The 72089-nt window shown below is 38.0% G+C and overlaps 2 protein-coding genes across 4 annotated transcripts; both read right to left on the bottom strand.

Moving 5' to 3' along the window:
• Nucleotides 1–27393: 27393 nt before the first annotated feature.
• LOC149256835 (putative serine/threonine-protein kinase PBL9) lies at nt 27394–28603 on the bottom strand. The gene is made up of 4 exons (XM_089460901.1): nt 28541–28603; nt 28252–28441; nt 28023–28155; nt 27394–27901 (listed from the first exon to the last, which is right to left on the bottom strand). Exons 2-4 carry the CDS (start codon nt 28320–28322, stop codon nt 27578–27580), a joined length of 528 nt encoding a protein of 175 aa, XP_089317027.1. The 5' UTR covers nt 28323–28441; nt 28541–28603; the 3' UTR covers nt 27394–27577.
• A 35-nt stretch (nt 28604–28638) lies between these two features.
• LOC149256836 (putative LRR receptor-like serine/threonine-protein kinase At5g48740) lies at nt 28639–37853 on the bottom strand. 3 transcript variants are annotated; one of them, XM_089460899.1, is made up of 15 exons: nt 37526–37853; nt 35629–36172; nt 34964–35466; nt 34747–34879; nt 34578–34649; nt 30828–30899; nt 30662–30733; nt 30450–30518; nt 30288–30356; nt 30089–30157; nt 29930–29998; nt 29715–29786; nt 29237–29472; nt 28918–29126; nt 28639–28816 (listed from the first exon to the last, which is right to left on the bottom strand). In XM_089460899.1, exons 1-15 carry the CDS (start codon nt 37614–37616, stop codon nt 28652–28654), a joined length of 2445 nt encoding a protein of 814 aa, XP_089317025.1. In that variant the 5' UTR covers nt 37617–37853; the 3' UTR covers nt 28639–28651. The 3 variants fall into 3 exon arrangements, with proteins under 3 accessions (XP_089317025.1, XP_089317024.1, XP_089317026.1); XM_089460898.1 differs by having other exon boundaries at nt 30828–30902; XM_089460900.1 differs by lacking the exon at nt 30089–30157 and having other exon boundaries at nt 30828–30902.
• Nucleotides 37854–72089: the final 34236 nt, after the last annotated feature.

Consider the following 72089-nt stretch of genomic DNA (forward strand, 5'->3'; position numbering starts at 1 on the left):
CCATTTCATAAATTTTTACTTACAAAACCTTGATATGAAATGGATCCCTTTTAGATAAAATTGGTATTAACTCATCATTATTCAAAAAGGTCCGAATTAAAATAAACAAACTTATTAACCTTTTTTGATAAATCACTTAATCAAATGGATGATCTTTTGTTATTGCGATAAAGCGATCGCAAAATCGCATATCGCAATAACAAAAGGCGCATAACATATGGCACATTGGCTTTCCCCGATGCGACAATACATAAAAGGATATTGGATATCGGGAAGCCGTGTAAATAAAGCTAAAGGGCCCCCTTCCTCCCGATGCGACTTAACGATCTCATTATCGGCGATCGAGGATTCCTAAAAGCATGCATCACATATCCTCCTTAAAGCCCTCCCGATGCGAATTAGCGATATCGCCATCGGCGATCGGGGATTTCTAATGCCACACCAATATAACAATTCGAGCATTCCCCCGACTACTGATTGCGATAGAGATAAGCACAGATTCCAAAAAAGATTGATAAAGCCGGGATTCATTACGGTTAATTATTATTAAAGGCCTTTGTTTTTCCAAATAAGTGATTCACTTGTGCTCAACCGCCAAAATATCAAAAGCCACGCTTAAACCACTTATTTGGCCAATAAAACGATATAATGGGCATTTAAGAGAATTAAAGGTTCAAACGGCCATTTAATGAAACAGTAAAGCTAAAATCTCTTCGGAGATTGTATTCACGGCCACCTTAAGTGAATCCCCTGTTATGCATTGATGAACATATATTGTTTATATTCGGTTCCTGCCACCCTTCTCCATATTACACTTATCTTCTCTTCTGTGCAGAACTCTCACGAAGCAGCAAATTCGGACCAAATGGGGAAGAAGTCTAAGAAAACTGGAACAACTCCCGCCTCTGTAGTCAAAGGAAAATACATGGCCGCCCCAGGACCAAGCAAAAAGGGACTGATTTCGGACACTACCTGTTCAGGTCTCGGTATAACTACTTGGCTCAACACCTACAATCTAATTGAAGCTAAAGAACCTGAGATAGCCATAGTGCAAGCTACAGCAGGCAATACCCGGAAGTCTGATGCTACTCTTAAGGATTTAGCCGATTCTCACCTTCATCGGATAGCAGCCTGAGAACAGATGTTCCCATACACAGATGTGGTAAAATGGGCGATTGAAGAAATCCCGATCACAAACAGAACATTTTGTACCATGGACGGGAGAGTGTTCGGCTCCTTCCAACCCGATGATTTGAGGCAAATGTACCATTTGCCTACACCGGAAAAGAAGTACAATAAAGCATTTCTGGAGAAATTCAGAAATGAGAATGATATTGAGTCTGAACCTATACGGGATTGGAGGCAAAACCTGGCCAAGCACAAGCATGAGTCTTCGGGTAAGTACTCTGTTGATTCCTTAGCCTCTCCTTATTGTTATGCTGCATTAATGATGTGTAGTCTTTGGGGATAACATGATTCCTCAAACTTCACTATAGAAATGGTACCTTTGATAGAGGCAACATGCAACAATGATATAATGGATTGGGGAAATATACTGTCTGATAAGTTAGCAATAGTGGTGCTTGAATTCAGAAACAAATCCCGCGTTACTGGAAGGTTTATCCCCCCATTTTAGTATAGCGCCTACATTTTAGATACCCTGTGTTTTAATTCTGAATTTCCTGTGTTAGGGTGGAGATGGACTCCACAAGACCCCATGCCCATTCATATATACCATCAGAAGTTATGGAAACCTCATCATAAGCATCATATATATCAAATTTGCAATGGATTCATGTTACCTATCCACTATGCAATTTTTGACAAACCTCCTCCCAAGATTTCCTCACTAGCAGAAATTGATTTGTCATCCATAGGGAGATGGTTCGGAGAAGAAAAATTCACTTATGTGAGAATCTTCGGCAGCCATGCCAGACCTCATGTCCTCCCTTTGTACATACCGGACAAACTGTTAGTACGAGAGATAGCATATCAGATTACATCCGAAGGAGTCACACAGACTCTTAGGAATAAGAAGAAACAGGTTTGGCCTCCTTTTCCTCTAAGATGCGGTGTTTACGCTTTGCATGATTATAAACATGCAGAGAAAGAATCAGACAAAATTAAGGCACTAAATCTTGCTACTCTTCCTAATAGGCGATTTGATCCAAACAAAGTCGCCTACAATGCACTTGAACAGGCAAAACTCACAAAGTTTGAACATAAAAATGATGAGTTTGATGACCTATTCTCTTCAGCTGAGTCGATATTCCAGGTTCGATCACTAGCCAGAATGAGATTCCATGATGACGGGTTAGTTGAATTCAACAGACTTAGAGAACAGAGGTTGCAAACTCTGCCTCTAGATCTGTTAGCAACGACTCCAATGACACAGTCAAGCGAGCCTGAACAGCGACCTCCTGCTATATCAGAAATTGCTGGGAAAACCCAAACAAAAGAGCAGGAGAGAAAAGAACAGGAAGAAGTGCAGAGAAAAGAATAGGAAGAAGTACAAAGGAAAGAGCAAGAGCAGAGCAACATGGACATTAATGTAGATGCCCAGATTGACCCGAAATTGCTCCAGGAATGGCAGCAGTTCGACTCAATCATAAGCAACCTTGAAAGCTCAAAGGAAGCCAATACGTCAAAAGCGGCAGACATACAAGATGTAACATCAACAGAGGTTCCAAGTGGGACCAGCGGCCTACCCCCTTCAACAGGAATAGAGATAATTCCCAAAGGTCCTTCCGATCAAATCATTCTGCAAGTGGAAGACATACCTCCACTGGACATCTTTTACAGTCCAAAGCCCAAGGTTGTAGTAAAACGACAGCGGAAAAGGAGAAGGATTGATCAACCTTCCCCATTCCCTGAACAAACAGTGACTGGCAGTGTGGTTTGGAAGGAGGAATTTGATCCTTCTGATGACTTAACTAAATTGTTCCAATATGCTGGAGCCTATTCGGCAGCTACCATAGACAATGCATCAGAAGTGACTAATCTATTGAAAGAAAAGGACCAGGCGATATCTTTGTTACAAGCACAGCTATCAGAGGCACAACAGAAGACAGAACAAGCAGAACATCAATTTCTCACACAACAACAAATAAATCATCAGTTGAATGAGAAGTTGCTTAAGGAGAAACAAAGAATTGATTCAAGCGCAATCCAGAAGCATGAAGAGTTGTCGGAAGCATTGGCGAAATTGAAAGCGCTAAATGAACAAATGGTCAAATCAAAATATGAGCAAATCGCTCAGTTATCAGGCCAAATAGAAAAGACCAAGAACCTTTCGCAGCTAGCCGAGTTCAGAGCAGAAGCGACAACAATTGACAAAGCATTGGTAATTCAAATAAAACTACTATGTAAAAAAATTGCCCAAGCAGAACCACTATGTGACATAGTAGCATCCATAAGTGATAAATCGGTAAATGCTAGAACAGATTTTGAGCAAGCCAAGGAAACCTTGACTGATTTCCTTGAGTGGCAAGATACCAATGAAGGATAGGCAGCTAATCTGCCAAAAATCTTAGAATCCCACAAAGAGATTCTATTTATGGAATGGCAATCCCAATTGATGAAGGCAGAGAGGGAAGTTTCCAAATGAAAGTTAACCGCAAGTAATTTGGTTGAATTGATCAATGATACTCTCTACTTGTCTAACATGATCTCTCAATGCACTCCAGGTAAATTACCATCAACTAAAACATTGGAGCAGTCATGTTACCCAGAGCTAGAAAAGAATGGGAGATTAATTGCTGGTATTAACAGTTTAACTTGGGACACCTATTGGTTGTTCCTAGTAAAACCATATAGCCAGAGAGCCGCCCTCAAATGCCTGACAGATGCAATCGGGTGTATTATTCCTGATATACAGGATGCCACCTATGCTGCTCAACTTAATTCTCGTCTCAACTGACCTCTAGAAGTGGAACCAATGCTTGCAATATGCCAACTCAGGTCGAAGGGAAAACAACCAGAATGATGAATCATGTTGCCGACTGCCAGACTTCCATGAAGAAGATATTCAAGATGAAGTTTACCAATTTAATAGCATTTTAATTTTGTAGTTTGTTAATTTAGTTTAGTATTTATAGACCCTTTCATGTATTTAGAAATGGTCGTAAAAGTTTTTGTATATGATTGAAAATTGAAGTTGCACTATTGTACTTCGGGCATATTTTCTATAAAGACATGGCCAATTGTTCTTATTCTGATAACGAAGCTTTATGTGAATGAGCACTATTGCCGTTGTTTAAAGTGTTTCCGAATCGGAAGAAGAATTCCAAATAGCGATTGATATTGGGAGTGATTAGCAGCTCATATGGTACTATTATCTATGTCTGAATTCATTCTTTTTATATGAATTGTTGTTTGATCGCTTTTGCTATTATCAGATATATGCATGTGTTGTTAACAACATTCTTTATTCTTTCCACTATTGGATGTTTACAACATGCTTTTCTTTTAATCATGCATGTATCGATAATATAAATGATAAGTGTAGCAATGTTGTGTTAATCGCTTTGTTTAACTATTTGAATAAAGCAGTCATTTTGAGTGAATAAATGTCTATGTTTATTAGATAGAGTCATCTATATGCCTGTTAATAAACAGAGATCATCAAGCCCTACACTTTAAAGATTAGAAGCTCCCGGGATTAGTAGTAGTCTTTTATATTTTTGCTGATAGATTTAATTATCCACCTATCGTTAGATTAGATAATCAATCCTTCATCCACCCCTTTTTATTCACTATCGGGAAACTGGTCCCATTATATCCAGTTGGAGCCACCATCCCAAATGGAAAAGGAGCTGTATTAAGGTCCGGACCAGGTGGTTATCCCCCAATGTTGATGCAACGATTTTTGGGGCCTCAACATTTTTGGCGCTAGAAGGAGGGCATGAACTATGAATGGCGAGCAAACCCAAATCTACTAACCATTCTCAGAGTAAATCTCCCTCCAGATCACCTCGAACTTCCCAATTGCATGCTGGTTTTCCAGTATCCAAGCAAGAAGAAGAGGAATCAACTACCACTGCTCAAGCCCACGATACTCCAGAACAATTGAGTCTTGAATCTCCTGAAGTTCAGTCTCTCATCCATAAACTTCAGAGCTTTTCAATATCACCACAGAAATCTGAGGTATCTCAAAGCAGTGCGACTTCGCAATTCAATCTACCTCATCCTCTCGCCAGACTTCAGAGTGGAAAGCTTGGTATTAAACCAACTGAGCTGCCACACTGAAGGATCTGATAGTGAAACATTCTCATCAACCTCTTCCATCTCATCTTCGCCAGTGTGAAGTCAGCCATCCACTCTCTCATTACATATCATTGTTCATCAAGGATTAGGAACTTCGACATCCCCACCTGCTCAATCCTCAATATCAACTCCTTCCCAAACATCTGGAATTTCAACAGTAGTATCATCTACTACTGGTATCTCAATGGCAGATCCATGGACCAGACCTGGTGTGGTCAATATGCCTGCACCATTACATGCATTACCTGATGCTCCTGAAAAATGGTTACCCAAATTTAACCCAGATGATGGAATACAAGCGGAATAACATATCAATAACTTCATGTTATCGGTTAATCTTAAAGGAGTGACAGAACAAGATGTTGTCGTTAGACTTTTCCCTTATACTTTGCAAGGATTAGCAGGATCCTGGTATTTTTCCTTGCCCTCTGGATCTATTACTAGTTGGGCCACTTTCCAAGAACAGTTTCTCACTAAATATGGAGATGATAGATCTTTAGCCACATTAATTAATGATCTCTCCAATCTCATAATAGAGCATAGGGAACCAATTAAAGAATTCAATGCACGATTCAACAAACTCCTGAATAAAATCCCAACCGACTCCAAACCAAGTGAGCAAATCAGAAGCGAATGGTATATAACTACCCTACCTGCCAATATAGCTATCTTTGTAGACAGGGCCGGAAAACCAACTTTAGCTGAAAACATGAAAGAAGCACTTGCTGTGGAGAAACGTATTAATGCTCTAGAAAAGAAAGCTGCTCTTGAAGAGAGAAAATCCAAAAAAGTTTCTTTTAAAGATGATTCAAAGAAGAAAACCCTCAAAGATCCATATGATATGGAGGGTTTACAAAAAGTCCTCAAGACTATGTCAAACGAAATGGTTGAAATCAAAAAATAGGTAGCCGAAGCCTCAACAAAAAGACCATTTAAAAATTACAAGAGAACTGAGTCAAAACCACCAAATGTTATATCTAATGCGGATTCAGATCCTGAGGAAGAAGAAGAAGAGGAAACAATTCCACCAACGGATGAAGAAGAGGAAGTTGTTGAATGCCATGGAATGTGGGACTTCATATTGCCTAACTCTGATACAGAGAATGAGCAAGAAGCTTTTCCTATTACTCCTAGGAGTAAAAGCACCTCTGAACCACTTCAGGCTTCAAAGAAAAGAAGTGTAGGTGCTACTACTACAAAAGAAAAGACGCCCACAAGGAAACCAGTTGCAACAGCACCACAAAATCAACCATCATCCTCAACTATACCTTCAACATCTAAAACATTGGTAGTATCAGATTCAATGGATTATAATATTGTTGATGATATGAAAAAGACTAAGGCAAACATCACTATGTTTGAACTTATAAATTGAAACATCAACAAAAATTGCTTCTCAAAGAATTGAATGTTGTCCCCTCTTCACCTCTTCCCAGTGCTAAAGCTGCAAATGATTCAGGTCAACCACCTTCTGGTATGGTTGAAGCTACTGACTCAGTCTTAATTGGAGATAGGTCAAATTCTCATACTCCACCTTTCCTATTAACCTATGAGATATACAATAGAAATCTACACAACTGTTTGATTGACTCAGGGGCATCTTCTAATATAATGCCAGCTTCAGTTTGTTCCAAACTGAACATTGAACCCCAAAAGTTTGCAATTCATATTGTACAGCTGGATAGAACCAAAGTCCAGGTTTTAGGAGAGATTAACTTAGTAACTATCAGGTTATCGGCTGATCCTAGAGTTGTTCAAAGAATTGATATCTTGATCGCTGATATACCTGAATTTTATGGGTTAATTTTAAGTAGAGATTGGTCCGAAAAACTCCATGGTTATATTTCTACCGATTGGTCTCATATGTGGTTACCTTATAAAGGAAAACCAAATCAGATTAAGATTGATCGGGAGAAACATATGACCCACACTGTCACTGATTTTGAACAGGAAAATCAACCAATAGCATTTAATAACAATATCTTGGGAAATTATTCCTATGAATCATTATTTGGCAATTTCACCGCACAACCATCTCCTTTCTTAGTAAACAATTCTACATCTCAGATCGAAAATTATTCACAAACAGACAGATCAAGATGTTTTAATGTTACTGAGGAAACTGTAAATAAAATTGTTGATAATTCTTTATTTTGGTTATTATATTTTGATGGATCTAAATCTAGCGAAGGTTCTGGAGCTGGATGCATTTTGTTTAGCCCTCAAGGAGAAAAAACGATGTTGTCCTGTAGGTTGGAATTTGAATGCACTAATAATACAGCTGAGTATGAAGCCTTAGTCCAAGGACTATACAAAGAAATTGGCCTCAAGGTTCAATACCTGAAAGTATTTGGTGATTCGGAAATTGTTATCAAACAAGTAAGAAACACAATTCATTGTCTTTCTAATCATCTCAAACATTATCAGTCACTAGTACAAGAACTGACCTCTCAATTTTTAGCATTCAATATTTCTCCTATCCCTAGGACTCAGAATTCAGCAGCTGACTTGCTAGCCAATGTCGCTTCCAAACTTCTCCCTTCCGAAGATTATAGTCCAGTTAGATTTTCAGTAGAATTGCTTTTTAGACCATCCATTCCTGACAATGTCACTAATTGGAGAGTATTCAATCACGATGAAGACATCTTACAATTCCTCACTTCCGAAAAGTCCTATGATGATCAGATCATTGAAGAAAGTGAACATGATCTTCAGATGAAAGAAAAACATGAGGAAAACTCAATACCAAAGTCTGTTGTTAAACTTGAAGATCTCTATGATATTAAAGATAGGTTTAAACCAGTAACCAATTCAAAACTCTAAAGTTCCACCTTAAGATTTGAATTGATAAACCTTGGTACTGAGCAGACACCTCAAAATGTTAATCTAGGATTAGGACTTTCTGTGGAAGAAAGAATAGCATTCATTAGATTGTTAAGGAAAAATAAACATGTCTTCGCTTGGAATTATGATGATTTAAAGACATATGATACATCTATCATTCAACATACCATTCCAATGCTTTCTGAACAAAAACCAGTTCAACAGAAATTGAGGAAAATACATCCGAACTTAGAGAGTCAAATAAAATTAGAACTCAATAAACTCTTAAAAGCTAAGATTATTTTTCCAGTTCGACACTCAAACTGGGTCTCCAATATGGTGCCTGTTAGAAAGAAAAATGGCGACATTAGGATTTGTATAGATTTCAAAAATCTGAACAAAGCAAGTCAAAAAGATAATTTCCCATTACCAAGTATGGAGCAAATCCTCCATTCGGTAACAGATTCTGAGTTAATGTCCTTTTTAGATGGTTTCTCAGGATATAACCAAGTTTTGGTTCATCCAGATGACAGACTCAAAACAACCTTCAGAACCAAATGGGGAACTTATGCTTATCAGAAAATGCCTTTTGGACTTATTAATGCAGGAGCTACTTTCCAAAGAGCAATGGATATAGCCTTCAAAGGATTGATCAACAAAACAGTGGTTGTATACCTAGATGATATTACTGTATTTTCTAAGAAGAAATCCAATCATTTGCATGATTTAAATCAAATCTTCCAACGCTGCAAAAGATATGGTATTTCACTCAATCCCAAAAAATCCTTCTTCGCTCTTGATCAAGGAAAGCTCTTGGGCTTTATTGTTTCCAAAGATGGTATTTATATTGATCCAGACAGGATCAAAGAAATCTCTGAAATCCCTTTTCCTCACAATAAAAATCCATGCAGTCATTTTTAGGTCAAATCAATTTTGTTAAGAGATTTGTTCCTAATTTTTCTCACATTATTTTGCCATTACAAAATATGATTAAGAAAAATTTAGTGTTTAAATGGGGATTTGCAGAAAAAGAAACATTCGATTCAATAAAACAATCAATAATCAACGCCCCCGCTTTAAACACTCCTAATTTTTCTGATCATTTCACATTGTATACTATCGCATCCGATTTATCTTATGCAGCAGTACTCACTCAGATTAATGATCACAACCTTGAAGCACCAATTTCATTTTATAGCTCAAACCTCCAGGGTGCTGAAATGAACTATTCCGATGTCGAAAAACAAGCCTTTGCTGTGTATAAAGCTGTCAAACATTATAGACCCTTCCTTTTAAAAGCTCATACAAAAGTCATAGTTCCTTTTCCTGCGGTTAGGCAATTACTAATCCAAAGGGAACTAGGTGAAAAAATGGCAAACTGGGTTACAACACTTCAAGAATATGATTTGGAAATTAAACCAGCAAAGATTGTTAGAGGCCAAGGTTTTTGCAGGTTATTAGCAGGAGCATCCAACATTCAAGAACTAGGTGATACAGAACATATTGAAGAAATCAACCAAATAAGTATCATTGATTCTGAATCACAGTATGCAGATCTGATCTTTTATTTGAAAAATGGATATGCACCTCCTAACTTATCTTATAAAAACAAAAGGGCCATTAGATTGAAAGAAAAAAACTTCACAATCGTTGATGATGTGCTTTTTAGGCAGAATTATGATTCAATTTTATTAAGATGCCTAGAAAAACCTGAAGCACAAAAGGTCTTGCAGGAACTACATGACGGACCAGCATGAGGACATTTTGGAGCCGACACAACAGCTCACAAAATCATTCATGCTGGATACTATTGGCCCACCTTATTCAGAGATGCTCATGAATATGTAAGGAAATGCCGAAGTTGTCAAACCGCTAGTGGAAGACAAAGAAAGTTAGCTTTCCCTTTGCAACCAGTCAACATTGAACAACCATTTGAGCAATGGGGACTGGACATCATCGGAGAAATCACTCCGCATTCATCCAAACAGCATAAGTATATTCTTACTGCCACTGATTATTTTACTAAGTGGGTTGAAGCGATTCCTTTAAAGACAACAAATTCTGAGGCAATTAGGGAATTCATAGATCAATTCATCATTACCAGGTTTGGTGTCCCAAATGCTCTTGCTTTCGATAACGCATCTTATTTCTCTGGAAATGCTATGTTTGAGTTCACCATTAAAAGAGGGTTTAAATTGAAATATTCTGCAAATTACTATCCCCAAGGTAATGGTTTAGCAGAGTCTACCAATAAAAACTTAATTAAAATTATTAAGCGAACTATCGAACAGAATCATAAAAACTGGCATAAATTTTTAATATTCGCACTATGGGCTGATAGGATAACTCAGAAGACATCCATAGGTTCGTCTCCATTCAACCTTGTATATGGAAAAGAAGCAGTCCTACCAACGAATCTTGTCCTTCCCTCTTTAGCCCTAGTCCAGTTTATTGAAGAAAACCCCTCTTCTTCTATTCAATTTAGACATGATCAAATCTTAAAATTAGAAGAAGAAAGAGAAAAGGCCAAAATTACTCATGCAAAACATCAACAGATTATTAAGTCATCTTTTGATTCAATATCATCTGGTTCAAAACAATTGCAAGTTGGTGACCTAGTTCTGAAATGGGGCAAAGCCCATGAAGAAAAAGGAAAACACACCAAGTTCCAGAAAATGTGGCTAGGACCATTTCAAATCTGTGAAAAGATAGGCCATTCGACATTCATGTTACAAGATTTATCAGGAAAGAGAGATTGTCTTCCTATTAATGGCCTCATCTTAAAGAAATTCTTCAACTGAGAAGGCAACCCCTTCTCCCTTTTAGTCCAATAGGATTTATAGTTTGTAGGACCATTAGGAAATAAAGTTGTAAGGTATCTTCCATTGGCCTTTGCTATACTAAAAAGGTTACTCAAAGAATTAGTTCTGATATTTACTTTTAAAGAAATAGAAGCCTTGAACAAAAGGGATAATCTCTAGGAAATTAGATATATTTACATTCTGAAATCCCACTTCAGTTTTGTAAAATCTTCTTAAAGTTTAGAACTATTGTAAATCATTTTATGATTTTTAAATTGGCCACTAAAAAGGTTATCAATATCAAAACAGAAACTAATTCAATCTTAGCATCTTCAACTCTTGCCTTGTCATCCATTCTCTTTTAAGAAGAAAATTTTCCATCCCATTCATCAAAGTTTATGATTACTCAGAGTGTAATTCTAAAATATATGATACAAAAGATAAGAGGTCTTATTACAAGCCTGCTTACCATGATCATTGGAAAATAACTTAACTGACATTACCAACACTGCATATCAAAATAGGGTAATGGCTTATTATCATAAGACAAGGGGTCTCATCACGAGCCAGCTTGTTCGGTTAAATTACTACCAGTGAATGGCATTGTCAAACAGCTGGCCACCAAACCAGGACAATGGCTTTTTATCTTACAAAATAATAAAAAAGAGAAATACAAAATATGAAAACATGTTTTTAATTCATTCTTTTAATCATACTCTGAAATGGATGGAACAATGGACAGTAAAATGGTTAAAAAGGTATCCCTGTCGAAACTATGAACGTTTGCTAGCAGCAGAGGCTCTACCTATGACAAAGGAGTTAATAAAAAAAGCTAAGTTGGAAAGGTTTTCTGTTTTATCATTATCAACCAATAAAAGCCAATTTAAAACATAGAATGTATCTAATTTTAAACAAAAGAAGAAATTAGCAAAATGACTTTTGTTTTATGCAGAATGTATGTATACCTAATTATATTAGAAATTTCCTCTTTGATAAGATTCTTATTTTGAAGAAAGTTTAAAAGTATTTCAATATTTCTCAGAGATAACTGTTTCTCCCAGCGAGTCGCCAATTGTTGTGCTATACAACAACCCCCCATTTCATAAAATTTTTACTTACAAAACCTTGATATGAAATGGGTCCCTTTTAGATAAAATTGGTATTAACTCATCATTATTCAAAAAGGTCCGAATTAAAATAAACAAACTTATTAACCTTTTTTGATAAATCACTTAATCAAATGGATGATATTTTGTTATTGCGATAAAGCGATCGCAAAATCGCATATCGCAATAACACAAGGCGCATAACATATGGCACATTGGCTTTCCCCGACGCGACAATACATAAAACGATATCGGATATCGGGAAGCCATGTAAATAAAGCTAAAGGGCCCCCTTCCTCCCGATGCGATATCGCTATCGGCAATCGGAGATGTATAACGCATATATTGCAACCTTCCTTTAAAACCTCCCGATGCGACTTAGTGATCTCATTATCGGCGATCGGGGATTCCTAAAAGCATGCATCACATATCCTCTTTAAAGCCCTCCTAATGCGAATTAGCGATATCGCCATCGGTGATCGGGGATTTCTAATGCCACACCAATATAACAATTCGAGCATTCCCCCGACTGCCGATTGCGATAGAGATAAGCGCAGATTCCAAAAAAGATTGATAAAGCCAGGATTCATTATGGTTAATTATTATTAAAGGCCTTTGTTTTTCCAATAAGTGATTCACTTGCGCTCAACCGCCAAAATATCAAAAGCCACGCTTAAACCACTTATTTGGCCAATAAAACGATGTAATGGGCATTTAAGAGATTGACAGGTTCAAACGGCCATTTAATGAAACAGTAAAGCTAAAATCTCTTCGGAGATTGTATTCACGGCCACCTTAAGTGAATCCCCTATTATGCATTGATGAACATATATTGTTTATATTCGGTTCGCGCCACCATTCTCCATATTATGCTTATCTTCTCTTCTGTGCAGAACTCTCACAAAGCAGCAAATTCGGACCAAATGGGGAAGAAGTCTAAGAAAACTGGAACAGCTCCCGCCTCTGTAGTCATAGGACAATACATGGCCGACCCAGGACCAAGCAAAAAGGGACTGATTTCGGACACTACCTGTTCAGGACTCGGTAGAACTACTTGGCTCAACACCTACAATCTAATTGAAGCTGAAGAACCTGAGATAGCCACAGTGCAAGCTACAGCAGGCAGTACACGGAAGTCTGATGCTACTCTTAAGAATTTGGCCGATTCTTACCTTCATCGGATAGCAGCCCGAGAACAGATGTTCCCATACACAGATGTGGTAAAATGGGCGATTGAAGAAATCCCGATCACAAACAGAACATTTTGTACCATGGATGGGAGAGTGTTCGGCTCCTTCCAACCCGATGATTTGAGGCAAATGTACCATTTGCCTACACCGGAAAAGAAGTACAATAAAGCATTTCTGGAGAAATTCAGAAATGAGAATGATATTGAGTCTGAACCTATACGGGATTGGAGGTAAAACCCAGCCAAGCACAAGCATGAGTCTTCGGGTAAGTACTCTATTGATTCCTTAGCCTCTCCTTATTGTTATGTTGCATTAATGATGTGTAGGCTTTGGGGATTACATGATTCCTCAAACTTCACTATAGAAATGGTACCTTTGATAGAGGCAGCATGCAACAGTGATATAATGGATTGGGGAAATATCCTGTCTGATAAATTAGCAACAACGGTGCTTGAATTCAGAAACAAATCCCGCGTTACTGAAAGGTTTATCCCCCCATTTTACTATAGCGCCTACATTTTAGATACCCTGTGTTTTAATTCTGAATTTCCTGTGTTAGGGTGGAGATGGACTCCACAAGACCCCATGCCCATTCATATATACCATCAGAAGTTATGGAAACCTCATCATAAGCATCATATATATCAAATTTGCAATGGATTCATGTTACCTATCCACTATGCAATTTTTGACAAACCTGCTCCCAAGATTTCCTCACTAGCAGAAATTGATTTGTCATCCATAGGGAGATGGTTCGGAGAAGAAAAATTCACTTATGTGAGAATCTTCGGCAGCCATGCCAGACCTCATGTCCTCCCTTTGTACATACCGGACAAACTGTTTGCACGAGAGATAGCATATCAGATTACATCCGAAGGAGTCACACAGACTCTTAGGAATAAGAAGAAACAGGTTTGGCCTCCTTTTCCTCTAAGATGCGGTGTTTACGCTCTGCATGATTATAAACATGCAGAGAAAGAAGCAGACAAAATTAAGGCACTAAATCTTGCTACTCTTCCTAATAGGCGATTTGATCCAAACAAAGTCGCCTACAATGCACTTGAACAGGCAAAACTCACAAAGTTTGAAAATAAAAATGATGAGTTTGATGACGTGTTCTCTTCAGCTGAGTCGAGATTCCAGGTTCGATCACTAGCCAGAATGAGATTCCATGATGACGGGTTAGTTGAATTCAACAGACTTAGAGAACAGAGGTTGCAAACTCTGCCTCTAGATCTATTAGCAACGACTCCAATGACACAGTCAAGCGAGCCTGAACAGCGACCTCCTGCTATATCAGAAATTGCTGGGGAAACCCAAACAAAAGAGCAGGAGAGAAAAGAACAGGAAGAAGTGCAGAGAAAAGAATAGGAAGAAGTACAAAGGAAAGAGCAAGAGCAGAGCAACATGGACATTAATGTAGATGCCCAGATTGACCCGAAATTGCTCCAGGAATGGCAGTAGTTCGACTCAATCATAAGCAATCTTGAAAGCTGAAAAAGAAGCCAATACGTCAAAAGCGGCAGACATACAGGATGTAACATCAACAGAGGTTCCAAGTGGGACCAGTGGCCTACCCCCTTCAACAGGAATAGAGATAATTCCCAAAGGTCCTTCCGATCAAATCATTCTGCAAGTGGAAGACATACCTCCACTAGACGTCTTTTACGGTCCAAAGCACAAGGTTTTAGTAAAACGACAGCGGAAAAGGAGAAGGATTGATCAACCTTCCCCATTCCCTGAACAAACAGTGACTGGCAGTGTGGTTTGTAAGGAGGAATTTGATCCTTCTGATGACTTAACTAAATTGTCCCAATATGCTCGAGCCTATTCGGCAGCTACCATAGACAAAGCATCAGAAGTGAGCAATCTATTGAAAGAAAAGGACCAGGCGATATCTTTGTTACAAGCACAGCTATCAGAGGCACAATAGAAGACAAAACAAGCAGAACAACAATTGCTCACACAACAACAAATAAATCATCAGTTGAATGAGCAGTTGCTTAAGGAGAAACAAAGAATTGATTCAAGCGCAATCCAGAAGCATAAAGAGTTGTCGGAAGCGTTGGCGAAATTGAAAGCGCTAAATGAACAAATGGTCAAATCAAAAGATGAGAAAATCGCTCAGTTATCAGGCCAAATAGAAAAGACCAAGAACCTTCCGCAGCCGGCCGAGTTCAGAGCAGAAGTGACAACAATTAACAAAGCATTGGTAATTCAAATAAAACTACTATGTCAAAAAATTGCCCAAGCAGAACCACTATGTGACATAGTAGCATCCATAAGTGATAAATCGGTAAATGCTAGAACATATTTTGAGCAAGCCAAGGAAACCTTGACCGATTTCCTTGAGTGGCAAGATACTAAAGAAGGACAGGCAGCTAATCTGCCAAAAATCTTAGAATCCCACAAAGAGATTCTATTTATGGAATGGCAATCCCAATTAATGAAGGCAGAGAGGGAAGTTTCCAAATGCAAGTTAACCGCAAGTAATTTGGTTGAATTGATCAATGATACTCTCTACTTGTCTAACATGATCTCTCAATGCACTCCAGGTAAATTACCATCAACTAAAACATTGGAGCAGTCATGTTACCCAAAGCTAGAAAAGAATGGGAGATTAATTGCTGGTATTAACAGTTTAACTTGGGACACCTATTGGTTGTTCCTAGTAAAACAATATAGCCGGAGAGCCGCCCTCAAATGCCTGACAGATGCAATCGGGTGTATTATTCCCGATATATAGGATGCCACCTATGCTGCTCAACTTAATTCTCGTCTCAATCGACCTCCAGAAGTGGAAAGAATGCTTGCAATATGCCAACTCAGGTCGAAGGGCAAACAACCAGAATGATGAATCATGCTGCCGACTGCCAGATTGCCATGAAGAAGATATTCAAGATGAAGTGTACCAATTTAATAGCATTTTAATTTTGTAGTTTGTTAATTTAGTTTAGTATTTATAGACCCTTTCATGTATTTAGAAAGGGTCGTAAAAGTTTTTGTATATGACTGAAAACTGAAGTTGCACTATTGTACTTCGGGCATATTTTTTATAAAGACTTGTCCAATTGTTCTTATTCTGATAACGAAGCTTTATGTGAATGAGCACTATTGCTGTTGTTTAAAGTGTTTCCGAATCGGAAGAAGAATTCCAAATAGCGATTGATATTGGGAGTGATTAGCAGCTCATATGGTACTATTATCTATGTCTGAATTCATTCTTTTTATATGAATTATTGTTTGATCGCTTTTGCTATTATCAGATATATGCATGTGCTGTTAACAACATTCTTTATTCTTTCCACTATTGGATGTTTACAGCATGCTTTTCTTTTAATCATGCATGTATCGATAATATAAATGATAAGTGTAGCAATGTTGTGTTAATCGCTTTGTTTAACTATTTGAATAAAGCAGACATTGAGTGAATAAATGTCTATGTTTATTAGATAGAGTCATCTATATGCTTGTTAATAAACAGAGATCATCAAGCGCTACACTTTAAAGATTAGAAGCTCCCGGGATTAGTAGTAGTCTTTTATATTTTTGCTGATAGATTTAATTATCCACCTATCGTTAGACTAGATAATCAATCATTCATCCACCCCTTTTTATTCATTATCGGGAAACTGGTCCCATTATATCCAGTCGGAGCCACCATCCCAAACGGAAAAGGAGCTGTATTAAGATCCGGACCAGGTGGTTATCCCCCAATGTTGATGCAACGATTTTCGGTGCCTCAACAGGCCCAAAACTAAGTCATTATGCTATTGTAAGTTTGAGAGAGGCATTGTTGAAAGAAAGAGAGCTAAGTTGGAGGAATTCGAGTGAGTGAAGGCCAATTTCTAGGTGCACGACGCATATACCAGGGCGCGCGGTGCACACAGAGAGCGCAACGCACTAGCAGCCAACGCACATTAAAAAATCAACAAGGGCACGGCGCACTGGGCTTGGTGCACGACGCACACAGCCAAGGAGCTCACAACACTTGCAAATTTGTTTCATATCCCGGTTGAAGGCTAGCAAGCAAGAGGTAGGCTCAAATGAAGCCTCTTCTCTGTCAAATTGATCAATGGTTTGGTGTTTCTAAGATGTTGAATGATATCCAAAGCACATTGGCCATCCATGAAAATAATCATCAAGAAAAAATGATAAACGGGGTTGCAAATTTGTGAAGACGCCACCAAGGTTTTGCTCCCCTCCCCTTGTCCCCTCACTCCTCATCGTTTTCACCTCCATTCCACCATGTCTCCCAAGAAAGCCCCCTAAAAATCTCCACTAAAACCACACCCCACATTTTCCAAGAAAATTTGTGTCATTTTGCAATGCGTGGCGCACACACAAGGTTGTGCGGCGCACTCAGGGCTCGCGGCGCACTGGGAGCCCGGCCACAGTGTTAATATTGCATTGGTGCGGCGCATACCCGGCACACGGCGCACTGGGCAAAGCGCGCGACGCACAGGCCTGTGAGCCTAAAAAACCACCAAATCGCCCAAATTTTTGTGAATAGCTCTCAAAATTGCAAAGGTGGCCCTAGATACCTTCACCATTGATCCTTAATTCAAAGAGAAATATGTTTTTGGTGACCATGAAATCAAAGGCAATTTTTTTTAAAGTAAACCCAAAACTGACACAAAGAAGGTCAAAAAGCTAGGGTTTTGCTACAGTGACATCATTGCTAAAACATGCTCCTACCCTACCCCTATTAAACTAATCCCTCTGTAGCATTTTACCCTAATAATCACCCAACCTCCACTGTGATCATATTCATTTAATTCCCTTGATTCCTATGGCTAAACACCCAAACCCTACCTCAACAAAATCCAAACCCTATCCCATCAAAACTATACCCAAAATACTCCTAAATCCCTGATAACTTTCTCCTCTTAAATCCCTATTCCCCTTTCATCATTCCCCTCCTAACACCCCCTGTTTTATTGTCCCCTTGGTGACAGATTCTCAGGGCAACCACCAGTTTCATTAGATTCAGAGGGCAGCAAAAGAAAACTCAGGGTATATACAGCAATAATGGCATCAGGAATTTCATCAAATTATGAGGGGGATACACACAGTGACACATCTTCAGGAGAGAGGGCGCATAGGAGACATCACCGGAGTGGCAGACATCTCAGAGACGAGCCAAACACCCTCACAGAGCTACAGGCATGCCCACTTGCCATGTCCTGTTTCCAACACTTGGCATGTTATGAATTTTGCCAAAGGGTGGCAAATGTCAAAGTACACCATGAGTTGGCCCGCATTTTTGCACTACATCTACAGGGAGGTCAATCGATATTGGTTGGAGTCACTTTCACCTTGACACGGGAGGCCATATCTGTAGCAATAGGGATACCAAACATTGGGGAGCAGTGGCATAAGAAAAAGAAGGTGGAGAGGCATTACTATGAGCCTTACATCAAGAACAGCTATTTGAGCCAGCTCACTAGAGTCTTTCCGTTTAGGTTTTTGAGGGATGAGTATGCCCCACTCATGAGATTGATCATAAAATATTTCAGTTGTGAGGGAAGGTTTTCCCGCCTCTATGCATATCACATCCGGTTACTCATGCACTTCACCAGGGTGCGGATGATGAACCTCCCATTTTTCATATGCAATAACATAGAGAAGATGAAGAACTTTATGCAGCACAAGACCCCGCGACAACAGCTGAACAGTGTATATCATTTTGCTCTCATCAGGATTTTAGTGGATCATCAGTTGGGGTTACAGGGTATTGCTTGGGAGGACTTCATCTCCCGTGATTTCTTCAGCGCTCCACCAGTGGTATCAGAGGCAGAGCATGAGGTGGGGGGTCCTTCACATCAGTTTGAGCGCCACGAGGCTGCCACCATGCCAGTGTATATATCATATCAGAGGGGCAGTAGACCACTGTTTGCAGCAGCAAAGCGAGTGTTATCTCCACCCGGGGTGGAAGGGGCCTCGCTTCCGACATCAGTACAGCAGGAGCAGAGCAGAGGCAAAGAGCCATTGCATAATGAGGGGCCTTTGGGAGTGCCATCAGGTGAAAGAGAGACCGAGTTTGTTCTCCTCCACGATGACGACACCGACAGAGAGCCAACAAATGAGGAGCTTAGAGAGGTAATCCAGGAGCAACAATCAGAGATAAAGACCTTGTCCCTCGACTTGGAGAGGGCCAAGTGGAACATAAAGTACCTGGAACATAGGAACAAGTAGCTAAAAGACCAGCAGGCGATCATGGAGCTGCGAGACATTTGTGAGCATCGCCAAGCTGCTCAAAGGGCAAGGATTGAGCTCAGTTCCTTGGAGCAAGAGGTAAAGGAAGATCGGGAGGCCAACCTTGAGAGAACCAATATGCACTTGGAGAGGCTACTATACAAAGCAAACAAGGACCTTGCGCTACTGAGGCATATGGAATTTCATACCGTGCAAGAAACATGAGCGCCAAGGCCCGAATAAAGAGCTTGAAGGCTAAATTGAGGAAAGCAACAAGGAGATCAAATGAGGCTAAGGAGCAAGATAGACTTAGAATCTTGGCTGAGGCTTCTTTGGCTCAACATGTCACCCCATAGGGGACCTCCAGTCCAAATTTCAGCAAATTTGGAGAAATTTTGAGCAAATTTTGTTTTTTTGTGCAAAAAACAGGAAATTCCTCCCTGTGTGCTGCGCCACTGGCGCGACGCTAAAAACTCTAGGGCTCCAATTGAGGAATGGTTTGCATTTTTGGTTTCAGCATCGAAAATCATGACTACTAATGTCTGGGCAAAATTTTTTGAGAAGATCTGGGCCTCCTAAAGGTCAAAAAACACCCAAAAATTGCCTCTATGCCACTTTTTTGAAACACAGAAAGCAGTCTTGGGAGAATGAAGTTTTGGAGGGGCAAATGAACTCCAAATTCAAAAATTCTAGTTGGGTTGGAAAGTAGACAGGACATGCTTTCCAACAAGCCCACTTGGGCACATTTTGGACACCCGAAAGTGCCCCAAAACAGGATCCAAAGTGGCGTGACGCACAGAGAATTTGGCGCGGCGCATAGGGGAAAAAGTGCTAGTTTGCTCTCGTTTCGCGACTTCTCCAAGTGGGCCCGGTCTTCTATGCTTCGGTTTTTTGGTACCCAAAGCAGCATTTAAATAGATTTTTCTGCAGATTGGCATCCATCCAAGTGGGAAAGGAATACAAAGGGTCATCCCATGCCAAATGTCATGTTCGTGAGCATTGCACCTGTAGCTGATGGTTGGCTCTCCAGCTCCATTTTGTGATCATTCGAGTAACTCCCCAACCCTTGGCCGTTCTATCTATTCCTCACTCATTCTATATATTGTAAGCAAGCTATTTGAAAAAGGTTGGTTGGCTTGTAAGTTCTGGGAGACTATGGGAAAGAAACTTTGTTTCTTCACAGTGTATTTTTGACAAAGAATTAATGAAAGGCAGCGGCTCTGTTTCATGAGATTCTTGTGGTTCTGAGTGTAGCAAATGTGTTTTTGATGTTTTCATATGTATTTTGTTATGTTTCATAATTCAATTCATGTTTATTTCCAGTGAAATTTTCTGAGTGAGATTAGGTAGAATTCAATTTTATTGCTCTGCTTGTGGGAAAATTTCATGTTCAGTGTTATTCTTCTGTTGAAAAGGATTCATGTAACTATGCCCTTTTCACTTTCTTCAGCAATCTTTTCTTTCGGCGTTACCTCAAACTAAAATTGCTACACTTTTTGCCTACCTTGCCTCACGGAATAATCTGTGCCTTCATATTAAATTCTTTGTTCTTAGCTGATCGTTGGTCCCATACCATCCCAGAAGCTCGGTCATTCATGAAAATTGTTTCCCGAATCCCTATTCACTTACTAGCCTAAGGTAAATATTTCATTGTAAGTCATCTCAGACCGTTTTCGATTATCTATTCACTGAGCGTGACTCGTAGAGGGCCCTCTCCTGTTCTGGTAAGGCTAGCTACCAGACTGAGCGTGGTTTGTGGTTACCCTAATTTTTGCCTTCCTTCAGCCCAGGGCAGATTTAGGTGCTAGCAGGTGTAATTGCACAATTATGTTCTCTAGATGTTTCCACATCAAAATTATCTATTTCTCCAGATCTCGAAAAAGTCTTCGACAATCATTCCAAGGTATTTGAGACTCCTAAAGGTCTCTCACCTATTCATGATCATGATCATGCTATTCATATGATTCTAGGAAGTGTTCCTACAAACATCAAGCCGTACAGATATCCCTATGCCCAAAAGAGTGAAATTGAACGTATGGTTGCAGAAATGCTAGAGGCTGGTATAATTCAACCTAGTCAAATTTCTTTCTCTGCTCCAGTAGTATTGGTGCACAAGAAGGATGGATCATGGCGCATGTGTCCAGATTATAGGAAGCTCAACAAGCTCACTATTAAAGATAAGTTTCCCATTCCTGTCATTGATGAATTACTGGATGAATTGCATGGATCAATTTACTTCACCAAGTTGGATCTTCATTCAGGATATCATCAAATCATAATGAAGACTGAAGACATTCCGAAAACAACATTTAGAACTCATGAGGGTCATTATGAATTTTTGGTCATGCCTTTTGGCTTTACCAATGCACCTTCTACATTTCAAGGTTTGATGAATTCCATTTTCAAACCCTTCCTTAGAAAATTTGTGTTAGTATTTTTTGATGATATACTAATCTACAACAAGTCTTGGAAGGATCATGTTGAACATGTTGACAGGGTGCTACAACTATTGGAGGAGAAACAATTATATGCAAAGAGATCCAAATGTTTCTTTGGAGTACAAGAGGTGGAATATTTGGGTCATATTGTATCTCATGAAGGAGTTAAGGTAGACCCTAGCAAAATTAAAGCCATTAAGGAATGGAAAATCCCCACATCCATAAATCATTTGCGATGATTTCTCGGGTTGATAGGGTATTATCGCAAGTTTGTTAAGAATTATGGGAGAATAGTAGCACCTATAACAACATTATTGAAGAAAGATGCATTTTCATGGACTCCAGAAGCAATAAAGGCCTTCGAACATCTTAAAGAGGCAATGTGCCAAGCACCGGTCTTAGCTACACCGAACTTCACAAAAACCTTTATTATGGAATGTGATGCTTCAGGAAATGTTATTGGTGTTGTTTTAATGCAAGATGAAAGATACATTGCTTTTGAAAGTCATCCAATCAAGGGAAAGTTTTTACACAAAGCTATTTATGAGAAGGAAATGTTGGCAATACTACATGCACTTAAGAAATGGCGACCCTACCTAATGGGAAGACACTTCAAGGTAAAAATGGATCATGATAGCCTTAAATACTTTTTAGAACAAAGATTATCCTCTGAAGAGCAACAAAAGTGGGTCACAAAGATGTTGGGTTATGACTTTTAAATCATCTACAAAAAAGGGAAGAAAAATGTGGTGGCAGATGCACTCTCAAGAAATGATGAGGATGTGGAAGCATTGTTGTGCGCCATTTCTATTATACAACTAGATTGCATAAATGAAGAAAGGGAGGAATGGAAGAATGATGAAGAAGTGTGGGCACTTATTCTAAAGTTACAACAAGATTCCAGTACATCTGATACATTTAGCTGGAAAAATGATTTGTTATGGTACAAAGATCGCTTATACCTCTGTAAGAATTCACAACTCAAGCAAAAGATTCTTATGGAATTGCACACTTCTCCCTCAGGAGGGCACTCAGGATTTTTAAAAACTTACCACAGGGTTAAGAAGGAATTTTTTTGGGATGGCCTTAAATCGGATATTCAAAAGTTTGTGGCAGAATGTTTGGTTTGCCAACAAAATAAAGTTGAAACAATTAAGACACCGGGTCTATTACAACCTTTATCCCTTCCAAGCCAACGTTGGGAGGAGGATTCAATGGATTTTATCACAAGTTTACCCAAGTCTAAGGGAAAGAGTGTCATCATGGTGGTAGTTGACAGACTTACCAAGTATGCACATTTTTGTGCATTATCACATCCATTTAAAGCCAATATAGTTTCCACTGCATTTATGGAAACAATTCAAAAGCTACATGGAAACCCAAAGATTATTGTAAGTGACAGAGATCCCATTTTCACTGGAAATTTTTGGACAGAATTATTTTCTTGTCTCGGTACTCAGTTAGCTCATAGCTCATCTTATCATCCTTAATATGATGGGAAAACTGAGATAGTAAACAAATGTTTGGAAGGATATCTTCATTGCTTTGTATCTGATAAATAGACACAATGGATCAAATGGTTGCCTCTGGCTGAATGGTGGTATAACACTTCCTTCCATATAGCAACAAAAATGACCCCATTTATGGCACTTTATGTATATCAGCCACCATCCATCACATCATATTTAAAAGAAAATTATAAGGTTCAAGCAGTGGAACATCACATCGAGCATCAACAACAAGTCCTCCAACTCTTAAAGGATAACCTCGTGTTGGCACAAAATAGAATGAAACAACAGGCAGATCAACATCGCAACGAAAGAAGTTTTGATGTAGGTGAATGGGTATTCCTACAGCTACAACCATATAAACAAATTTCCCTCAAGCAAGCTAAGAAGGATAATAAATTATCACCAAAGTATTTGGTCCGTACAAGGTGTTGCAAAATATTGGTACTATGGCATACAAATTGGAGCTTCCTGTAGCTTCTCGAGTGCACCCAGTTTTCCATGTTTCATGTTTAAAGAAGGTTATAGGCGACAAGCTCCTAGTTCAAACAATATTGCCAGAACTTGATGAGGAAGGAAAAATTATATTGGAACCGGAAGCAGTCACAGAAACAAGAACTCGACAGCTATGAAATCAATCAATTTCAGAGTATCTCATTAAGTGGAAGAACTTATCCGCTGAAGATTCCACATGGGAGGATGAGAATTTTATACAGAAGCATCCAAAACTACTAAAGCATTGAGGACAACACTTTTTTGAAGGAGAGAGGCATGTTAGGTCCCTATAATACTAGTGATTACCCCATTACTATTATAGTTGTATCCCTTATTAATATTATTGTGCCCCTATTGTCCCCATATTGTTATTATTGTGCCCCATAGAATCCCTCTATTGTTATTTTTGTGCCTTTATATTATTATTGTTAGGTCGGCTGGGTTATATTGTGACTCCTTAGACTCCTATATATAGAAAGGAGGTTTTGACATTTGAATCATCAAGGAATAATTCATTTGTTAATGTAAAGGAGGTTGCCCCCTCGAAGAGGCTGAATTCTAAGGCGTTGATCTATCTTTTCTATCTTTATGTGAGTTGGTTTCATAACAGTTTGAAGTTTCTAACCTCACATGCATTAGTTTTTGGTTTGCCCAAGGTAGAAGAGCATAAGGAGGTTTGTGAAGGATGTACTACAGGAAAGCATGCAAGGGAAAGGTTTCCAAAGGGAATTGCATGGAGGGTTCATCACCCACTTTAGCTTGTTCATTCAGACATATGTGGTCCTATGCAAACTAAGAGTTTGGGTAAGTCATCATATTTCATCACTTTTATTGACGATTACTCACAAAATTGTTGGGTATATTTTTTGAAGGCCAAAAGTGAAGCCCTGGATCCATTCAAGAAGTTCAAAGCCCTTGTAGAAAATGAGAGAGGGTACAAGATCAAATGTTTGCGGACTGACCTGGAGGAGAATTCTGCTCAAAAGCTTTCCAGATTTATTGTGATATGAATGGCATCAAGAGGCAACATACTACAGCATACACACCCAACATAATGGCGTAGCTGAAAGAAAAAATCGTACTGTGGTTGAAATGGCAAGATGCATGTTACAAACTAAGGGATTAAGCAACTCTTATTGGGGAGATGAAGATGCTACAACAATGTACATCCTCAACCATAGCCCCACCAGTGCACTAGAAAAGATGACTCCTTATGAAGCTTGGTATGGAAAAAGGCCTAATGTTAATCATTTCAAAGTTTTTGGTTGTTTGACTTATGTGCATGTACCTGATCAGAATAGAAAAAAGTTAGATGCAAAGAGTGAGTTATGTATTTTTATTGGGTATGGTGAGACAAGCAAGGCTTATAAATTGTATAATCCTCTAAATAACAAGCTTATTGTCTCAAGAGATGTAATTTTTTATGAAGGGGGAGTTTATGGTCATAAAAAAGCCATGTTGAGAAGACAAAATCTGTTTTGAATGATGATATAATTGTTGATAATGATCATGAGCATCCAACTAATGTTTCTGTAACTAGTGGCTTAACTCCACCAAGTAGCCCTTCATCAATTTCTTCAACATCAAGTTCAAGTCCAACTTATTCTCCAAGTTCTACAAGGAAGGTAGAAAGATTGAGTGATATTTATCAGAGGAGTGCAAATCAAGCACATGAAGAAAGCCCAATAGGTGAGATAGTCAATTTTGCTTTATTAGTCAAGGCTATTTTTGAACCATCCTGTTTTGAAGATGCATGTACTAATGAGGTTTGGATGCGAGCCATGCAAGAAGAGATTGATTCCATTCAAAGGAATGACACTTGGAAGTTGACAAAGCTTCCACATCACAAGAAAAATATTGGAACCAAATGGGTCGATACGACTAAATTTAATAGTGATGGGAGTGTTGAAAGATACAAAGCAAGATTAGTTGCTAAAGGATTCACACAGAAGTATGGAATTGATTATGAAGAGACATTTGCACCAGTAGCAAGACAGGAGACCATTAGAATGTTGATTTCCTTAGCAGCTCAGAAAAAGTGGAGCATACATCATATGGATGTGAAAAGTGCCTTCTTGAATGGGTACTTAGAAGAGGAAGTATATGTGGGTAGCCATAAGGTTTTGAAGTGGAAGGAAAGGAGAATAATGTCTACAAGTTAAAGAAGGCTTTGTATGGTCTCAAGCAAGTACCAAGAGCGTGGTATGCTAGGATTGATGGATACTTTCAGGAAAATGGCTTTCAGAGAAGTAAGAGTGATCCTACCCTTTAATACAAACAAGAAGGTATTGATATTCTAATCATAAGTTTGTGTGTTGATGCTCTATTGTATATGGATAGTAGTTCTAAGATGAATGATAAATTCAATGTTGCTATGATGAATGAATTTGAGATGAAAGATCTAGGCATCATGAAATATTTTCGAGGAATGAAAGTTTATCAAAGTAAGGATGAGATTTTCATTTGTCAGACAAAGCATGCACATGATATGCTAAATAAATTTGATATGCTTGATTGTAATCCATCCCCTACTCCAAGTGCTCATGGAGAGGTGTTATGTAGAGATGATGGTGCTGATTTAGTTGATGAGAAAACTTACAAAAGTATTGTGGGGAGCTTTATATTTCTAACCCACACAAGGCCTGATATTACATATTCAGTTTCACTTGTTTCAAGGTATATCACAAATCCATCTGAAATACATATGAAGGCAGCCAACAGGATTTTAAAGTATGTGAAAGACACTCTAAATTTTGGTATTCATTACTACTCTTCTGAAAAGTTCAATCTTGTTGGATTTAGTGATTCAGATTGGGGAGGTAGTCTTGATGACCGTGAGTCCACATATGGAAATTGTTTCTCTTTTGGTTCTGGTTTGATTGCATGGAGCTAAAAAAACAAAGCATTGTTGCCCTCTCATCCACAAAAGCGTATGTTGCAGTTACCTCAACGGGGGCTCAGAAAAATTTTGGAAAAAATTGGAGAAAAACAAATTCAACCTATAGTGATTTATTGTGATAATGTAAGTGCCATCAAGTTAGCAAAGAATCCAATTCATCACAACGGCACAAAGCATTTTGACATGAAATATCACTTCATTAGAGATTTGGTGCAAAAGAAGGATATTGAATTGAAGCATATAAAAACTCAATTTTTGGCACTATGAGATAAGATAGTAAATCCTCATTAATCATTAAGGGGAAGTGTTGGGAATAATGCTTAATTAGTTATGTAAATTGCTGACAAATTAGTGAGCAGATTTTGTGTTCTTTGCAAAATTAGGGCAGCAAATTGTTAAGATAGTTCATGTTGGAAATTCGCTGTAAGATTTGTTTCGAGTTGATTGTTAATAATTTTACTATATAATAATGTACTTAATAGTTCAATTAATATATGAGATTTACAGCGATTTTTAGCTTACACATTCACTGTGTTTTATTTGTTATATATATATATATAGTTATATTGGCTTATCAGCGAGGTTAAATAAGTAATTTCGTATTCCACATAGATGGTTACTCAAATACTCAAAATCATTGGGACCACTTAATCGTTTATCTAAATCTGCAATTCTGTTCCTAACCTAAAAGTTTGCAATTCTGTTCATAACCTAAAAGTTTAAGGACAATATGATGATTACAAAAGTGACAAACAATGGCAGCACTTTATTAAAATTTAAGCATAATCTAAACAGTCTGGTTAAGACGTTTTAGTATTCTGTTCGCGTCTCTGATTAGATGGGTATATGCGAAGTTATCTTCCTACATTTGACATGTTGCAGCTGTCATCGCTCCACTCCATTCCTTCGCGTTTAGTTGATACATCCCCATTCTGGATGCCGTTCTCCTCTGCAATTGAAATACAATCCTTATCCTCCTCAACTTTGATAGCCTCTTTGAGTTCCGCCACTAGCTCACTTACAGTCGGCCTACGTGACGGTAAAGCCTGAACACATCTCATCGCTATTTTGGCAACATTGCTCACAGATTTCATGTCGTAACCTCCACACAACCTCTGGTCTATCACGTCTATTATCTTGCCACCATTTTCATCGGTCTCTAGTAGATACGGTGTCACCTGTAAATATGTCACGCCAATACTTATTGTTAGTCTCTAGCAGAAGATGCACTACGAAATATTCTGTTGTCAATGTTGTTAAATATTTATATTTTGCATGATTGGTAATAAGGTTCCTTACCCATCGAACAATGTTTATTTCTTCTTCAGGTAAATTTGTATCTATGGGTGCCCTACCGGATAATATCTCTAGCAACACCACTCCAAAGCTATGCACATCACTCTTCTCCGTCAACATTTGAGTGTTGAAATACCTGTGAAAGTTTGTCACCAACAAAAATTAACAAATACAGTACGATTGCCTCTACTCATAATAAAAAATATTGTTGCAAAGAGAGTAAGTTACATACTCTGGATCCAGATATCCGAATGTTCCTTTCACTACAGTGGTAACATGAGTAGCGTCCCCATCAATTGTCATCTTTGAAAGACCGAAATCCGCCAATTTTCCATTCAAATTGCTGTCCAAAAGGATGTTGGCGGTCTTGACGTCCCTGTGAATTATCTTCGGGTTGCAACCCACGTGCAAGTATTCCAGGCCTTTGCATAGAAATCCAATTAGATATACTGTTACTTATGGATTTACTCCCATTTTCGTAATCAATACTGTAAACAATAAGCGTTAAAAGAAATAGTTACCCTGCGCTGCATCTAAAGCTATTTTGAGCCTTCTTTTCCAATTTAGATCTGAATTTTCTGCACGGGGACCTGGAAAGAATACAACAACCAAATGCTTGTTGGTTACCTTGGCTATTCTATTGAATGAAACAAACATATTTTAGAGTAATATAAAAGGTGGTCTCTTAGGGTCCCTCCTGACATGTGCTCGTAGACCAGCATAACTTCATCGGTTTCGTTACAGTAGCCCAATAAAGATACCAAGTTCCTATGGTTTATTTTAGAAAGAAGATCAACCTGTTCATGAGATGCATATATAATAGTTAGGGTGCAGACCAACCTAACACTGAGATTCCTAGATTGGACACAAAGATAACCATATTCTATCTGAGAATTACTTCATTCAAGAATTCTTGAATTCCTTGTCGGGAGAACAGTGAGAGCACTTTCACAGCGATAAGTTTTCCTTGGGGTAATTTGCCAAAGAAGACCGATCCAAACCCCCCTCGTCCGATCTCCTGACTAAAGCTTTGTGTGGCAGCTATCATCTCATCTAGAGTGAAGGCACGTGACTTTGTTGCATTTGGCACCATATTCATCGAGTGGTCTGCGTTCATGGAAGGTACAGTTAATAATAGTAAAATTATAACCATGTTTCATTTATGGCGTACACTCTAACTATGTCCATATTATAATAATGATATTTGTAATACTTACCCTTATACAAGAAATGTTTTGGATCCTTTTGGGCCGCACTGCTTTTGGTAGCTACACGCTCTTTTTTTATGGTCAATTTTATATATTGATCTACTATCAACGCGATGAATAGAATTCCGAGTACAACTATCAATTTCGTGTTTTCATTCTTGTTTTTATCCGTGTTTTCATCCTTGTTTTTCTTCTTGAGATTACATTCCCTCGTACCCATCCGTAGGTAGGGGTTTCCTGAGTAACTGCACACCAGAAAAAACATATTTTTCCATAAACATCATGCAGTTCAATAAATTAAAATTTTAAGTTGATTCATTGTCATTTTCTGTAAAATTTCAAGTTAATTAGAGATTGAATTCGATTCACTGTTATCATATGTGGCAATTTATAGTATAGAAAATATGAATGAAAATAAATATTGAAGCTGTAAATTTTAAAACAAGTTGTGTCTGAGCATGAGAAATATAAAATCGGATATTATTACTTGAGTTTCAGCGAACAATTAAGGAGAAGTTGAGCAGGAAATACACCGCTGAAATTATTGTTTTCTATATTTCTGCATAGAAAAAGTTTAAATGTTAAAACCATTGAGAAAATATTTATTGGTTAATTGTATTTTATTTTGAATTTGTTTTGATAATTTGTATTTTATTTTAAAAAAAACTTTAAAAATCAAATAGAGAAAAGAGAGAGACGCACAATTCTTGAAGATTTTTTAAATCCAATAGCCAGTCAACATTACCATTCAGTTTATTGTTTTGTAAATATCTGCACAGTAATCAAAGTCAATTTTAGTTTTGTGAAAATGTAAAGCCAAAATAATCCACAAAAAGAAAGTTTTGTTTCAAAGATATTTACAGTCGCTCTAATTTGGTTAGATTGGCCAAATTTGGCATTGGTCCAGTGAAATCATTATCGTCGAGTGACCTGTTAATTTTAACACAAATAGGCAAATGCATGGATGATTACTGCAAAATATTTACAAATTTAGTAATTAATTCTATTTAATTTTGAATTGAAAAAAAAATATATATTGAAGAGAAAAAAGTACGCGTACAATTCTTGAAGAGGTATTAGCTGAGATAGCCACTCGAGAGTACCAGATAGGTTATTGTTTTGTAAATATCTGCATAGTAACCAAAGTAAATTCTTTGTTTAATGAAAATGTATAGCGACAAAATAACATATTATATGAAAGTTATGTGGGAAATTAACTTACAATCGCTCCAATTTCGTTAGATTGGCCAAATTTGGCACTGGTCCTGTGAAGTTATTATGGTCAAGTGACCTGTTAATTTCAACACAAATAGGTAAATGTTGCACAGATGAATGTTCACAAAGTACAAATTTTACTAATTAGTTTCATTTAACTTCGAAGAAAAATAAAATAAAAAAGGTTAAATAGAAAACAGAGAAAAGGGGCAAGCGTACAATTCTCGAAGAAAAACGCGTTGATAAAGTAGCCACTCAAGATCACCATTAAAGTTATTGTTTTGTAAATATCTGCAAAGTAGCCAAAGTAAATTTTTGTAGAGTGAAAATGTATAGGAACACAAGAACCTACAAAATGGAAGTTAGAGTGCCCAAAGAAACTTACAGTCCCTCCAATCTGGTTAGATTGCTCAAATGGAACTCTGCTCCTTCCGTTAAGTGATTATGGTGAAGTGACCTGCTAATTCCAACACAAAATGGTAAATGCAGCACATATGATTATTTGGTGGTATCATATTCAAACGAATAGGTAAATGCTGTTGGAATTTTCTGATAAATCCCATAACAAACAGACAAAAATCGCACTCTGTTTTTACACAGAAAAACAGAAAAATTCGCTTGCTGGAAACGGTGTTTCAGCAACACAGTTTTTTTGTTCAGTTGCTGAAACAGGTGTTTCAGCAACGTTGTTTCAGCAACACAGTTTTTTTTCAGTTGCTGAAACAGGTGTTTCAGCAACGGTGTTTCAGCAACGTAAAAATTTTGACGTCAAGTATTTTGAGTTACGTGCTGTTTCAGCAACGCTGATCGTCGTGTTTCAGCAACGGTGACGGTGTAACAGCAACAGGAAAAATAACTTGCGTTTATTAAAAGTAAACTAACTGTTACAGGAATTTCATAAGAGATTGTGCTTAAAAAAAAACGCTGCTGTTTTATACAAATAAGATCTGTATTCTCTCTTAGTAAACAAACATAAAACAAATTACATACAAATCTGCACTGCTGTGCATTTTTGCCTTTCCGCTCTCTGCTATACTGTTGCGTTTACACTGCTGTGCACTGCCGTGCCTTTCTGGAAGAATTTATCTTCACGCTGCTGCGTGCTCTTCTCTGCTGTGTATCACTCTACTGCTGTAGCTGCTGCTTCTTCTCTCTAACCTTAAAAACAGAACTGCTGTGCGGTATTTATATGCTGAAAAATATCTGATTAAAACAATAAACTATTACAAAATATCTTTTAATGTTTATCTCAGAATTTATTGCAGCAAGGCGGTGATGCCTTTATCAAAATCAAGTCGGCTGTCTGCAGGGGAAATCAGTTGAAGCTTTAATGCATATTTATGTGCAAAAATATCAAAGGCGACTTTGCTGCACCGAACAGGCTGAAACATTTACTGCAAATCAGATTCATGTACAGCTGTTCATTGTTGCAGTTGGAATTAAATTCCAACACTCCCCCTTAATTTCAACTGCTGCATACCCAGACATTTTCTGAAATGATCAAAACCTTTCTTTGCTAATGGTTTTGTCAAGATGTCTGCAAGCTGATCCTCTGTTCTGCAGTGCTGCAAAACAATCTCACCATTGTTAACCAATTCACGTATGAAGTGATATTTGGTGTCTATGTGCTTTGTTCTTTTATGAAAAACAGAGTTTTTAGACAATGCTATTGCTGAGCTATTGTCACAGTAAATGGTTGTGCCATTTTCTTGTTCATGACACAAATCTTTGAGAACTCTTCTCAGCCATACTGCTTGGCATGATGCTGCTGTTGCTGCCACATACTCTGCCTCTGCTGTTGACAAAGCCACAACTGGTTGCTTCTTGGAAGCCCATGAGATGGCTCCCGATCCCATATGAAACACATATCCCGATGTGCTTTTCCTATCATCAACACTTCCAGCCCAGTCACTGTCAGTGTAACCTGTCAACATGAAACTTTCAGAAGAGGAGTATAAAATACCAAACCCCTTCGTTCCATTCACATACCTTAGAATTCTCTTGGCTGCCTGCCAATGAGTCTCTTTCGGTCTTTCCATAAATCTGGAGATTAAACTCACAGCGTGCATAATGTCCGGCCTAGTTGCAGTCAAGTACATAAGGCTGCCAACTATGCTCTTGTACAATTTTGGATCAAAATATTTGCTGCTGTCTTCTTTGGTTAATTTCAGCCCCACTACTGTTGGAGTCACAGCAGCCTTGCTGTTCTGCATGTTAAATCTCTTCAAAACAGCTTCTACATATTTATCTTGAGAAATGAAAACACCATTTTCACTTTGGTCTACTTCAATTCCAAGAAAATATCTTAAGAAGCCTAAGTCAGTCATTTCAAATTCACTCTTCATGACTGCTTTAAAATCAGCAATGAGAGAAGCATCATTGCTAGTAAAAATCAGATCATCTACATATAAAACAACAATAATAATCTTACCGTCATTCTGCTTTATGTAGAGTGTGGGTTCACCATCGCACTTATCAAACCCATTCTCAATCAGATAAGCATCAATTCTGCTATACCATGCTCTTGGAGCTTGCTTCAGCCCATAAAGAGCCTTCTTATAGTTCTTCAACAACTCTTTCTCTGTCTGAGTTAAGCTATTAAGCTCATCATCATTTGCTGGTTTTTCAAAACCATCTTCAACAAATTCCCATAAATCTTCTGAGAAAAGAAGAGCTCTCATAACTATTGCCCAATAGTCATAGTTTTTCTCATTAAGTAGTGGGAGCTGAGTATTAAAAATACCCACGCATGTGCTAACGCTGGCCATTCCTTGCACTTTAAATTATGCTTCAAATACTTGACTGTATTTGAAAAATCACTGTCTGTCTTCTACAATAACACAGAAAAAATTGTTGAGAAATACCTTAGATTCTTTCTTGGCTGAGTCTTCACACTGCTGGAGAAGTTGCTGCTGCAAGAAATCTTCCTTCAGCTTCTTTGACACTTCAAAGAGCCTGGACTAGCTCTGATACCATGTTGGAATTTTCTGATAAATCCCATAACAAACAGACAAAAATCGCACTCTGTTTTTACACAGAAAAACAGAAAAATTCGCTTGCTGGAAACTGTGTTTCAGCAACACAGTTTTTTTTGTTCAGTTGCTGAAACAGGTGTTTCAGCAACGGTGTTTCAGCAACACAGTTTTTTTTCAGTTGCTGAAACAGGTGTTTCAGCAACGGTGTTTCAGCAACGTAAAAATTTTGACGTCAAGTATTTTGAGTTACGTGCTGTTTCAGCAACGCTGATCGTCGTGTTTCAGCAACGGTGACGGTGTAACAGCAACAGGAAAAATAACTTGCGTTTATTAAAAGTAAACTAACTGTTACAGGAATTTCATAAGAGATTGTGCTTAAAAAAAAACGCTGCTGTTTTATACAAATAAGATCTGTATTCTCTCTTAGTAAACAAACATAAAACAAATTACATACAAATCTGCACTGCTGTGCATTTTTGCCTTTCCGCTCTCTGCTATACTGTTGCGTTTACACTGCTGTGCACTGCCGTGCCTTTCTGGAAGAATTTATCTTCACGCTGCTGCGTGCTCTTCTCTGCTGTGTATCACTCTACTGCTGTAGCTGCTGCTTCTTCTCTCTAACCTTAAAAACAGAACTGCTGTGCGGTATTTATATGCTGAAAAATATCTGATTAAAACAATAAACTATTACAAAATATCTTTTAATGTTTATCTCAGAATTTATTGCAGCAAGACGGTGATGCCTTTATCAAAATCAAGTCGGCTGTCTGCAGGGGAAATCAGCTGAAGCTTTAATGCATATTTATGTGCAAAAATATCAAAGGCGACTTTGCTGCACCGAACAGGCTGAAACATTTACTGCAAATCAGATTCATGTACAGCTGTTCATTGTTGCAGTTGGAATTAAATTCCAACAAATGCTGCACAGATGATTGTTGCCTCATATAATATTCAAACGCAAATTATGTTCCCTTGAAAAGCCAAACCAGAGTTCTATATTCCCATGTGGAAGACTTACAAACAGTGAATACTTTTAACACACCATCAAGAATATTCATGTTTCTATTATCAAACACCAAGACTATTAGTATTTGTGGTATTCTCCGAAGGGATAGTTAGAGGTTACACACAGATAAAATAGAGGTCCAGTTTTTGCTTACAGATTAACCAATGCAATCAACTTTGCAAAATCGATAGGCAACGGTCCTGTAAGATTCCTTCCCGACAAATCTCTGGCAACAATAGTATCCTCGTGGCATGTTAGATTTGGCCTATATGCCTCATGATTTCACGATTTCTGCTGTAAACAAATCGGACAATTTAACTTACATTTTAGAAATTGTTACTCCCAAGGAGGTGCTATCATCACAGCCAATTCCGTCCCAGGGTACCAAATAGCAAGGATCACCAGAAATCCAATCTTTTATGTCAAATCTACTTTTGATAGCGTTAAGAGCATCAACTGCAGTTTGAGAAGCTCGTTAGGCATTGAGTTGTAAAATCAGTAATTTACTTGTGAGAAATCTAGTGAGGGCAAGTCTCTTACTATCTTGAGAATATGTTGGCTGGTGTGATTGAACTAGCTGGTAATACTCGAAAGCGTTGATAATAGCAGGAAGGGTAGCCTCACTTCCCTCAATCAAACTAAAAGAATTTGATACAGGAGAGGATTGGATTGTAACCTCTTGGGCTGAATAATTTCGCACCAAAGTAATGGTTTCAGACCCTTCACCATTTATCTTGACTGAAAATGATCTCGATTCATGCATATTCAGCGTCTCGAGCTCTGCAAAATATAACAGCAATAATGTTCGGTCTATTTGACCCGAATTGAATTCCAAATCGAATGATCCCCAATTTTGCAATGGAATGGAGGCGTCCGAGCTGTCTGTGACCCACGCAGTTTGCAAGACAGCAGTTGGAGGAAAGTCTTTGGTATTGTTTGTTGAAATAGGTCTTTTTGAAGTTACATTCTTGTAATAACTTGCGTCTTCTGAAATAGATGTGTCGATTGGTGTCCAGATGCGGTCGAAATTGTCGTGAGGATACCTGCTCAATCAACCACAAAAGCTATGCAGGTCAATCATTAACCGAAAAAATGACAACTACTCAGTACTCAACTGTATTGAAGTCTTATTGCAGGTAGAAGAGCGAGATTTAAAATTATTACAATTTATTCTTCTGCCTTGATTTCTATAGGTAAATGTTCACCTGACCATCGAATTTCCACCAGCATCGTATCTTGATACTGTAAAGAAGATTGTTCCTGGCTGAGCGTCTCTATACATGCCATGTTGGAGCTTCCTAATCTCGATAGCAGAGATAAAGGGATCATCAGTCGGGGAAGTTCTGACAAGGCAAATGTACAACACTCTGCCTTTGGTAACCAATATATTTTCGTAAAAACTTGATTCATTCTCAATTACTGTGACGTTTCGTGAAGCCAGCATATCCACTGTCTCAATAGAGAAAGCGAATTGATATGAGAAGAGAGGATATCGACTGAAATTTCCCTTGGCAAACCATAATCTTAAGAGGTGAGGGACATCAGGGGCCACAGGCAACTGATAGCAAGACTTGTTAAGAGGCTTTGGGAAAGAACGCATTGTGTGCAAGTAAGAGCCATAGGCTTGTTCACTGGCGTCCCCTATGTCTGCTGACTCACCGACGTCTATGTAATGAGCATCAGTTACCCATGTTATATTGTTTTCCGCCGTGGCATCTGTTTTGCCTCCACAACTGATACTCAGAAATCCTGCACACCACCAAAAAGAGTAATGAACAAACCAACATCTCGCTGACCAAATATGAAAAAATATGTTCGTTGAACATTATAAAAACAGGATATGCCCCCTTTGTATGCAGCATTCGGAGGATGTGATACACCTTTTATTGAGGTGCCCAATTGTTACAGAAGGATGTGATACACCTTTTATTGCGGTGCCCAATTGTTACAGAAGTATGGAACACAGTCTTACATACCTTGGAGATTGAGGTGCCCAATTGCTACAGAAGTATGGGACACAGTCTTACATGGATTGGAATAATGATTCATTGGAGAAATGTCTCAAACTCTGGTTTGAGACATATAATGAATTATGAACATTACCATTTTATATCATATAGGGTATTTAGTATTGTAGGAATAGTAAGATATTTGAACATATAAGGGTGGATGTAAGGACTGCACTGTTGGGGATTGTGGTCTATTTCTTATAAATTGGTCCCAGTAAAACTGTTCAGAAACCGAGGAAGATTAAAAGAGAGCATGTGTGGCAAAAGTTTCTGGTTGGTTTTTCCTATGGTGCCTGTTTTAATAGACAATGCTGTTGTGGTATTTTCATAGTCACCAAGCCTGGCTGCTATTATCATTTTTGGTGGGAGGGAGATGGGGTACCAACAATAAGGCGGAAATCATTGCATTATGGGGTGTTCTCTTCACTGCAAACTGGCTCAACATCAACGATCTTCAGGTTTCCTGGAATTCTAAAGGCTCCATCGATTGGGTCAGAGGGCTCTCCGGATTCCACCCTCCGTTGTTGGAAAATTGGATGAAGCTCGCACAGTGAAGCGAACCTTTCAGCACATCTCCTTCAATCACATCTACACGAACAGAACCTCATCACGGATATGCTTTCGAAAAGAGGAGTTGATTCAGCTCCAGGGGCCATTCACTCTGCTGCCTTTAATCATGATTTCAGGACTGATTCTTTGATTTTTTTACTTCAGTTTTTGAACAGACATCTGTATTTTTGGTCATCTATTCCTCATTTACAGTTTCATATACATTATCTATGGTTGATCGATATCTGCTGAAGGATTAGCTTTTTGATAAGATAAGCTATTTTATTTTCAAAGCATATATCTGCTGTTTTTTTTATATGTTTCTAGATTTTCATGTATCTACTTGGAACAGCATGATCTGATCAGAAAAAATAACTATGTAACCTGTACTCTCTTTTATAAAAAAAAAAAAAAAACAGGATATCAAACGACGATTATAAAAGGGACGGTGCTAAAAGTTAGACGAAAGGGAAATACCCCAACGCAACAGGTAAGAGCGCACTTAGTGAGCCTTTTGTTGAAGTTAGAATGTTCAATTACGTACCTGGTTGGGCAGTAATGGCAGCTAATAAACACAAGAGCACACCCACTGTGGCTATCCAACTACCCCATTTGCCATAACTTAATTTGTCCATCTGTCCACCAATTTTTTGCACAGCAGAAGGATTTGGACTGATGGCTGTTTGAAGTTGAAGTTTTTTAGCATATGCTTTTCTTCTCGGCCTTTTCTCCCAACTGTGTTCCTATCCCTCCTGTGTGAGACCTCACAAGAGCGAATTATTCCACTCGGCCTTTTCTCCCCACTGTGTTGCTATCCCTCCTGTATGAGACCTCGCCACAGCGAATTATTCCAATGAGGGTGTCTTTATTATACCCAAGGTGTGTTTAAGGGGTTAGGAAACTTCGACCTTTTGTCGTTTGTGGTTATCGAATCAACGTAAGACACGTATTGACTTTGACTTTTAATCCGGAGACCCGACCCTAGTTAACCTTCGTTATGTTTAGCCACTTTCATTCTGGCCATAACCTTCATTGTACCAGGATTCGATATTGAGCAGACGAGATCGATCTACAGCTGAAATAAGAGGACTCCTTGGATTTAGTTGTGTAGAATTCGTCAGAAAGAGGAAGTGATCTTAATCGATCTTGATCGGGTTAAAGTCGGAGCAGATATAGTTGAACAATGGCACTTCATTGCACTGCTGGAGAATCCAAGGCCATCCCTCATTGATGCATTGACTTCAAATAAACCATTGGAATTTCCTTTTCTTGGAAAGGCATTGTGCAACCTGAACGATTTTACGTGTGACTAACTATTTGCTTATAAAAGGTGTTTTTTAACTAATGGTTAAAAAAGGAAAGATAAATTAGAATGAAATTTGCAGACTAAAACTATCACCTTGAAGGTGAGCAAGCTACACTTAGAGATTGCCTAAGAAGGTGAGCAAGCTACACTCAAAGATTGCCTAAGCAGTCCGGTTCGTGAATCATCAAATCAGAAATATTTAAATTTACATTCAATTTAGGGAAATGAAAACTATCTCCTACAAAATAGGAACTAACTTTAATCTAAGACACACAATCTTGAAACAAACTCTCTCCAAACTTTCTCCATTAATTTCAACTCTCCCCCTTTAATGGAGAAAGGATTCACTTGCACACCTAAGATCTCCCTAAACAATTCAAATTTAATCTTCCCAAGAGGCTTGGTGAAGATATCAGTTGCACATTTTCACAGGTGTTGCAATATTCAAGAAAAATCTCTTTGCACTGACCCTTTTCTCAAACAAAATGAAATTGAGTATCTATATGTTTTGTGTTTTTATGAAAAGCATGATTATTTTCCAGCTTGATTGAACTTTGGTTGTCGCATTTAATCACTATAGCATCCTTTTGTTCTTCTCTTGCATCATGAAGAAGTCTTCTCAACCAAATTGCTTCACAAGTGGCTGCACATACAACTTGATACTCTGCTTCTACTAATGATAAAGATACAATAATTTGCTTTTTACTACTCCAAGAAATGACCCTGGACCCAATATTGAAAGCATACCCAGTTATGGATCTTTTTTCGTCCAAATTTCTAGCCCAATCTGAATCTATCACATCGAATACACATAAAGAAGCAAATAACTATTGTTGCAATTTTCCATATAGATTCCGTACTTCAAGAAGAATGAATATATTATTCTCCCCCATTTTATTAATACAACATCATTTAATGGACGTCAAATCATATTCACATACTAGACAGTTTGGTATTTCCAATTGGTGTACAAGTGAGAATAATCTCACAATTTTCACACATTTTAGTATAATTTCAACTATCAAGTTCACTTTTGAATGGGTATCAAACTAGTTCCAATTACATCCTGAATTTAATGCCCACTCAATAGGTGCAACAGGCTCTCAAAGATGGATTATATAACCTCCTACTACTGAGTCATACAAAATCATCAACCTCCTTAAAATCCAGAGAATTATATAGGGATAACATTGCAAGTAGTTATGAGGCCAAAAGCATTTCACTTTCTCTAGTAAAAGACATGTCTAATGGGAAGCTTGAGTTAATCTGTTTTAGGCAGGGTGCAAATTAGAATTGTATTCTAATGGTTCACAGTGGAAAAACTATCATTATGGAGCATTTAGAATTTCAATGGTTGGATTCTATGCAACTAAGGACTCCAAGGAAAACAACTTAGAATCTAGAGTTGTACAAAGGTAGCTCCCAAAAATATTGCAACTAATACAAATCTGCCACCAATTGTCTCTTTTAAAACACAATCATACAGAGGACAATAGGGTATCACAAAAGCATCAATAACATGTAGATCAAGGGAATGGATCGTTTCTTGTATTAGAGTTTAAAGGGAGTTACAATGTAAGTGATTATTAAGATACCTCAAACTACTTAGAATCATACACAACTATTGACACTTTCCCATTTAATATGTCAAAATATGTTGTACATAACCAACCTAACTAGTCTACTTACAACAACAATGGAATCGACTTTCTTTAACACCAAGGACTAAATTACGAACATGCTTATGTACAGAGGGGTGATTGAAGATTTTAAGTGAAATTTTGAAAGAAGTCTGCATGGAATGTTTCTTTGCCAGAGGAATATCAAGAGTTGGATGAGTCTTGGGAAAGTTGTCCCATATGGTTTTCACTATCACACATGATTCATTATCCTACCATTCCCTAGCTCTAGGTTTTTCCTCTGGCCCATGATATTTTGAGGTGTTATCAGTTAATTTTATTCACTGATGTTTTTTTCATAAATCTTCTTTTACAGGTGATGGCCATGGAAAATCCTGAAAGTTCTGTGAATGAGAATAGGGACCATTGAAAGCTGCAGACACCAACTCTCAAGGAGAACAAGTTTCATCATTCATAATCCAAGCTTCTCACTGTTTTGAAGTTCAAATCTGTAAGGAAGGCACAACTTGAGTTTCATTATGTTCTTGTGTTAGAGAAGTAGTCTCTATTAAGTCAGATTTTATCCTTGGAGGGGCAGCTCGAGCTCCTCATCAAAACCTCAAATTTCTTTACAATTAGACAAACCATATTTTCTTGGGCTCTGCATAGGTGGGTTGCATTAAACATATCATTTTTGGGGCCTATTCTCTTTGTAACCAGATTCCACACTCATCTGTTGGACATGGGGCCTGTACCTAGTGTGTGGATGTCAATTAATCTGGTTCTGAAGGTTCATGGGCCTTATTTGAGACTTTGGTAAGTTGTATTACCACAACTAGACGTAGCTGTGATTTACACTATTACGTGGAGGATATATGTACCCGTTGGGACTAGTTAACATAAGGAACAACTGTGAATAAATTATGTGTATCAATTAGGAGCCCTGGAGGAGTTTCACTGCCTGTTGTGCATGTAATCTTGGTAGGGTTGGAGGCTTGTAAATCTTGCTACTGTCAAATACAAGAAACTATGCTTCCAGGATCTATTTCCTTGTGATATTTTGTTGAGTTGGTGTTCAAAATTATATGTATCAGCTGTATGTAAATTTATGAGTAATGAATATATCATATTGAACTCTTTTTGGATTTCAATGGTATGTTATTTGTTCACTATCGTAAGATAACACCTACAACAACATTTATATGATGTGTTTGACAAAATTTCTAGCTGAAATATTCACTGAAAACTCAAAAAATTGTGGTCACTTGGGAAGTTTCCTTGTTTGGAATTTTACACCTAGTTATAAGAAATCAAGTGCAAGAAATACATTCATGATCTAAACATGAGCCTTCAATTATTGCATAAGGTTTGTATTTAAGGTAGCGAAAGCCAATCACTTTAGGGAACATGCACCTAAAATCAAAGGAGCAACTCTTCAGGGCACATGCACCTAACCACAAAGCAACTAAGAGGGTTAATGTTGTTAAAAATTCAAACAACTTGATCATAACCAAAACAACTTTAGCAAGAAGACATGTCAATCACCAATGAAACAATGTAAGAACCTAAATTCAGGCATAATTTCTTACGCAAACAAGAGAATGCTACATTTGTGGTGGAAAAACAATGATCAACTACTTAGCCAACCTCTTCTGAAGAAGCACAGGATCACATGAAGCAACAAGCAGGGATCACCTCCATCATTAATCCAAAGAGCTTAATAATAGAGTTGCTTAACAACACCAACAATGAGCTATCCATGTAGATCAAGATAATCACAGATTTGCTTAATCATCATTGCAAACCTATGGTCCATGAAATCCATTGAAGAAAAGACATCAATATCATACAAGATACCCTTATTCTCAACAAGGCACCCCTAGCATTCATTCAACAAGGAATACAATGTCATTAAAAGCCTTTGTAAAACCATCAAGAACAAGCAGGTTTAAATTTTGAAATATAACTGGAAAAAAACTATGCCTCCCAATCAAAAAACGTGCTTCAAAAACATAGTCACGAGTATATATCATATTGCAAATTTTAACAAGACTTCTTGCTCAGCAACAAACATCATTTAGATACAACATTTCACCTTCTTCTATGGGCCGAACTTTTGAGAAAAGTTTTGTGGTTAGAATCCAAAATAAGCGTTCTCTTTCACAGTTCACCATTGGAACCTTGCATGATTCAAAGCTAGGGTTCCATCACCATTGAGATGTTATCATCAAAACCAACATAAAAACCTCTTGAATATCATATCCTCTACACATCACCATAACAAGTAAATACTCACGCTATAAGGAATAGAAAACCAAATTGCACAATATTATAAAATACCCCGTCAATAACAACAGATGGAAAATAATTTCAAATGATCAGTCATATTTGACAATCGTAAACAACTTAATTTCCAAATAAAGTTTTGTTCAATAGTCTTGAAGAACTAGAACCACCAACAATCCAGCGACACCAATGGTGAAAATCCTTAACAAATGTGACAAAATAATATTTTTTTTAAACATGGTATACTTGATCATGTTACTTATACAGGTTTCCATCTAGTTTATCAGTCTCCAAAGAGCAACTGATTGGTGAGATGATGCAGGCTACGCTACAATAGGCCAATAATCTTTTTATCCCCACATCTAATATACACGTCAGGGTACACAACCTAGATCTTTGAAATACTCGTGCTCTTGAGCACTACGAGCAGTGATGCATCTACTAGGCTCCAGGCATATCATTTTCTGGGAGGGAACATGGTGGCAGAAAAACAAAGAAACAAACAACAAAGTTGTCAGCATTAAGAAAAATTGTTACCTGACATCCTTTGATCATATTCCAAAGAACAAAGATAATGTTTTTCCTCACCGAGAGAAGATCAATTCCTGTTGGCTCAAGACCTGGAACCACAATTGCCAAATCCTGTTGAATGCAAAACAAGTGAAGAAAGTTTTAAATCATGCATCAATATTACCGTGTCTCCTATATGTATTTCAAATGGAAATAAACTTGAATGTCCACTAAATTCAATATAAAAAAAGTAAATGTTATTGATGGGATGATCTATGCAATAATAATCGTAAAGCTAATTAAGATCAATGATGCTTAGCCAAATTAAGATCCCTGCTGAGTGTTGTGCAAAAGTTATGCAATACAATGGAACCCCAACTTCCCTCTCTTCAAGCCCATAACTTCACCCCAACTTCCCTCACTTCTGAAGATCTTGCAGTTTCACCTTGTATAAGGCCCAAAACGTGACACATCGTCTTAATCATTAATCCTATCAAGAAGACCTCTTCTAACCTCCTTTAATAGGGGACTGGCAAATAATTTAGGAAATCATCATTTAATGTAGTGTAGAAATTCCATTATTTGCATTCAAATGGGACAACATGCAACACACATATGCATCAAACATGGAAAATAACACTAGCAGTAGCAGACTTGTGTGAAGTTCAAATGAACTAGAAGCCCAACATGCCCCTCATAGTCATTTTTCTATTTATGGAACAATTTACTAGTAGAATAGTATTTCATTTGGCACTTGGAACAAGCATTGAAATTCAAGTGGATGGATAAGCTCTTCTGGGACTCCTGGACTGCACCTTTTTGAAAATCAACAAGGTGGGACCTCCTGGAGAAGTTTTAAGTTAGTAGGACTTTGTTTTGTTTGGCTAGCATACTAAGGGCCATCTATCATTATTGAACTATTTTTTAAGATCCTTTAAAGTTTCAAGTAAAAAGGAAAAAGAAACGACTTATCTTTTCCAGCATACTGGAAAACAACCAAAATAAGAGCAATATCTGACTGTCCAACAACACCAAAAAACTCATTTCCATAATTCCTACACCTTTGTCTAACTGCAAACACATCTGATGTCAATTGGATCTAGCTCCACTAGTTAGTTGGAATTATTGTTATCCTCCCTACAATGGTTCTATTCCTGCCAATGACATGTTGATATGGCCTTTGGCCCTAAGGAATTTGCTTAAGCCTAGGTGCCATCCTCAGAATGAGGCAAAGTTCCTTGGGTTTTCTTGGGATATATTTTGCAAAAATCATTTTAGTCAATTGGGTCTAGCCCAGGGAATTGAGGAGGAATATTATCCCTCCACACCCATGACCAATTCTCACAAGTGACATGTTGACCTCTTAATGAATGTATTGTTGATTGCTTTGAGCCCCAAAGAATTTGGGTTCACCCTAGATACCATCCTCAGAATGAGAAGAAGTGATATGATATATATTCCAAAAAAAAAATTGTAAATTGGGTCTAGGCTGGGTGGTTGTGAGGCGTGTTAACCTTCCAACCCAAGAGTAATTCCCACAAGTGACAGATTCAACTCTTGATGACCATATTGTTGTCACAGTCTTCACTCCTGTGTTGACAAAGCCTCAAACTTCTGCAGAATCAAGTTTTCCCTCACCTCATGGGTTTCAAGCTCCTACTTTTCATATAAGCATAAATTTTCTCTTTTATAGGTTTTCTGGTTTTTTATTTCAATTGCTTGCTAGTTTTTATAATTTTCCCTGATTTTCTTTTCTCGAGCCCTTCTTGAGTTATTGTTAAATACAACTTTTGCAACACTTGTGCAAAACATTTTATGATGTATATTAATGAATTTTAGTTGTACCTTTTCAAATACAAGGCAAAAGATCTTGGAACATTTCTTAATTCTACATTAAGAAAACTATAAGAAAGGGCCACTGTTGCAAACTTTTCTACATAGCTCAAGATGTCTACTGTAGTTGTAATATCGTTGCTTTCCAATTTTTGATAAATGGAAAACATCAATGCCCTATTTTTGTAAATCTACATCAGTCTAAAAAGATCAAAACATTGAAATAAACTCATTTCTAATAGACCTGACATGTTTCCAATGGAGAAATTAGGACCAACTTCTCTTCATCTTTAATATGAAAAGTATTTATATGCTTGTCTAAGGTGAATTTTATGGCTTCTTCACTGCAACAATACAACACATTGATGATTCAGCCTTGTTGTAGATCCCTCACTCTTGTGCGTATTTGATATTGCTCTATATTAGTCTTTCACGCTATTTATGACATCACTCAGTCCCTGTAGTATGGAAGGTGAGTATTATGCAAGGCTACTTGAATTACGACTAGAATGGAGCAACATTTATCGGTTTTAGCCTATTTTCTTTCGAGGATATGTTTCAAAAGAAACCTATAGCAGCATCACATATTATTCCAGTAGTGAGGCCCCTTGAATAGTACTTTGTGATAACTTTGTGAAAGTGAATTTAAAGGTGACATTGGCATGAGAAAAAGCACTTATATTCATTAAAGTTACCAGCAATATTCCCTAATCTTATATAACAGCTCAGCCCTCCACACGAGCACCAAGTGATCTACTTTCAAATGATGACTATGTAGTGGTTTGAGAATTGGATTATGGCAACACTTTGGAAACTCTTTTCAGGAGATAGAAACAACTACTAACAACACTAAGGAAGCCATATGTATACCTCACTTCGGGACCTTCTCTAAGAAATTTTTGTAATTATACTTCGACCAACAGAAAAGGTATCATGCCAACATTTTAAGAAATACTAGTTATGGGCTTGGATCTATTGACAATGGTAGAAAAAGAGCCTATTTATGAGTAGTTGCAGCAATCCACTTGGAATAGTCTATATTGTGTAAGGATGCTCTCATTTTAAGAAACACTCACGTAGCAACCAAAATTTGTTCCACTTTGATAGGTGTTATTCACATCGCTTTGAAAAATGTTCTTGGACTAGACGAGATCTGGTGGCTAGAGAACAAAAGCTAATCAAAGAAAAATGTTCTTGGACTAGAGTGTGTGAGAGAGAAAGGGATCAAACTGAAGTAGAATCCAAACTAAAGTAGAAACTTCTCTACATGGCGAACTAACTGCATTTTTTCATGATTGTAAATCACCCATCACCTCCCTCACCCCCTTGATACTCTTCCTTTCTCCAAGATAAACAAACTTAATTGCATGCTAGAAGTATGAAATCTGCTCAAAATACCCTCATGTGGAGTGCACCTATTCTCACATTGTTTTTTTTATCTTAACCATGGTCCAAGTCAATTTTACAATGATAGTATCATTCTATGCATTCTCTAAACCAATTGGCAGTAAACTAAAACAACCTCTATTAGAGCGCAACCTTTCTAAAGTGTCGACTTCTTTCTAGTTATGATCACAAACCTATTGGCAATTACCTACACTGATTTCCAATAATAATTACAACCACATGATAAAAGTAGGCTATTCTAAAGCACATCCCTCCCTCAATAATTGTTGTTTTCCTTTAATAACCAAAGAAATTTGCTGATAAACACCTTGATTAGATGGTAGAGCACTAGTCCTCCATGGATGTCACTCATTTCCCTTTTTAATAAAGTGAATAGATGCATAAGATAAACAACGAAATATCGTGGGAAGACAAGTTGCACTCATGATGATTTTACTTGAGTAGGAGTGTGAAATCCAATATTATGATACATGGAATATACTTGACGGAAACCTCCAATATTAGGATATGCATGCAATGAAATATATGTGGGAGATTCTTGTTTGAATTAGAATGGCAGTGCAGGCTAAGAACAGCATGAGGTAATGATGCAGGAGCATTCTTTAAAACTTATGAGACCCATGAGTCTTAGTTCACATTTACTAAAGGGAGTGGGTTCCCTTAATCATTTTATTTATTTTCCTAAGTTTAGTTGAGTTGAGGGGATTTTAATTGTAAATTTATTTATGGAGAATATGTCATGAATGTAGAGATCTTAGAGACAGTTGAGTAATCCTAGGAAGAGTGAGGATTTGAGGGATTTAAATGATTAATTTGGGATTTTGTTTGAGAAAAGAGTGGAGTTGGAGAGATACTTTGGGAGAGAGTGAGAGATTGTTGGATCTGAACTAAATTGGTTCATGAATCCGTTTTTGTATAAATTGTGATCTTTTGAATAATTCGAGAGGTTAGCCAGAGGTTAGCTAGAGGCTAGCTAGGGGTTAGAGAGCTAGAGGATAGTAAGAGCAAGAGTGAGGAGTTAGGAAGAGCAGTAGATGGATTTTATGGAAAAGAACTGAAACAGTCAAATGTGACTATTTTGCTTGTAAATATTTTATAAAAATACCAAAACAATGTGGATTTGTATATATCATGTGTGGTAATTTGTGTCTATATGTGTCTTAATAGCCTTATGGTGCATTGACTGTGAATCTGAGAAATACTGTGGAATTTTTGTGTTGAATAGCATGAATGACTGACAGAATTTCCTTTACGAGATTAGTATTTAATTGTCTAATAAAACTTGTGTAAAGGCATGTAGAGACCAGGATTTCCATTTTAAATGAACAGAGGGATTAGCCGGAAGTGAGTGCAATTGGTTTTCACAGTAGACAGGGGAAGATTGAGAACTATCTTATATAGTGAAGGACGCATGCTTTTTTCTCAACTTCGTATAAAGAGACAGTGAAGGGCGAAAGAACAATGGAGATTAAGTCACATTGTTGAAAATGGAGGATGGATAGTGTTATAGGCATTTTTGTGCCTTGCAACAGTGGGCATGAAATGTCCATAGGAAAAGGGATCCAAAGTCCCTAAACATGTTGTTCCTACCCCTAAAGGAACAAAAGCTAGAAACTACAACAATTCTCAAAAGTTCTCCACTGAAAAACATTCAGAACAAGCCAATTCTGGATCATGTCAACTGCTCCACTGAGCATCTGCGCTGAATGTCAAGTGCTCCACTCTGTACCTGCGTTGAAATGCAACTCCAACAAAGGCTACCTGCGCTGAGCGTACTTGGACAAGTGGCAGGCTCGTTTTTCAATGAGTCAATGCACAGGAAGCTTCTAAAATGACACTTGCATCAAGGAATTCGACTGGTGATGAGTAAGAGGCTCTAATTCTCCAAGTGGAAGCAAGATCCTCCAAGTGGACTCAAGAACTCAAGTGGGAGAGGACACAAGGCAGCTTCACACCAGTTGCAGCTGACTCATCCTTTCTCCAAATCTCCTATATATAGAGCTCTCTCATGAGGTCTAAGGAGGCTGGAATGTTGTAATAGTATTGAATTGCTGCTAGTTTGTGGTCAGAATCATTGGATGTTTATGCTTTGAAAGGGGGTGAAGATTGGGATTTCACTTGCTGAGAGGAGGCGCTGGATTGGAGCCCTCTGGGTTGTAACTCTTCTCAAACCCTTCTACTTATCAATAAAGTTATCTGATTTGCTCCTATATGCTGGTGTTAATTTGATGAATGTTTTCATTGGTATATTTGATTTATCTAATCCTGAATCATTTGTGAATATGAACATGTATCTTTGAGCTGTGTTCTTGTAGCTGTTCTTGTGATCTCACAGGTATTCAAGTAGCTGTTCTCTTGAAGCTGGGCAAGTGGGAAGATAAGGAGCTGCAAACACTCAAAGAGGAAGAGGACTTCTGATCGAGGGACAAACGCAAGACATCGGTAGGCCCCTCAATCTCCCTCTTTTTCATTTCACAAAGGAAGTAAAATCTAGATAACTGCTTTTGTTTGTTGCTAAAGTACTATCACACTTTAGGTGGATAGGATCGTCCTAAATAGGCATTTTTCCCCACAACAAAATGGCGACCATATTGGGGAAGAACTTATCTTAGTTAGCTTCATTTTTGTTTCCATTATTTGTTTATTTTATAGACTCAACAGCTACTTTTCGAACTGCATCCGTTTCACGGATTGCAAAGTAGATAGTGCTGCTTTGATCCAGTCACTGGATGAGTCTATAACCTGAACAATAGATTCACAAATAGGTTGATGATCCTTGTGATAGGTCTTAGTACACCCTTTCAAAGTATTCCTTTGATGTTACCCTGCTTGTGTTTTTAATTTGGCCTGAAACAGTGCATTTTTGAGCAAACTGTGACCCAGAACTTGAGGGAAACGAGAGTTTCTCCTCTCAGCGCAGGCACTGTGAAGCCTGTCTGCATTTCAACGCAGGTCCCGAAGGGAGTACCTGCGCTGAATGTCAAACTGACAGTGCTGCACCTGCGTTGATCCAGTTTGGCCTAGTCCTACTGGGGTTCTCTGCCTTCTGTTGCCTTGTTTTGCTCTCTGTTTTTGCAGCCATTAACCAGCATTGGTACTGATCTGAAAACTCCTTTTCTTGCTTTGCATTCCACCTCATTTTTGTACAAAAATCTTTGAATGTTTTTAAGTGTTTGTTACATCATTCGAAGTTTTCCTTTGCAAAAGTAAAGTAGTCATCCTGTAGCCTTCGGTTCAGATCTGTTTGTGATCTTAGGAGAGAGTCCTTTGGCTGATTACAGTTTGATTATCCATATTTGCTTTTGTTTATGGTCTGAATTTGTCTCTTTTGAATATCAAAACAAGTATTTGTTTCAAAGAAATCGTTAAGTGATTGTAATCTCTTCTACCCTTGCTGATTTCAAGAAAAAGTAATCTTGTTTGTATTGATTATTTAAAAGCAAATTCAGAATTGTGCAAAAAGCTTTCTTTTGTAGGCATCAATACTAAAGAAAGTTGAAAAGAAACACTTGCATTGTGCATTTTGCATTTGATAAAGTTTGCATGACTGATTTAGGAAAAGTGCATTAGAGTGTGCTGATTGCTCATTGTGAAAAGATGATGTCTTTCTTTTCCCTTGTAGTTAGGATTTTCATCTGTTGAAAAGATTGTAAAGCTTGCTTATCATCTTTAGACTGCATTTAGGAATTTGTTTCATACATCTCGTGGTGATCCATAAAGGCAAACTGCTAAACAAGATCAACCTTAAAATAAACTGAATTTACTTAACAACGCTTTGAAACATAACGCAAACATAGAAGGTCTAGGCTAGAGACGTGTTCCGGCGTCGTTAAACCTGGTATCTTATCGTTGAGTGGTTGGGTGATTCCTCCACGGTGAAGCGGTGAGTATCAATACGGACTTGTGCTCCCACGTACCGTCGCGTATATATTGGGAGACCCCTATAGGAATAAAGCCTTTATCCATAGGAAGCCGTGTCGGCCGCCCTACGATTCGCAATGCAGTGAACACAGCATTCACGAAGATCGACCACCCGTACCGTAAAAAGTATTCTGTGGTTTTGCGAAGAGTTTGGCACACCCTCTACCTAGAACTCCAGAGCAGTTCCTTTTGGCCTTTTTCAGACTCTATAACAGAAAAAGTCCATCCGAGCATTTGTCACTTCGGGCTCGTTAAAACATCGAAGGAGACTAGAGTCATCTTTAGCTTTTTCTCGACTCTTAAAAACTGAAAAAGCAAGTTGTGTCTAAAGCGTCGTTAATAAAATTTATTTTAAACGGAACATAATCACCTCCTATTCCAGCGTTGATCTTTCAGTTGAAAAATATGGAGCCCACCAACCAAGGAGTTCCCCTTGGTGGAAATCCTAGTCCCTTCTCCTCTTGGGGAGATGTTGGTGCGCCCCATATGGCCACATTGTCGCTTCCAGGATTGACAATTGGCCTACCTGTATGGATTTTTTCAACTAATGTAGTTCAGACCACCACAAATCCTGAACAGTCGAATCGACAGCTAGATGAGTCTAGAGTTAACCTCCAGCCTTCTACTTCTTCTAACTCTTCCTCTCCCCCTTCCTCTTCGCTTGAAGGAACTGGTAAAGATAAAAACCAGGTTCCTAAGGAGAAGAAGGAGAAGAAGAAGAAAGAGAAGAAGCAGAAGGAGCCAAAGGCGACTGGGGGCAAACGTGACCGTTCTAGAAAAAATCCACACACTGCACAGACCGGGCCTAAATCGCCATGTGTCATATGCAAAGGGGTCCACTTCCATCGAGATTGTCCCTGTATTCCCCGGATACTAAGGGACTGGTCCCCCAGGTTGCACAATTCGGTAGCATCAACCTCTGATAGCCATGTTGAATGCATTCCGTCAACTAGCGAGAGTGAAGGACAAAGAGGGAGAGCAAGATCTCCCTGCAGACTGTGTGAAGGCGATCACGCCATCCACCGTTGTCCATTCTTAGACGAGGTGAAGAGAGTTTTGGAAGATCGTCCGGTGTCACCGTTACGACTTCCTCCTGGATACAAAAAACTCGTGCCAAGTCCCTCGGTAGTTGAAAATCCAGCTGGCCCGCTCAAGTGGTCAGCTGAAGCGCCGGTCATTGAAAATGAACTTACTGAATCCGTACCTGACGAAAGTCAAAAGGTTGAAACGACAGTTAACCCAGTTTCGTCTTCAGAAGATTCATCTTCGAATGACTCCCTCACAGAAGAGAAGAAGGATGACACCATCCAGATTCTTTTCATCAACACAGACTCAGATGACCAAGGGGGCAATGCTCCCATTCCTTTATCGCAGGAAGGAAGCTCATCAGAGTCATATCCGGCCGTGTATTCGGTCCCACCACCAAGCAACCTAGTTGTGTCCTTTGATTGGAACCAACTAGGCAGACCCCGGTTGCCAGCAAGCATTCCATTTCGAATTATAGTTCAAATCTATAGAATGGTAATGGCTGGCACTATTATTGATGAGGGGGCATCTGTGAGTATCCTTTCCTCTATTGCTTGGAAAGCGCTTGGTTCGCCAGCGCTTTTACCTGAGATGAGAAATCTATCAGGTTTTGATAAAGGAACCAGTCGCCCTTTAGGGATTCTCCCCAATGTGCCTCTAACATTGAGGAAGAATTCAGTTCATATGAACGTCATGGTCGTTCAAGGACCCTTGGATTATAACCTACTCCTTGGACGAGACTATATATATTGCATGGGAGCGATAGTCTCCTCACTCTTTAGAGTAATGTGTTTTCCACACGAAGGAAGAATGGTCAAGCTCGTAGACCAACTTTCATTTCCGGGATCACGCATCGCAAATAGTCAAATACCAACCCTAAATGGCCTTTTCACTCAAGAAATGCCTCCACCCCCGGTTCTTCTTCCAGATGAGTGCGAGTGATTCTGAAGCAAGTAACTGGGACCCAGGGGGCATGCACCCTGGCCTGCCTTGGGCAGAGGAAACCTTGGGTATAGAGTAAATTTCCGCGGAAGAATATGACTAGTCCGTACCCCGTCCGAAAAGGAAGAGAGGGTTGTTCTAGAATAAGATTCTTTTGTCAAAGTTATGTGGGTTAGAGTAATCACTCACCTTTGTCCTATCTGAAAAGATTAGTTGACATAGCCGAGGAAAGAGCTCCATTTGCGGCAGCAAATAGAACCATCTTTGGGTAACCTGAAAGAGGCAAGCCTCACCCATTAAAACAAATGTTTTGAAGGATAAGTAGGGGCAGCCTTGAAATTGTACTTTATACCTGGGGGCATGCAAACCTTTTGGAGTGCAAGCACAGGACGACTATTTATTTTTTAAAATTTTTAGGTCCTCCCTTTAAACATGTGGGTCTAACCCTTTAAACTCGTAGGATTAGCCGTTTCCAGCTTGCATAAAGAAAGGATGTGGGGCAAAAGTCAAAATTTGCCAAATTAGGAGCATAGCTTTGGAGGCGAAGCTCCATAAAAAATAGAATCTCTGAGAGGTGTTTCTTGTGTTATGACTGGTATAATCGAGCAGTTTTAGCATAAAGTTCATGCTCGTTAAAAAATAAACGCAAGATCCGAGCAGTTTTAGCGCATAGTTCATGCTCGTTAAAAAATAAACATAAGTTTGAGCAGTGTTCAAGCTCGTTAAAAAACGAACCCATCCTGGTAAATAACCTTGGTAAATGTAACCCATCAGCCATAAAAGCCTTGGTCGTGTTTCTGCAGCCTCACCTCCATTCTTCATTTGGCCGATCGTTCACCTCCATATGATTGTTTACCCATTTTGAGGAACAGCTACGAAGAGTGATTTCACTAAGCCATCCTCGTGACACTGCCGTGATTGGAATATTCCAAACTGTACCTGGAATCTGCTGCTGCCATGTTCATCACTCGTTCCTCAAAAGACGAGTCTTCTTTAAGCTCTTTTCAACTGACTCGTAAAATATGAAAAGATTGCCGAGTTTTGGCCTACCAGCTCGTTAAACGACCGGAAGAGCTATCCCTCCTCTAGATTTTAATCTTTTTGGACCTGAGGGATTATTGCACAAAAAGATCGAGCGCTTGTTTAGTTCGGCTCGTTAAAACTATCGAAAATTCATCCCTTCTGTATTGTTTTATACTTTTTCGGACTTAAGGGATTAGATGACGAAAAAGGAATTTTGGAGTTAACTTTATGTACCTTTTCAGACTCTCTAAAAATGAAAAGGACCGAGTTATCCTTGTCGTTAGACTCGTTAAATGCATTAAATAACGACAAACTTGTCTTTAGACGAGAACGAGTTTCCCTATCGCTAGGCTCGTTAAAACATAGCGATGGGCTTGCCCGAAGGGCAGGTTATAGAACAATCATATGTTATCCTCGTCAAGCTTGACAAAAATAAAGAGGTACTGGTCAGAAATGACTGGGGAAAAATTGGGAGCAATAAGAAAACTTTGATGGTAGCAAGTCGCTCTTGAACATGACACTTTTCCTCTGTACGTCGGGTTGGGTTGTCTCATTCACCGGTCACATCCATGGTCCTCGCCACACCATCCACATTTGGGGTAATGCTACCGATCCATCGCATCAGTGTCGTTATATGTTCAAGAGAAGTCGTTTGAAAAGAGTCAACCGGGTCCCATCCACTACCATACATTATCCTTCATCCATTCATGACCGCCACCCTGAATCATATTTCACAGTTTGTTTTCACCTCATCAAAATCATTAGCTCTGTTCCGTGTCACTGATGTGGGATTCACTAAGGCCCTCCTTTGACGGATCGCTCCTTGTCGACATCAGCTCATTATCCAAGGAGTTGATCTAGGAACAACCCCTTCAGTACTTTGAAGCTTGCATGCCTCAATGGCAAGTTTCTCACTTCCGGCGACAGGTATACATCAATGACCTTCGACCAGAAGATTTTGTGTGGTGGTCGACGCCAAGTCCTTTATTCCCACCACGTGAATTGTACTGCCGTACCTTGAGGGTCATCATCCTTATCGGTGATTCCTCTCGCGCTTGTTAACGGTTTACGTCATTGACCGGTAATCAAGCGATGTCTTTCCATGTTCGACTTCAGGAAATTCTCACATGGATCGACTTGTACATCGAGTGAAGATCGGACGAGATTGAAGACCCCGGATCTAGTTTCATCCATCCGGGCTGCGATATATATTTAGGAAATAAAGACATTGCCATGTACAGCATTGCAACAGATAATCATCCTACAGAAAAGGATGATGATTTCAGCAAATCATCAGTCTACCATCAGACGATTGTCTGTTACATGTACAAAAAAAAAAAAAAAAAATGAATTTATAAAGCTGAGTATGGGAATGCCCGACTCAGCTAGATCATGAAAATAGAATGAAAAATAATGTATTGTATTGTATTGTATTATAGGTCTCCTACCAGCAATGAATGAACTTCGGATCCCCCTTGATAAAGCATTTCGTTCGTAAACAAACTCATACTTTAGGGGGCAACTGTTATAGACATTTTTGTGCCTTGCAACAGTGAGCATGAAATGTCCATAAGAAAAGGGATCCAAAGTCCCTAAACATGTTGTTCCTACCCCTAAAGGAACAAAAGCTAGAAACTACAGCAATTCTCAAAAGTTCTCCACTGAAAAACACTCAGAACAAGCCAATTCTGGATCATGTCAACTGCTCCACTGAGCATCTGCGCTGAATGTCAAGTGCTCCACTGTGTACCTGCGTTGAAATGCAACTCCAACAAAGGCTACCTGCGCTGAGCGTACTTGGACAAGTGGCAGGCTCGTTTTTCAATGAGTCAATGCACAGGAAGCTTCTAAAATGACACTTGCATCAAGGAATTCGACTGGTGATGAGTAAGAGGCTCTAATTCTCCAAGTGGAAGCAAGATCCTCCAAGTGGACTCAAGAACTCAAGTGGGAGAGGACACAAGGCAGCTTCACACCAGTTGCAAGCTGACTCATCCTTTCTCCAAATCTCCTATATATAGAGCTCTCTCATGAGGTCTAAGGAGGCTGGAATGTTGTAATAGTATAGAATTGCTGCTAGTTTGTGGTCAGAATCATTGGATGTTTATGCTTTGAAAGGGGGTGAAGATTGGGATTTCATTTGCTGAGAGGAGGCGCTGGATTGGAGCCCTCTGGGTTGTAACTCTTCTCAAACCCTTCTACTTATCAATAAAGTTATCTGATTTGCTCCTATATGCTGGTGTTAATTTGATGTATGTTTAAATTGGTATATTTGATTTATCTAATCCTGAATCATTTGTGAATATGAACATGTATCTTTGAGCTGTGTTCTTGTAGCTGTTCTCTTGTGATCTTGCAGGTATTCAAGTAGCTGTTCTCTTGAAGCTAGGCAAGCGGGAAGATAAGAAGCTGCAAACACTCAAAGAGGAAGAGGACTTTTGATCGAGGGACGAACGCAAGACATCGGTAGGCCCCTTGATCTCCCTCTTTTTCATTTCACAAAGGAAGTAAAATCTAGATAACTACTTTTGTTTGTTGCTAAAGTACTATCACACTTTAGGTGGATAGGATCGTCCTAAATAGGCATTTTTCCCCACAACAGATAGCTCAAATTAAAGCGTAGATTTCCTGTTAAATCGATCAACACTTCACAAGTCAACAATCGGTGACATTTATGGTAAGTGGTATCTCGCGTGGGTAAGAAAATGGTAACCGATATTTCTAAATTTCATGCGATTAGCCTAAGTGAGTGACACGTAGCACATGATGGAAAAGGAAAACCACTTTTCTCGCGTGCTCTCAACTAAATATCGATCGTGCTAGAATCTACATGAGATTGTACAATAGTCGTTCAATTGGACGAGTCACATCAATGGTGGAGATCATTCGGGCTACTTGGCGAGTAGACGACATGATAGTCGTTGGATTAGCACTGAACCAACAGTGGAGATTGTGGCATCGGAATAAAGAGGGGGAAACGTGTTGGCTCAACGCTTAATTTATGGTATAAAATTCTATTATGGGTATCCACGCCGGGAGGTCCCACAAGCCATGTAGAAAAGGATTGTGGAATATTTCGTTTAATAAAATTAATTTATAGGAAAAGTATCCACTTATAGAATTGATTGATGAGAATCGGGAGTAAGGTTGAAAAGGGGATTTTTTTTTAACCCATAGTAATATATTAATGATTAATCACCTAATCAGAGCATTAACCTGGGTTATACAGCGGGGTTTAGTGTTAACCTTACATGATTGTTGGGTTAAAGTACTAGCTCTGCATCATTTTGGTATCAGAGCAGAGACTAATGCTTTGTGGAGATTGGTTGAAAGATTGAATTTTATTCTCAAAATGTGAAGAATTGCATTGGTAATAGATTCAGATATAGAGGGATATTATCTGAAAGGAATTGGTGTTGGGAGATCAGAACACAAGATTTTATGCAGAGAAGAATCTTGAAATGTTACAGGCAATGAAGACTTTAGTCAATTCATTCAAGATAGAATGTGGAAAGGGGATTTGAGGAAGACAAGATCGGAAAGGATCTTGTAGGTTTTAAAACTTCAATGATGTATGTAGGTGAATGCAAGTAGAAGGTAATGAAATTTCAACCAGGTAGTTGTGACAAAGGAGCAAGTGAAGGAATTGCAGCAGAGATATTGTAAGGAAATAAATTGAATATGGATGTACTTAGAAAGAACAGAAATTCAGTTGAAAGAAGAATTGAAGTGCAGACAATGAAAAGTAAAGCAGCATGTGTATTGCCAAGCCAGTGAAAGGTTAAAGAGATAGATCATCAAGTATGAGTTGTATTTTGATGTTGGTTCATTTGAATTGTTTTTATAGGGAAAGAGAATGATAGCAACAACACACAGTAGCAGACTGTGTAAAGAAAGAGAGGAGTTGTGTTAGTGGTAGTGAACCTAAATATTCCAGTTGAAAGTTGGATAGGGAGGACAATTAAACTGTTCTCAAGAGAAGGTGAGTTGAGGATATAAGCCTAAAGAGAGCAGAAGAGAGTGCTCAAGAGGTTCCAGAGATAGAGGACCAGTGCTTGCCAAAATACCAAGCCCAGAGAAGAGGATTGGTGAGGTAAGTGACAGCAGGGAGGACTTGTTGTTGCAGAGGCTCAGTGCATCCCACAGTGAGTGAGGAACTCATAGAGTGAGATGAGAAAATGACTATTGATAGTCACAGCAGGGGTTCAAAGAGAAGCCACAATGGAAGAAAGAAATATGCCAAGGAAAATGGCAAAGGAGAGGAGATGAGTCAAGATATATTTGATAGAGACATTGCAAAACTGAAAGCAAGTGTGGATGCCATAATAATGCTGCTAGAAAAATGTGAAAAGGACCAAAGTTATGGTTGGACTATGAAAATAAAGAAGATAAAGTGGAAGTTGTTGCAGAAACAAATAAAGAGGAGAATGTATGCCAAATTAAGAGAAGAACTCAGAGTGTCTGAGTTAGAGATGGAAGATGACTATTATAGACCTGAGCAATAAGATTACCTTGCTGAGGAAAGAACTAGGAATGATTTTATAAACTATTGAACAAGTTCGGATCAGCAGAGAGATATGATGATTGAAACATCAAAGAAAGAGGAGCCTAGTATTTTTGAAACTGACCATTTGTGTATGTATGAAGGTAGTGAACAACCTTTAGAAGATATGTTTATGTAGGTTGCTAAAGAAATGAAGTTGTTAGAAGATATGGTCATAATAGAATAGTTTTTAATTGAACATGTGTTCAAAGACACTAAATATGGACAAATGTTGAAGACTACTAAGGATGCTGAGGATGATGAATCTAGTAAGACTTGGAAAAAAGATGGCAGACAGTCTAAAGAAAAAAGGAAATTGCAGATTGCAAAAGGAGAAGTAGAAGAGAGGTATGAAGATAACCTTATGACAGGAGCAAGCACGAGTCTATGTCCAGTACAAACACTTGAGGTAATGGAATTATCTCTTCAATTTTTATTCAAAAATTATGAACATGTATGAATAGTTAATGGACAAGAAATTTTCTTAGAAGGACATAGTGGAACATTAATGGAAAGGACTCTTACTAAAGAGTGTACTATGGAAGATAGTAGAACAAAGATTTATAAAGAGAACTCAGCCCAAGGAGGAACAATTAGTCCAGAAAAGGTTGTGAAGCAGAAAGTAAAAGAGGACAATCAGGAACTTAAAGAGAGGTTGGTAGGGACTGATGCACAATAGAAAATTGAAGACAGTGTTATTTGTACAAATTGCAAAAGAGTAAGGGTGAATGTAATCAACAACTTGGAAAGAGGTAGGCAATCTCATAGGATGAAGGCAAGGATGCTTTCGTGAACTATGCATTTGCCGTAAGCAGCAAAGGCGTTCAGTGGAATGTGATATTCATGGTGTTGACGGTAATTTTTACTGTTGTAAAAGGGACTTTGTAGTGGAATGGAAAATTTGTTGTATATGGTGATTTTTCTTCCTGTATAGAAACAAAGATAACTTTAGGTTCTAAAATTAGAGATTGGCAGATTTTGGTTGAAAAGGAAGGGGCATGGAAAAGGCAACGTAGTGGCTTACAGATTTGTAAGGAAGAAACACGAAGAATGAAAAGGAGTGTGAAAGGAAGGAAGGCCAAAGAGAAGAGCAGAGAACAAAATTCAGAAATTAGACAGCATTCAGGGGCAAAGTAGAAACAAAGAAGACTTTTTCGAGACAAGACAATATGGAGGAGGATATGACAAGTTTGGCATGTCATATGCATATGCATATCAAGAGGATAAAAAATCAGAGAAAACTTGTAGCAGAGTTAGCGGAAAATGTAATGTATTTTCTGATTTTGAATTATTAATTATTGAATGTGGTTTTCAGGATGAAGGACAAACTACTCTTGGAAATATGTTTGCACAAGTAATCATGAAGGAGTATGTAAGTTCCAGAATTGTAGAAAGACAATTTTCCTTATGGAAACAAGAAGATGAGAGTAAGAAAATAGTTGACTCAGAAGTTTTGGATGAAGGAAGGAGAGTTGGCATAGATCTTAAACAAGTCATTGCAGAAGAGAAAGAAAATTATAGAGGATGTGAAAGTACAGTCCACAAACAACTCTTGTTTTTAATCCAAAGAAGATTGGAATATCGAGAGTTTATTTTGAATTTGCAATTGAAAATTGGGATGAAAAGTTTAGTTAAATTTAATAGGAATATGGAGGAAATTGAACAAGGTTCAATAACTAAAATATTTGCAGCTGGTGGACAGTATGTGGTTGAAAGGTTATATGTTTTTGTATCAAATAAGAAACAATTTTCTTTTGAGATTGAGAGGATTCTACTCAAGATATTGGATAGGTGGGTGATGAAAACTACAAAGCTGATGAGCTGATCCATATTTAAATAGGAACACAACAAATTATAGAGATAACCATAAATACAAATATGCAGCGGAAATAATACTTCATTTCATTAATGTAAAATGCTGAAATATGCTTACAAACAAAAATGGGAACAAACCAGCTAGGGCGATGGTAGCTTATCTCTGCAAAGAGATGTGGCGGCTACATGCCTCTCAACTACCTTACAATGAGGCTCAAGGGCCTTTTTATTATTGAACAATAAGAGCAAACCCTAAACAACCAAAACCCTAACCCGAGGAGATGTAACACCAAGAGTTTATGGGCCCCGTTGGGGTGAGTTGGACAACCAACTTCCCGGGGTCGCGACTTGGTCATATTATCTCCATTTGACGCACATGATAACCCATTGGAAAGATCTCTCCGAGGACTACGACGGAAAAGATGATTTTAGATAGAAAAACGTTGGCAGTAGATTTCCAAAAAAAGTCGTTTAGGACCTCAAAATAGCTCCAGAAGTTTAGGACCCGAAAAACTGCTACAAATAGTAAACTGTGCTACAATTAAGGAAACTGAAAAACTAAAAGAAGAAATGGTGGGGGTCCAAGTGGAATTGGTGGGTGGCCACCAATATCCACCTGGATCATGAGCATGCGGAATTGTCAAAGTCAGCAAGTTAAGGAAAGATGGAAGGATATACGGGACAACATAAATAAAATGGTTTATAGACAGAAGAGGATGTTGTGATTGGGGCAGAAATCAGAATGAATAGTCAGGTACAAGATGGTGGAAAGTACATAAAGTTGGAGCTCGATTCTATTGAGATGATGACAAGACAACAACAGACAAAGGAACATAAATTTATATTGTTTGAGGAGTCGTTTATGCGAGATATCAACACCAAAACATTATAAGGATATGCTTATGACAACAAAGAAAAAGGACATCCACAACACATAGTTTGGCATCCAGGAGAAAGAGAGAAGGGCCTCAAAATGTCGTTTAAGGCCTTAGATTAAAGTGCAGATCACATGTTAAAGCGGTCAACACTTCACAAGTCAGCAGTCAATGACGTTTATGGTAAGCGGTATCTCGCGTGGGTATGAAAGTGGTAACTAGTATTTCTAAATTTCACGCGATTAGGCTAAGTGAGTGACACATAGCACACGATGGAAAAGGAAAGCCACTTTTCTCGTGTGCTCTCGACTAAATATCAATCGCGCTAGAATCTGTGCGAGATACCTGTTCGATTGGACGGGTCACATCGATGGTGGAGATCGTCTGGGCTACTTGGCGAGCAGATGACATGATAGTTGTTGGATCAGAACTAAACCAAAGGTGGATATCATGGTGCCGGAATAAAGAGGGGGACACGTGTTGGATCAACGCTTAATTTATGGTATAAATTTCTATTATGGGTATTCATGCTGGGAGGTCCCACAAGCCATGTAGAAAAGGGTTGCGGAATATTTCGTTTAATAAAATTAATTTAGAGGAAAAATTTCCACTTATAGAATTGATTGATGAGAATCGGGAGTAAGGTTGAAGAGGGTGTTAGCCTCCTATTGCAATAGGTTTCATATTTCATGATTGACAGTGGAAGTGCCAAAAATGTTCATATTTTCCATGCTGCAAAACTTCCATTTTTGAAATATTTCTCAGTTAAGGGAAGGCCAAACAGCTTAATCTTGGCTTCCCTAGGTTTAAATTTCATGTTTTAGAATATAGAGAATAAACATCTGTCCAAACTGTTTAATCTTGGCAGATTTGTAGATAGGTAGAGAAGCTAGGGTGCTCAACTGTTTAATTTGAGCCCCAGAAGAAATAAGGGTAGATTTAGATAGGAGGATAGCTGAAAGAAAAGTTGAAAAGTTGGGTTTGCTAGTTCAAGTGCATTCAAACAAAAAGAAGTGAAAATGTTAGGTAAGTAGGCTGGGTAGGTAGTTTTGTGGTGGCAGAATAATGAATTGTAATCCATTTTATGTTTTCAAGTGTTAAATCTATTCAGATCACAAGTGCAAGGCAATTTTCGTTTGGAGCAGATCAAGCGATGCATGTCTAACTTCCCCGTCTTCCTTTTCCCCAAATCATTCACTAATTTCCCCAAAGGATATTGAGATCTACTCAATAGTCCTAGATTTCTCCATTAAGCTCCTTTCTTCCTTTTAAAAGCCTAACTTGCTCATACATAGCGCTTTCTCCACAGTTTCACACTAACTTCTAACTCTATTATGTAAATCCCTATGTTTTACCCCTTCCCATATTATATATGTTATAAATCCTTTTTATGTACATATCCCCTCCCTCTGGTTGAAAAATAACCATAAGCATGCTTGGGAATTGCTAAGTTTATCTGAAACTTAGCAAGAACCCTCATTTGCCCCTTTGTTCCTCTCAAATCCCTTTCCAAATGCATTAGGACTCATTCGTATGCATAAAATCCCCCTCCAAATGTATAAAATCCATCTTTTGGCCTTGTTTTACCTTTTCCAAGGCATAAACCCCTTTTTTAGGCCTAAAACCCTTCTCTGAATCATTATAAACCCCTCCGATCTCATATTTCCTTCCCCCGATCGCAATAGCCCTTCGCCGAATTAAAAAACATGCCTCCAATCATATAAACCCACCTCCAATGCATTACAGGCCTTCTTTTTTGTTATCAGAAGCCATCCGCACCATATATCCCACATTTTCCATATATTTCCGCTTTATCGCATCGCATCGCCCCATTGTACATATCGCTGTCGTCCGATCAATCCTCAGATCCAATGGCCCATATTAAGTCGCAACCCCCCCCCCATTTCGGCGATCGCAACAATAATAAAGCCGCGCCCCATGCTCCCTGCTGACGCGAAATGCCGAGTTAATCTCAGCCGCCCATTCGGGCCCGCAGATCAACGGCCCATGTTTAATCGCATCACTCCCATATAGTGCTCTGATATTCCGGAGCCGAAAAGGTATCAAAAGCAGTTTTGAAGAGATTTCGGGTCCACAGACCCATTTTTATTAAACTCTGCCGATAAGGGTTCGCCGATGGGCCGGAGCCGAAATACAATAAAAGTGGGCCTATAAGCATTTCGAGCCGGTGGCATTTCAGAGGTTTTGTGTTTTGGATCCGCCGATTCGCCGATCGTCGATTTAGCACCAGCCGTTGGATCTGCCTTCGCGTGATCCAACGACGAGGATTTAATTTTCACTATAGTATCGCTCCCGCTCCATTTTTTTATCAATTTTCCTATGTAAAGTGATTTTTCGCTTTATATGGGAATAAGTCATTTCTCCATGGTTTCTGTTCGGCGCCTGCGCGCACTCCATTTTTGAAAGGAAGTATGGCCATCCCTCGGCCATTTTTTATCGCTCCAGCTCAAATTTTGCTCCGGATAGCGAGCACAGCCTCAGCGACCTATCAGTCCACAAGTCCTCCGCCATTTTTACAGCATTCCTCTATTTTTGATAGTATTTTGATCAACCAGCGCCAAAACAATTCTAAAGGCCACGAAAGGCACAGCAGCAGTCAAATCTCGCCATAAAGTGGCAGGCAAGGGCGATTTTGTAGCGGCAAAGTGTATCAGTGGAAAGAAAAGGGCCCGATTCAGTGAAAGAGTATCAGTTCAGCCGAGAATTCAAAAAATATCAATGCAGCAGTAAAGCCACATCAAAAGAGCATTAAAGAGGATCCATTTAAGTCAAAGAGTATCAGTGATGGAATTTAAAGCCATTAAGGCTCATCAGATCAAGATCAGTGCACATTAAAGCCACTTAACAGCAGAAGAACCGCCTAAAGGGAGAAGATAGGAGATTTAAGGCCCAATTTTGCAGAGGCAGTGTATGAAGACACATAGGAGCAGTGTTGCAAGTCCCAAGGAGCAGTTATGGCAAATTTCCAATGCATTGCAGCAAAGGACCAATATTTATCCATTCTTGAGGCTGCTGCCCCAGCGCAGCTGTTAGATAGACATTTTTTCATTTATTTTCAACAGATGTTAGGTTAGAAGCATTTATTTCTTCAGATCTGTCTCAGATCTGCTGTTGTAGATATTTTTTAGATATTTTCTCTATTTATACCACCCTCTGTATTGTGAAAAGGGTTGGTTGGTTGTATTTCTCATTCTAGATTTGTGTTGTAAGATTAAGAACTTCTGTAATCAAAGATTGCTGGAATATTTGCATCTGAACTGGCTGGTTGTGCTTTCAATGGCTGAAGAGCTTGATATGGAATTCTCGTGCTTGCTCATGGTCCAATAAGTCTTTCCTCAATCTGTTTATTAGTTTATATGTATCTGTATCATCTATATATCATAATCTAAGTTGCAGGAAGAATGAATAGATCAGAACTGGCTTTCATGCCCTCTGTGCTCAATTCTTGTAACTTTTCTATGTTTTCCTCCGAATTAGTGATGAATATGCATACTTAATTGATCATGTTTAAGCTATTTCCTTCACATATGAATGTTGTCTAGGAAACTCTTCATTGCTCCTATTTAGCCTTCATCCACTTTCCCTCTTTGGTTGGATGAGAGATCCTTAATTGCCTCTCATCCCCTGACCTCCATTTCATCCTTGTTCCAGCATTAATCATTGTGCCATGTGTAGCTATCCTACTCCATATTCCCCTTTTCTGCCAAAGAAAACACACCCTTCAGTTCGCATTCATAGACTCCATGCCCAATGGTTTGAACTACTTACACTTTGCATGCCAACTCTGCTTGAATAGATCAACCATCCCACCAAACTCAAACAAAATCCATGTGCATCATATCTAGCCTAAAATCATCCCTTAAACAAAGCTAAATCCTAAAGAGAGAGCCCTCTCTGACTGTTGGTAGGCTAGGACCTGTAGTCCAAAGATTGGTTTGTGTTTACCTCGGCCATATTCCCTTAGGAGTCAAAGGGAACAACCTGAGTGATAACAGAGGGGTTGTTTTTTTAACCCATAGTAATATATTAATGATTAATCACCTATTATCAGAGCATTAACCTGGGTTATACATTGGGGTTTAGTGTTAACCTTACTTGATTGTTGGGTTAAAGTATTAGCTCTGTATCAGGTAAGTGTGTAAAAATAGCAAGAAACCTATTCTAGATATAGTGTTCCACTCTAGCCTAGGAATGACATTTTTAAGGGTTCACATGTGTGCATAAAAATCACCTCACCTCACCTCAAGCCTCATGCTCCACTATCTAAGTAGATCTTCCATGAGGTCAAGTAGTAGGGGGAATTAGCTCTAGGGAAAATTAAAATCCCCCCTACAAAACTCGGCTGAAGTTGTAGAGGTATAAATTCACAGGTAAGAACTATCGATAACAACATATCGCAAGGTTCCATGGGGATTTTGAGTCGTCATTTTTGAGTGAGATGTGTGTCCAATCATTTCTTTGCAATTCTTCAATCTAGCTTTTATAGGACTTGAACCATTGAATCTGGCTTCATTGGATATCACTAAACCTAACCCTAACCCTAATGCACATAGTGGATATCACCATCACGTGTGGATAACACTGCTTCAAATACAAGACCTAGTAGAGTAGATTGAATGCATGAACTCATGCACCCAACACACTTAAAAAACTACACCATTCATAGAATAGACATTCATGCATGCCCTCCCCTGGATGGGGTAATTTTTCCTTCCTAATTGAAGACAATACATTCATACATGTGCCTCATCTAGTGATCCTACTAAACTATTGCACCTCCATTAGAGGATCTCTTATGGGCCCTCTACTAAACATCAACTTTCCTCTGTACAAGCTGGAATGTATTTGTTGAAGGATGATGTTGTTGCCGAAGGAGAAAAACTACTGAGAAATAGGTAAAATCTAAGACTATCTCCACTCTTGTATCAGATAAAAGTAAAACTATTGTCAAATTAAGCAATTTTCTCTTTGTATATTCAGCGAGCCAAAAATGAAAAAGGATAATTGTAAGTTTCTTTCACCTGAAGAAATAAAGAATATAGAACTAATTTCAAAGTGTTATAGTTATGTGGGTAACATATTATATCATATGTGGGTACGTGGAGTAGTTAGAAATCAGTCTACTACCATAGACTAAAATGGAGTACAACCCTATTACAAGGCCTATGGTACCAATTGCAACATCTAGTTTAATCACAGTAATACTCATTGGCTTGTAGCAATCTTCTTGTGGAAAGAAACTAAAAGAGCTTTATTACGCTTTGAATTTCAAATGCTTGTTAAAGGATCAAGTGGTGGCTGCAATGAACAACTCAAACTGGGTGATATTAGAACAAAGTAATTTAGTATTTCCAAGACAAAATAACATTAATGATGCATCTCTGAATTCCATGAAAACAGAACAATTTGATGTATTGAAACAATATTAGGAGATTAGTAAAGAGGATCAAATTAAGTGATGTTATCGCCATACCATTGTATCCGTTGATGCTTCGAGCGAAGAGACTCGGCAACACCAAGAACATCGAGTGACCTCCAAGCATTGGCCATCCAAGACAATGTGGCCCTTGTGGTTTGTAGAGAGTCTTCTTGCTTTAACATCGGGCTCTTCAAACCAACTTTGCATAAGGTCATTACAAATGTAAAAAATTAGCAAGACAAAAAATTTGGTAGTAAATATGACCAAAATAAGAACTAGTGCAAACAATTTTCACAATCTTGCTTTTGAAACCAACATTATAATCTCCTTAGCATTATGATCAGCTGTCACTATTCTTCCCAGGTTAGCAAACTCAACTTCTCCTTGAAAAAGTGTAATTGCATGAAAGGAATGGCAGTCTCATGCCAATAGGTCTCCTATGATGAATGCGTAGGAACTTAGTACATAGACCATTTTTCTCTTCGCTTAGCTACCCAGGGCTTATTTCCCTTTCCAAATATCAATAATTCTTTTCCAATAAAATATAAAATAAGAATAACATTTTACTATATTCTAAAAGGTGAAGATGCTGAAACCATGCCACAAAGTGAAAGGAAATCAAATATCTTTCCTCAAACCACCAAATATATAAAGAAAACAATAATAATTATAAAAATAAAACTAGATCTATCGATCTATGCATGAAATGAGTCAAGCGACTAAAAAAATCTGGCCAAAGGAAACAAAAAAATTTCAAACTTGACAAAATCCTCTAAACAAGCAGCAAACAAACCACTAAAATTTTCTAAGATATCAGAGCTAGACATCAACATAATTTCATGCACTTGAATAAGCCCATTGTTGCTTAGTGTTAGACTTCTTAAATTAGTTATTTATCATTTAATACTAGGACACTGTCCATGTGAAAAGAAATAGGTCCCAGCTTCATCAAATCCGACTTCATTTCCAATCAAAGATCAAATCCAAAGGACACTAACTCGCTACTCTAGGATGGTGCTAAAGTTAAATACACAAAATTACAAAAAATAAAGATATGATAAAAAATAGACCTGCAAGATTGTATTGGTCGAGTGTGAAAGGGACACCAATAACTGAGACTAGAGATATTTATAGAATGTGGTAGTTACTAGTGCACTTAGCGGTATGGTGGAGAGACCTACCAAGAAGGGACATTGGTTTCAGGAAATTATAGTAGGGAGATCCATAAAAAAATTATGTAAAAGGAAGATGAGAAGTGTTGTCTCCAAGTTGGGTTATGTTATGGTATAATTTTGTTGGTGATAAGTGGTAACAAAACACTTACATCAATAGGTAAAAAGTAAATCCAGGGCATGAGTTGGACTGACTCATGTTATCTGATCCCTTAATGGTCCTAAGGACATGTGGGGACCTGAAAAACTTAGTACCTGAAAGAATTGAAAGCATGGCTGACAAATGACTTGAAAGTCTCGTTAAATTAGTTATTTATCATTTAATAATAGTCGGACACTATCTATGTGAAAAGAAATATGTCCCAACCTCATCAAATCCAGCTTTATTTCCTGTCACAGATAAGAAACAAACAATGTAATTATTAAATGTGAAATATCAACCTTAAAATAACACGCATCAAAGTAATGTCGTTGTAATGTTACAATGAAAAATACAAATATAGAACCTATTTCTACCTGAATTTGACATATAGTAATCTTGCATGATCAATGGAACATGTATACAAAAATAAGAGTCCTAGGGTATTTCAATTTCCAAGTTCTCATATTAGTCATTATTTTCTAAATTGTGAACATGATCTTCTCTAAATGAACTGTCATTATGAGCCTCCAAAGCATTATGTTCTACATCAAGTTCATTAGAGAGATTTATTATATTATTTTCTCCCCTTCTATCACAATCTGATCGCCAAAGAGTTAGCACTCTTTCATATGGAAAATTTTCAATGTCATACTTTGTTACATATAATCTTAAACATGTATCCACATGTTTATCAAGCTTGTTCCTCAAATTTGACTTCAAGAATGATAATGCACTAAACATTCTCTCATCCTCCACTGATCCCAAAATCATGGTTTGACACAAGTCCGCTAATTTGAAATATTCCGGTATGTTTTCTTGCAGGTATTGGCTAGCACTTAAAGTAGTCCATAATCTTGTTATAGCACCATTTTCATTAGGATTCTCCAAAAAAGGATATTGCTTCTACATTGTTTTAGCAAAGTGTCCACCTTGTTGATACAATTTTGATGAATCTAAAATACCTTCAATTTGTTCTCCATGTATCGAGACTTTCTTGCAAAAATGGTCTACTAAACATTTTAATCTTTTTGAAAATTGGCTTTTAAGGTTCTTGGACATTGACAATTGTTCCAATATTGAGGGTATACCACACACATGGCCTTCAACAATTTATCTTGAGGAAATCGTTTTGTTATCTCGAATGATAGTGATCTTGCAATTTATATCAAATTTTGTCTCACTGAAATCACAATATTATCAAATTGGTCTCTTGACATGGGGAAATCTTTGGGGATTCATCCCATCTTACTAATATAATGAAAGGGAACCATATACCCACGTACTGCAATACATAGTATCCCTTTTCCATCAAATGTAAAAAAAGATCAGTATTTTCTATATTGATGATCTTAGTCCAACTTTTAAACTCTAGATCAGTAAAAGAGTCTGGCATCATATAAAAATTATCTAATGCAAGACATGCAAGACATGCTGACTTTCTCACATTTTTGTATTCCGCAATATACAATGTGCGATTTTGATACATTTTTACGAGGACATTCATTACATGTAGCATAGGAAGAATTCCAGCCAATGTCATTAATGTCTCTATATTAGTTAGTTGAGAAAGAAGATCTTGAGTTTTGTCTACATTGTAGCGATTTTTATACATCAACCCTACCAATATTTGAACAAGCTAAATAGTCTTTGAGCTGGTCCATTTAATGAGATCCATCTTGTATCAACATCTTTCAGTAGTTTTTTTCCATCTGTAACACCATATGCAAATTGTTGAAACTCTAAATATCGTTTGGGACTGCAAGAAAAGTATGCATGAGTCTCACGTACAAAATCTTCAACTTTTGAAACTGATGGAAACTTGCTTACTATTTTAAATGCAAGATTCATCCTATGAGCCATACAATGAATATTAAGCACATATGGTGAAGTTGATATTTGTAGCCTAACACAATGGCCATTCCTTTGCCCTTGCACTACCAATGCTCCATCTGCTTTAACACATACCAACTTTTTTGCAATCATTAAATGATCCATATCACTTTCCTTCAAACCATTAAGAACAAGTTCATAAATATTTCAGCTGTAGAAGTCTCTCTCATATTTTTAATCCCAAGTAGATAGGAATGCCTAATATGGTCATTAACCATATAAATGCTCATGAAAATCCATGAAGTATTATCTACAGTCGTAACCTCATCCAAAGACAATGCCAAAAACCTAGCATTTGCAATATTCTCTTTCAAATCATCCTGTTGTACTTGAGCCAGATATCCTGCCCATCCCCAATCACTGGTTATAGACCAATGAGAAGATGGAAAGTTTGGCACTTGAAGAAAAGATAGCAATTTCATGTGATCTAGATAATCTATCATAGGACGACCTTTAGATAAGATTTGAAATACAATGCTCAATTATATCATCTTGGATAACAAACTTCTTTCCATCGTATTTTCAAATAGAGATATAATGGTTCCTCTACTTGCCTCAAGTTTCCTCTTACTTATTAAATATTTTTTATATTCTTATACATATTCAACATGTCGACATTCCTTAGAAGATTTCCATCTAACAATAGATTTCTCTTTACCATTTACAATTTTATTTTCATACACCTTTCTTGTATGCCTTTGTACTGTATCTAGCTTCATTTGAAATTTCACTACCTTTTGAGTTTTCCAACTATACGCAATACATCTAACTTGTCGGAAAACCTTGTTCTCATTTGTATGAGGTATTTCTTTAATAAATGGAAAACTTGAGACCTAATTTTCTTGGAATCATCTCCCTATGGTCCACTGGCCTCTTTTCCTTTTCCGCAAATGGATTGTGTTACCTTCCAAGGAAAAATCTTTAACATTTTCATCACCAATTTCTGTTGAAACTGCATTTATCTCACCCTGATCACTTGAAGAAACAATTATTTCATCCATCGTATGGATATCAAATGCATTTCCACAAGAGTTAACCTCTCTCTCAGTAACAAATTGTTCAAAGGATCTTGAATCATGAAGAGAATGTGTATTTTTGGATGGAGCCTTTTGAAAGTATGATAATACATCCATTTGCCTTGTTGGTTTCTTCCCACGATTAGCTTTTGACATCTCACTAAATATTCCACAAGAAAAATTTCAAATCGATCTACAAACTTGCATCAACAGTTTCGAAGCATTGAGATATACTTCATATAAATTCACTTGTTTATAGAAAATAGAATTGTACTTTGCAAAAGAATTGTTGAGTCAACATTGAAAGAACATATATCAGAAATTGAATTTTGAGGAAAAATGGAATTTCACAAAAATTATTTAACAATGATAATGGGAAACTATTAACTTTTAAGACATAAAATATAATAATTCATTTGTATAACATTGAAACAACATCATCCTTGCAGGTCTATCTTAGTCCTTTTGGTTTACTAGTTTGGCTTGGGTCGATATCCATGCTAGATATCTATGGGTGGGCTTTGAATCATTCCCATTCCATGCAGTCAGTTTTTTGGACAAATTCTATTAGAAAAATTAGTAAGTCTTTGAATTATGTACATAAATAGAATATTAATCCTCATGGATTTGAATGTAGGCATGATCTAGCATGAAATCCATTGTTAAATGAGTAAATTTCATATGGATTTGTTGTAGAATTCCCTTGCTGTTTTACATTTGTGTAGCCATCTATCATGCTAAGAAGTGGGTGAATCAATGAAATTTGCATGTGTTAAATGGGAATTCTATGTGAGCATTTGTAATTCCATCTACAGTTTGCATCACGAACCCCATCTCTTCAATAGTGCTAACACTTTTATTGGTTCTTACTAGATTAACACACTTCTCTCTATCTTGATGATTTGGGGTTTCTCGGGGCCATAGTGAGCGGGGTCTGTCACACAACTTTCGCTCCCTTAATCTAGATATATATCAGCTTTCGCTCCCTAAATCAGATATATATCAACTTTCTCTCCCTTAATCTAGATATATAAGAGCAGGGATGGACGTATGTGAATGTCAAACAAAAATTTTGTTGTACACGTAGTTGTCTTTGTTTTTGGATGTGAAGAATAATTTGATTTATATATATTGTTGCCACTCCAAAATTTCTCTAGAGTTGTTGTGAAAGAAATAATAGAGGTAACCACAAACCTACTTTTGAGATCAGGATCTAACCTTCCTGATGCTCAGAGAGGGCTCTCTCTTTATGATTTAACTTTGTTTAGTTAATTGATTTTAGACTAGTTGTTTAAGCTTTGGTTGGGTTTTGATTTTGATTTGGTGTTGGAATCACTGACTTAGATGGATAGAGGGATGTCCTTTACCATTGGGATATGGAGTCAAGTGTCAAGAAAACAGGATTGGATCAAGTTCTAAAGATAGTGTTTACAAGGCGAGGTAGCTGAGTAAATTCAGATCTTCTAGGATGGATGGTGAAGTGGTTTTCAATCAGGGTCAAGAAGCAACTAAGGGTTCCTCAAACTAGATAATGAAGGAACTGGTAGGGGTAAATAGAAACTAGGGAGAAATGAAGGATTCCCTACTCTGGATATCAGAAGAAAACATTAAAATGATTAACTGTTTAAGACAGAGTGTACTTAAACAAATTTTGTAATAAATTTCTAGTTATTTCATTCAATTTAGATAACATGCAAGTTTGTGAAACACTTAAGAAAATAGCAATTTGACAAAAAGGAAATACTTAACTGAAGTGGCCCAACACATGAATCCTGTAATGCAATTTCTTTCTTACTCAGTGCAGTCTGCTGACTTGAAAAATTGGTACAATGAACCCTTAGGTTTCAGATCAATACCACTATAGAAATGTCTAGAAATCCACCCTCTATACTTCGAATTATGAAATATTTATACAAAAACTTATCACAAAATATCCCAAACTGTTTTGGGAATTAGTCTAGGAAAAAGAAATATCTTTATGCAAGAAGATAGAGACAGCTATGTAACTACTGCAATCTGTCCCTGTTTATTAGGTTTTGTTGTCTTATGCTTTGATCTTTTGCTATTTTTTCTCCTTTTTTGTTGGTCTTCCACATTGACTGTTCTTTTTACTTTGCCTTCTAACTGATACTCTTTCATCTGATACTCTTTGACTATGCTGACCTGTTGCTTTTCTTTTACTACTCTGTATTAACTTTTACCTTGCAATTTCACAGTAGATCATTTAATTTTTCCCAAGTCTCTGTATCTAGTAATTTTATATTTACCATTCTTCTGTAGACTTCATCTGCTTCTGTGTATTTTTCAAAGGTGGACTTGTTCACAAAAAGGTGTTTTACCTC

The sequence above is a fragment of the Pinus tabuliformis genome, chromosome 7 (assembly GCF_031772625.1).
Source record: "Pinus tabuliformis cultivar Carrire ecotype Pingquan chromosome 7, CPIR1, whole genome shotgun sequence".
NCBI lineage: Eukaryota > Viridiplantae > Streptophyta > Pinopsida > Pinales > Pinaceae > Pinus > Pinus tabuliformis.

Coding starts and splice junctions, on each gene's coding strand:
- LOC149256835 (XM_089460901.1), bottom strand. CDS start 28,322: ATGACAATTGATGGGGACGCTACTCATGTTACCACTGTAGTGAAAGGA. Junction 28,156..28,251: donor TTCGGATATCTGGATCCAGA/GTATGTAACTTA, acceptor AAACTTTCACAG/GTATTTCAACACTCAAATGT. Junction 27,902..28,022: donor AAATAAACATTGTTCGATGG/GTAAGGAACCTT, acceptor ACATATTTACAG/GTGACACCGTATCTACTAGA.
- LOC149256836 (XM_089460898.1), bottom strand. CDS start 37,616: ATGGACAAATTAAGTTATGGCAAATGGGGTAGTTGGATAGCCACAGTG. Junction 30,903..34,577: donor TTGATTGCATTGGTTAATCT/GTAAGCAAAAAC, acceptor TGTTGGAATTAG/CAGGTCACTTCACCATAATC. Junction 29,473..29,714: donor AATTGTTCGCTGAAACTCAA/GTAATAATATCC, acceptor TCTGGTGTGCAG/TTACTCAGGAAACCCCTACC.